At 47.6% G+C, this 72,089-nt stretch overlaps 1 protein-coding gene and 1 pseudogene across 1 annotated transcript; both read right to left on the reverse strand.

Annotated features, from left to right (window-relative positions):
* Positions 1–30,915: 30,915 nt before the first annotated feature.
* On the reverse strand, positions 30,916–32,384 carry LOC115322079 (annotated as a pseudogene).
* An 11,634-nt stretch (positions 32,385–44,018) lies between these two features.
* On the reverse strand, positions 44,019–44,639 carry LOC115332816 (GILT-like protein 1). The gene has a single exon (XM_029995291.3). The coding sequence runs from the start codon at positions 44,637–44,639 to the stop codon at positions 44,019–44,021; it is 621 nt and encodes a 206-aa protein (XP_029851151.3).
* Between the last annotated feature and the right edge of the window lie 27,450 nt (positions 44,640–72,089).

Genomic DNA, 72,089 nt, shown 5'->3' on the forward strand with positions numbered 1-72,089 from the left:
AAATGACATGGTCGAGTCTATTGATAACCTTAGCTAGATTGGACGTACGGAGTGTCCGCGCTTTAAATAAATTTGCTTCGTTTATGTGAATGAATAACTGTTTTCTCTTTTCCGTGCTCGGTGCTATGCAAACATCGCTGAGATGTTATGGTAGCTCAGTGTGGCGGCGTTTTGCACGCTGACTCGCTATTGCATTCGCTGTGCACAATATGTGTTCAGATGGAATGTGCCAAATCGTATTTCCGATCGATATGATAGATTTACTTTGCTACAGTGTTGATTTAAACTGGTTCGTCCCTGATCTGAGGCTAAGTTCAAATTCGAAGGGCAGACAGACTTAGCGTCGTAACAGCCGTAATGCGCAGAAAGAAATTAGTACCATGAAAGAAAAACAAAAGGATACGAGGTGACTCAGTGTTATAGAAGTAATGAGTGTGCAAAAAATGAAATCGTACGTGTTTTTTTTTTTTTTTAACTCTCCGCATCGCTGGGAAACGCTCAAGGTACCAGCAAAGACAGCGAGCTGGCGTGAAATTTCCATCGAGCGGAAAACGAGTGTCATTTTTATTTCATCATGCGCTTTCATTTTGATATGGCTCAAAATGGGCGCGAAATAGTAACAGGTAAGGCAACAAAATTTAGATGTTAGGTCTGGAGCACCGCCATACCCAGCCGTGCTGGGGGCATCTCTCGCGAGTCAATACACGTGAGAGTTATCCATTTCAGCGAAACCTTGATTTCGCAAAACTATTGTGGCTCGAGTCGTGGCTTCCAGTACTTGGAAGCCACGAGCGAGAAATAAATGACAGTTGATTTTGAAGGACAATCGCAACGTGGAAACCCATAAAAAAGAGTTCCAATAAGACGAGAGCTTCCCCTTCTCTTCAAGTGCGTGGGTTACGCTCTCAATCCTGCACCTGTGGTAACACTGCAGGCTCCTAAAATCGCTTTGAAAACGTTCCTGATCGCAACAACTTTTTTTTTTTTTTTTTTTTGTCGAGGCGCTATTTTATTTTTTTTCTTTTTGTCTACCTTGATACCCCATCAGCACAAAAGCAACCAACAACTAAAAAAAAAAAATAGTGGGCATACAACGACAACGCACCCACTGGGACCCGAGTCAAGGCAAGAACAACTAACTACTAAAAGGGGAAAAAAATCATGTTCGCATACACGGACAGAACGCCTCCATCGAAAGAAATGAATCATGCGCTTGTTCTGCCAGTCTCGTTGTGCGTCTGTCAAAAGCCACAAAGGAGGAAGACAATCAGAGCCTACACCACTCCCCTCCCCCCCACCACCCCTAAAAAGAAGAAAAGAAAGGTTTCTTGGGCGCGCGCGCGGTCGCCCAAGCGATGACCTTGGAAGGGTATGCGATTGTAGCGCGTTTGTCCCCCGGTTGTGCCCCTGTCTCAAATGCCACGGTCCGTTTCTCCCAAGTGCCCGTCTTATCTTCCCGAGTATCAACTCCGCAATGATTCTGAATCATTCCGATGCTTTCCAACGTTGCAAAACTGTTAGACGAATATTTGCACAGAAGTATACACTGTTCGCAGAACTATCTACGGCGCTAAAATTCAAAAGCGCCGTGTTGGATTCGGGAACTCGTGTAGGTTTAGCTCATTGTTGGAACATTCTTATTCGCTCGATGAAATCCACAAAACGTGTAAATATTAGAATGAACTTTCCAGAGAACGATAGTTGTTGTCGGGGTTCCAGGCGACCGGACAGGTCGCAATTATTGGCTGATTAAAAATTGTATTTCATAATCACAATCGTATCATCAAGGGCACGCCATTTCCTCATCACTTCTTCTACGAAAAGAGTTGCTGTATTCGTAGCACACACAGACGGAAACGGTTGAGACTGTGCCCAAATAATATCTTCTTTTGGCAGGTACTGCGCAGCGATTACACACAATACCTCTAACATAAACATGCTGCTCCACATGTCTATTCACAAGATGCAATACATCGTTCTCCCAACTTTGTTGAAATGGCCATGAAAGCGCGTAACCGTCACTTTTTTGAAGTTCTACTTAGAGGTGAAGTGTTTACCGTAAAAAGTCGTTAATTATTTATTTTTTTCCGTTCCACTACAAAGCTCGATTCCCTTAAATTTTTGTTTTTATATCGTCTCTACAGCGCTTTTACGTCGTTACTTTCGTGCATCACATAATGTGCTAAAAAAACAACAAAAAAAAAACGGTAGGATCGATGCTGCATAGCCTTTTTTTTTTTTTTTTTGTGGACATCAAGAAGAAAAAAAAAAGATAGTAGTTGTCTTCACTTCGCACTGCATGTTTTAGCGCGGAAGTTCCTATTTGGTTATGATGTCTTTACTTTCTTAAAAATTGTATACAGTAATTTAAATTACCGAATTACAAAATCGTCGAAATTGTATAATTGCTTTTCGTTGGGACGTCATGACGACAGCGACACTCGTGTTCCCTCGTGGCTTTCGTCAGCCTTTCTACGATGAATTGCCAGGATCGCGAGATGCAACAGCGTGACACTCCGTCTTCTGTGACGTCATTTGTTGCACTTCGGAACCACTTTTGATGTATGGCCAGCATAAGACGCTAACCACACCAGTCGGAGACGCGCTGCAGGTGCCATAGTACTGCTCCTAAAAGTAGCTGTCACGTGCTTTGCTCCGCGACTGTGATTCCCTCACAGCAGCCCTGACTGAGGGTTGCCAAATTACGGTGAAACGGAGTATAGACAAAACAAACCGGAAACGAGCTGGCAGCATACGATAGTCAAACTGCAACAAAAAGGATTAGTTTCTTCCCAAGCTGGACGATCTTTAGAGCTGCGAAGCTCAAAATCACGCGTACTCATAAGATTTTTTTTTTCTTGCGTGTTTGTGATTTTTATGATGTCCTGCAAGCAAGAAAAAAATATATATGGTGAAGTCACTCCGAGGGGGTACCGATAACTGCGAGCCACGAACATGAAGGATTCGCTAGCATCCGTCAGGAGTGTGAACGGTAAATCGTCACGCAAACATATTCTCACAAGCTGCAAATATTTATTTGGCTTAGCAAGTAGAATACTAGTATACTAACGACATGTGATTATTGTACACAAGATACCATTTCTCGGTTCTTCAAAACCATTTCCCTAGTCTGAACGGTCGCGCTACGGGCCGCGGCTAGCCGTGCCCTCGATAGACTACGGAGCTGCGTTGTGTCGTCTGCTACTGTACCGCCAACAGGAGAGCGATAGCACTGTGTGCTCCACAGATGTGTGTTGCGGTATAACTCTGTACGTCTGTCCTAGAGGAAGACAAAAAGATAGGCTCTGTGACCCCCTCCTAAGCTAACAAAAACAAACAGAAGTATACTCGTTTGGACTGAAAGGTTTACAAAATAGTGACCAGACTTGGGAAAAGCATATGTCACAGAACTTGGTTTATGAAATGGCATCATTGTTTCGAGCAAGAAATCACCTGCTCACCACTGGGACGATGAAATCGTCACTATTTATTGCGTCAGGTATATTTGCGCTCATGAAGAAAAATCTGAACACATCCTTCTCCCAAAGTCCTATGTCGAATAATAAACACTTTTTTAAACATCTATGCACAAATAACTCATTTTTTTCTACACTTGTATATACACGTTAATTAAACGACGTCAAACCGCATTTTTGATTAGATCTTGATGTCTACACCAACTACATTCATATTTTTTAGGGCTTTATTGAACGATAACTTCAACTATAGTTAATGGAACACGATGGCTCGATCTCAACAAAAACCTCAACGTGCGAAGCTTCCACAGACGGTCGCTTGCGAGTATTCTCAATGTGAGACTTCAGAAGCTTTCGCTTGCCATATGGAGCTTGCTTTCGACTACTGCACTGCACGGGCCCGGAAAGCGCGGAGCGCGCTGCTGTAGGGAGAGGTTGACTTACAAGATGACGTGTTACGTGGTCACGTAAGATGGCGTCATTTCGTGCAGCGTGATCACGTAAGATGACGTCATTTCGTGTAACGAGATCATGTAAGATGACGTGTTTGTGTCACGTGATCACGTAAGATGACGTCAGTTCGTATGAACTGACGTCATCTTACGACAACGCCAACAACATTAGTGCCGTCCGGAACCATTGACCTTAGAAACTCGCCTCTTCGCTTGAAGAGCTGATATACGTTGATTGTTATTTGTTTCTTTTGCCTACTACAGACCATTCAAAAACTCGCCTTCTGGGTGCCACCAACTTCGTCTACTGGGCAGTGAAGCGCGTTCGAGCGTGCGCAATACCTCTCTAGGCCGAAAGATTGTACACTGAGTATGCGTTCACAGCTCAATGACTTAGGCATTTTTCGTCAGGATAGATGCTCCCACGAGAAGAGCGTAATGGATATGTGAATAGAATTGGAAATTTGAAATGTTCTTGTCCAATCGCATTTTTCTTTGGTTATCAACGCTTTTTAGCATCATCACAAGACGTTCAACCCATTATACACTGGTGATTAAAAAATAAGCACCGAAAAACATGCACCGGTTTTCGCTCAAAAATAAACACCGGAAAAAACATACCGTAATCATTACCCATGTCACCTTTTTGGGTGATATGTGAATTTCCAGAAGAACAGCGAGTTATCACCCTCCCCTAGGAATACCCTGACTACAGAGCAGGCGACCCGTTTTTCGCCCGCGTTAGATTGCGGTGACCACGAACCATACGGAGGTCACAGGACGTCCGTGAAAAATAAAAAGGAGGAAAACAACGATCTACTCTGTGCACGCTTCATCCCCGATTTCCTCGACCCCAAGGCCGAAGGACGTTTGTGTGAAGGATAACAATAAAAAAAACTTTGCGTCAAAAAAAAAAAAAAAGCCCGTTTTTAAAAGAAAAAAAAAAGTAGAAACAAGCACAACGCGTTGACGGACCGCGAGGTTGTGGAACACCTCGCGGTCCGCTTGCCACAGGACGGTTGTCTTCGACCCATAGCTCCAAGGTGAATTTGCCACTTGCGAAAACACGGAGACCTACCCAGCGAGAACCAGGAAAGCAAGACACGCACACTGACGCCTCGGCGTGCAGAATGAAACAGGATACGGGCGCGGAATACGGCCGCGGAAGAACACCTCGCACAGTGCCGATCCGGCCGATCTCCGAACGGACGATTTCGCATTTCGTGGACAGCGAGCGCCACCGCACGGGAGAGAGAGGTACCTTAAAAACGACGAAAACAAGCACCGACACCTTGGTTCTTTATATTTGCTGTAGTTACGGAACAAATCGACTTACATGAATAATTTGAATATTATTCGATTCCGTAATAAATTTAGAAGACATTAAGCGCTATATTTCTTATGTTTGAATTTAGATAATTTTGTAAATTCGCTCCGAACGCAAGAGTGCCGAATTAGCCGATTTTGACCATTTTCATGATTTTTTAAAGAATATAATTAAATTTATGATGAAACATTTGTTGCGCTTAGTGACTCGATAATGACTCAATGTCTTTAAAGCCGAAATTTTCAAGAAGATCCGCGCAGCCGTTATTATGTGAGAAGTTTTTTAATTTGGTGAAAAACCTCATGTATTCTCTATGGGGCTCTGAGGTGCGCCCCCTCTTAAAGGTTTTAAATACTACAGCGAAATGTGATTTTCAGAGAAGCCATCACAGAGCATCCCTTTCTGACTTTTCATTCTTATATTACTAGCTTGCAAAACTTGCCAAGTACTTTTTGAATGTAATTCAATTACTTTTTCCAAGCATTTGTATTGTACTCAAGATTGCTCGCACTAAACGTAACTTGAATACTAGTTTAAATACATTTTCAAATGGGTATTTAGTATATTTTATATATCTTAAATCCTTTTCTTGAGTATTTGGCACAACGCTATATCAAAGTCTTTCTGAAAATTACCGATTTAGTGGTTTTCGATGACGATCAAAAGTTTTTTTATTTGGAATCATATGTATATTTTTGTTATCTCAAAATTAATTAGAAAATATTACTTAATTAGCCCACTGATCGTTACGATAAGGCAACTATACTACGTCCCCCTGGCCGTATTACTCACCTGCACAAAGCGCATAAATGTAGCTTTCGCCGCTTTAAAAAAAAAAATCTGTAAAGCTTAAAAAATAAACGCCGTGTATAGTCTTTGACAACTTAAAAAGTGCAGGACCCGTGGCGAGCCCAAATAACTTTACTGTCGCTCTACAGTCAATGAGAAAGCTGCATTAGCCAATCAGAACGCAGCAACCAAATTACGAAGCAAGAAGCATGAAAATAGGAGAACGAGTAAAATGAAGACCTTAAAACACTTTTTGCTCGACATTTACCAAACAGAATTGGTATACATCTGTAATATTTTTCAACATAATATCCTTTCCACTCAAGGCAGGCTTTTAGGGCTCTTAAAGGGACACTAAACAACGATCTGCTGTAGTCTATCGGTCGCCATAACACAATCTCGTAATGAAACCAAACGTTACATTCATGCGTGGCCGATTTCTCTGTTAGAGGTGCCCTGAGGAACAGTCTGAGATCGCCTTAACAGGGCTACAACTCAATCTGCGGGTTCTCAGCTTCCTAGAAATCCGTAAATCATAACGATGCGCGGCCGATTTCTCTATAAAAGAAACAATCAAAGATGGAACACACCGAAGCCATCTCCGGTGATGGGAGGAGCATTGTTCCGGCAGCCAGGACGACATGTGACAAATGAAAACGCGACATCTCGTTGAGATTGTAAGTGCTGTTATTACATAATGCGTGTGCTTTTGTAGATGACAAAAGCAAATAAGAGTAATCTAAAAATGTTATTTTTTCGTGCAGAGGGAACATAACTGTAACAAGTGTCTCAAACACAACGCACTATGCTCTTCTTTCTTTATTTTTTTTTTTCCGCGAGGGTGATGTGTTTAATCGTTAGCTCTCGAGCGCGCTCTCGCTGCGTTGAATCGTAGTCCGGGCTCTATGGGCAACGAGCCTCACGCATTCGAGGGATCGGTGGCCAAGTGGTCTAGCGCAAAACAGCTCGGAGCACGTGGAGCGAAAGCTCGCGCTGCAGAACCCAGAGGTCCTGGGTTTAATCCCCAACTCCTGCCCGTTTCGATCTGTATGATCATCGTGCCGGCGTGCGGTCGTGTATCTCTACCGCGTGGTGCACGTTAAAGACCCCAGGCTAGCAGTCGTACTGCACTGGCTAAATTGCTTTTCTACAGTGGGTACCAATGCCGCCATGTTCTGGCAGACTAACCTCCTGCTGTGTAAACAACTAACGACTAATTTGACCTTTTGACCTCTTGACCGCGCGCATTCGAAATATCACTTCGCGGTTGCACCGGTGCTGCTATTCATTTGCGGTGTGCGGGGGCAGCAGGCGCAAGCGTATATACTACGTAAACACATGCCTACTAAATGACGATACTCCGCCTCACTAAAACCATGCAGTACAGCCAAAGCTACAGAGGGGAGAGAGTATCCCGATCTGGTTCAAGAGGAGGGAAACGAGAAACGGCGGAATCCCAGCTCTTCTATCCCGTTCCTCCTTTCCCTCCTCTTGAGCAGGTCGGAATACCCTCTCCCCCGTGCAGCTTTGGCTGTGCTGCACGGTTCTAGTGAGACGGAGTATAGCAACATGGTATATTTCACCACACTTTCTCAATGTTAAATCTGTTTAATGTAGTCTACTTATGCATTCGTTAAAAGTGGTAACAAAATTCTGCCCTCGCATAAAGAAGAAAAAAAAAAAACACGAAACACCTTAAAGCAGCACGCACACGACGTTGTCTCCAAATTACCTTGTGGGCGGCTAGTGCCTACGTATCCTATTTCCTGTGAAACAGCCCAATTACTCAGAGGACAATGTAATAAGCAGCTTGTTCAACGCCTCCGTTCTGAAATGTTTATTCGGGATAAAGTCGGATAAGATAAGGCTAATCTCGCCTGACCTCGATTCCCTGACGTGTTTCCAAGTGCTTTCCGCGACGCAATAACGACCTGTCATCAAATATTTACCAACCGTATATCAATACGCAAGTCCCATTTTTCGTTGTTGTTGCGAACTGCTCGCTTAAAAAGGGTACTCCACCGATTTCTTGAGCTACATCAACTAACTATATTTTCTGACTCCCCGGCCTTTACTCTCTCTGGTATGCTATTTAGAATCGCGAAATTCATAATAGTCATTGCGAAATCGGCAAATGAAAATTATGCAAAAACCAACATTCAAATATACGCGCGCTTTTCAGGGCCGTGACGTCAGTGGCAGGCAGGCTTGCCAGTCGAGCAAGCAGCCAAAAAATAGAATATGCCGATCATTTGCTCCGTGCTGGAGCGCGGGTACTGCAGCGAGCTTCCCAAGCATTCATTTGACACCATGAAACTGCTTCGAATCAGTTTAAAACAAAATCTACAGCCCAAAGAGTGAACCCCTGCCTTCCTCTGACGTCACTTTTTCATTGTTGCCAGTAGAGACTTCGAGCTTGAAAAACAAGGTGAGAACCAAAACTGTAAATTCAATAACTTCGCAAAAAACAATATTTTGACCTAATATTTGGTTTACTATTTTCGCGATGTTTGTTGGTTAGTTTAGCAAAATTTCAAGCAAATCGGAGACAATGAAAAAATCGGTGGAGTAGCCCTTTAAGGGGTATTCAGACGAGGGAGAAATCCCGGGGATTTCTCCCCGGCTCGCGCGAATCACGAGAGGAAAACGCGAGGCTTTTGCACATCGCAAAGCCTGACGTTTTCGTCGCGGGATACGCGTGCCGTGGAGAAATCCCCAGGATTTCTCCCTCGTGTGAATACCCCTGATATGTTACGAATATGTATATATATATATATATAAAGTAATAAAGTCGCACTTCGAAACGTTGTTGGAGTTTTAAAGCATTTGCTTTAAAACTCCAACAACGTTTCGAAGTGCGATTTTATTGCTTTATAGTCTTCGGCATCCTACGCTATATTTTCTTTATATATATATATATATATATATTTTTTTTTTTAGGTTGTTACATTACATTGACCCTCAAGCTTTGATAGAAGCTGCGCCTGCAGCGCGAACTTTCTGCCCTCAGTAACAGTAGCGTGCACGCTACGATAGGCTCAACCAAAGCACCACGGATGTCAGCGAGCCCGCGCTTCAAGCCGGAGCTTCCGCTTGAGGGTGAATGGAGTATAGGACACCACCGCCTGAGGATTCCGTAAATATTGCTGTATATACTCAGCTTAATCTATGACATTCATAATTCAACTCATATAAATCCTATAATTCCAGTAATACAAAAAAAAAAGAAAGAACAACACTATACCACTATAGAAAGCAGTGGTGCGATGTATAAGACTTGTATGGTACTCATAAAATTATTTGCAATTGATTACTTTTTGGAGTTTATTTATAAAGAAAATGCATTTATTAGGAAGTAATTACAAGGAACCTCTAAAATTACCTGCAACCATTACTATTTCTGCCTCCTCTTTCTAATGGTGCCCTTTACCACAACAAGTTTCCTACCAAATTTGGTGAATTAAGAAGATAAGTAGCTGAGAATTCGCTTATTTTGATTCAATATTAAACAGTCCGAACGACCAGTTTTCGAACCGGACGAAAATCTGTTGTCTTCGAAAATCTGCAGCAATCGGAAGAGAAGCGGTTACTTTTTCAAGTAAGGGCCAATTACTTTCCGTAAAATGTAATCGAGTTATTTAATTAAGTACATTTTAACCAACTGTGATTGTAATCTATTATTTTTTTTTTTGAGGAGCGTGCACAAGAATGAGAGTGTTTGTGTGTGCTTTGAACTTTATATGAAAGTGTATGGTTTTTAGTCAATACCACCTATAGGCACCGGCCCGAGCCTCTCCTCCTCTTATGTAATCACAAGGGAATCAATACTATACTTGAAAAACTGGCAGCGACCTCTACCTTCGAGGTCTTGTAGTGCATGAAATGCATTATGGGGAATTGGTGTGCCACGCGACGTATATTTTCTTGCTAAATTTAGCGGAAAACTGGACTGGCGTCTATGTCCAAACACGAGAATCTTCCCGCTAAATTTAGCGGGTAACAGAATAGGTGTATAGGTCACGTGACAATCAATTTTCCCGCTAAATGTAGCTGAGAAATCGAGTTCGCGTACGGGTCTCGTGATATAAATTCCCCCGATTAAGTTTAGCGGAAAATGCATGCACGGATGGACGAAGGAACCGACGGACACAATTTTTGTGATTGCGGGGTATGGGGTTAAAGAAAAACATTTCGTGCTTCAAAAGGAGGCTCGCGGGTTTCCTACCCTAGGGTCATCACCATAGTGCTGAGAGTATGGGAGGGGCAGGGTGTCTATTTCGAATGCCCGGACGGCTGAACGCGCTCGTGGCCTTCCGCCGAACTCTTTCTGCGCGTGCACGCTCGAAGCTGGTGAGACGCCCGTCTGTTGTGGATCGTACACCGCTGTTATCCGGTCCGCAGCTACAGAGTGTATTTACGCGGCGTCGCTTAGCTCGCTTCAGCGTTTTCATGATCGCGTCTGACAGCACCTCACGGAGAGTGTAAGCTCGCTAGCGCACTGCGACTCCATATAAGACGCAGAATGTTTAAACGTCAGCCGCTTTGACAGGACTCTCGTCGATCTTTAGCGCGTCTGTCACTCGGGGTGGGGGCGAGGATTCGCAATTGATGACGTCATACGCAGACTTTGTTCTAGGTGATACAGAGTGGACGGACGCAGCGGCGCCTATGCGGCCAGAAATTGAGTGAGAGGAGGAAATGAGAGCGAGTGGTGACGCCAGAACGCCGAGCTCTGACGTAACCACTTTGGGCGTAGAGGGAAAACTATTGCTTCCCTTGTTTCCACTGCGCTGTATGAACGCGTTCGAACGCAAACGACGCTCGCCGCAGTGGTCCGCGTACTAACGCGTTTGACGAGTTCAGTGGAAACAAAGGCAGCTAGTTTTGCCCTTACCCACTAATCATTCTAGCCAGAGCTCGGTGCCCTGACGTCCCCGTGTGCTCTAGCTTCCTCCCTTCTCTCAGTTCCTGCCCGCGTAGCCTCCTCGGCTGTTGCAAGCGTCTCGCTTCAAATTTTCATGCCGGCGGCGGACGCCGCTCCAAAGCGCAAAGGAAAGCACCTGTGACGTGCACTGTCGTCGAGCTTTACCACGATTGCCGTTTGGGGCGAGTCGGTAACAACGGCGTAGTGTGCAGTCACTGTCTTCCATAGTCATCGACGGGTTAAGAAATACAAAACGTATTGTTATGTTCGCACATCTCGCGTCGTGATAGGCTGATACTGCAGTCTGATTGGCCGCGAACCAACAATGAGATCCGAGGGACCCTCCACTTACGTTTTTCTTTTAAGCAGCCAGTGACTGCAGACCGTTCTAACAATCGGCTTCTGCGTGCGGCCATCTATGTTTACTGAGCTGCGTAGCACGTTCTGGGCATGCGCAGTACCTCTCTTTGACGAAACAACAGATACCGCGGACGCGGCAACAACCCAGCTACTCGGCACTTTCTGCGTATAGTGAATAAGCGCTGGCAAAGCTGCGCAAAGGGTACAGATGGCTTGCACGGACGTCACATCAGCTGCCATTGTGGTGACCTTGCTGGGTGAGCGCGTCCCTTTTCCGACACGCATCTCGCGCCAGGAAATGTTTTCCTCCGGGCACAAAGAAGGGGTGACCATCGGCATTGTTCCATGACGTCACGTGCAAGCCACCGTGCATTGGTTCGACTCGATTACTGGCATTTTGAAATACGCCACTTTCCCGTATCTATAACATATGTACTGTTCGTTCCTTGCAGGACAGCGTCGAACAAGAGGACCCGCTCACGGTACCGCCGAAAACATTCAATCGTCTGAACCGGACCTCCATGTCCGGATAAACGAGGGACAAGACGTTCCGCCTGGGGAGTAGCGAGTCCAACCGGCATCAGCGCCTCTGCAGGCAACTGCAGTCCGCCATGAACCGCAGCGTCCTGCCATTCACGACCGAGAAGAAGGCCGATCCGGTCACGGCGACGGCCAACGCGGTTTCGATGGCACCACCGGAGCCTCCCACGTCCGTGGTGCACGAAGACCTTCACCAGGACGTCAGTCGCCCTTCCTCCACGGACAAGCTTTGGACCGCGTTTCGGTCGCTGAGCTCGTGGAAGGCTGCGGTGTTTCGGGGCGCTCCGTCCATCTTCACAACGGCCACGCACAATGTTGTACGTATGCGCATTATTTGCGAAAATATAGAGCTAGGGGGTTTGCTTCGTTCAGTTGGCGTTCCTCAGAGCTCGATGTTTTCCTTACACGAGGCCTGTGGACTGAATTGTTTACGTAATCTTCCTCGACTGAGCGCGGGTCACAGTGTAACGCAAAATTTGTTGACAATTAACGGAGTGACGTTGGCGGGACGCGACCGGCCGGATCTCTACCGAAAGCAGTCGTCAAAGGATGCGAGGTTGACCAGAGGACGTGAGCTTGACCAATTCCCTTGCGATGAGCAGGTGCTGGACAGGCACACTGTGCATGCTGCATATTCTGGTTCGGAAGGCTGAAGTGGCTACGAAAAAGCCCCCGCTTGGGCGACGGGAGAACACGAGCCACAGCCGAACACTGAGCGTATGGCTATGTCAGCTGAGCACCACACAAATAGACTCATTCAATTTACCTGCACCTTCTGCAGCAGCTGAACTTTGCGCGCACCGACGTATCTGATCTACGCGTGCAGCCTATCTAAATAAAAAACAAAAAACACACAACCGGAAATACATTGCCATGAATTTCTGTGCACCGTGCTACACCTTTCTGCTCCGGTGCAGGCTGGTACCGGTATGCAGCATGAGCCTATTGTTGCTGTTGACCCCATGGTCGGTTTGTTGGTCAACGCGGATATCTCACCTGGCGGTCAAGTCACACGCAAGAGCGATTTTGAGGTCGCGTGACTGGCTTCCTTGGGACAATAAACTAAAGGTACCTAGCATTCCAGCTAAATAGCTGCCGTAAGTTTTTCGTCGCCTCGAATGTTAAAGTCCGATTTTGCGCTCAGAAAAATGGGGAAGAGTCTTAAAACGTAGGTGAAACGAACCACATTCGTGTACTGCAGGAGCGGCATGTAAAGTTGTTTCTGTGGAAGGTCGTGTAAATCGAGAATTCAAACAAAAAAACAGGCGAGGCTTACGTCTGCTCAGGGAAATCGACTGGAACGCTAGGCACTTACTCCATACGGAGGTGGTCACGTGGCCTCAATACCCCGATTGAGAGTGAGTAACTGCCGGGAGAGGCACCCACATTGATCAGGAAACCGCCCCATGGAAGTAGTTCTGAAGCTATCCGCTCAAGGTACAGCGATTGCACCTCCTTCCTAATTGGGGTCGCTTTCTTCAACTTGTTTTCCACAAAGATTAGCGTTGGCCCAACACAAAGCTATGGGAGCTAGAAGTCCACCATAGCTATGGTGCCTGTGGAGTGGATTCCTTACTTTATCTCCCTTGATCGGGCGCGGGGCTATGGTTAGACACGAGTGCTGCGTCAACGTTCAGCTTATACTCGTATTCAGTTGCTGATTCACTGAGTAAACACGACCACCAGCCGAACGCTGCTGTAGTGTTTGGCTAGGTTAGCCAAACTCAGCGTCAGCGAGCGAACAGACGACAGAATGCTTCGTCTGTTCGCTGTGCCATTCGATGACGCAATTGGTGAGCAGGCACTGAGTTTTCCGCGGCACGTTTTACAGCTCCAGGATCTATTGTGGTCAGCCTAAAGGTGTTCAAGCATTTTTAAAGACCTCTGGCACATAATGTCTGGACATCTAAAGCTTGGTTCACACTAATGTCACTGGATCCCAGGAAAGTAGCGCCTGCAGCGCTTTGTCGTTACGGTATATTAACTGGTAGTTACGGACGGTTAATAGGGAGTTTTCGTAGATCGTTTTCGCCCTCCCGCAAGGCCCTCCGGAACTCGCTACGATAGGGGGAACTCCACAGTCAAGGCTATCGGCGCGCAGGCGCAGTAGCAACTCCTTCGTTGCGGAACGCTTAGCGGAGGGGGCAACGCGGTCTACGAAAACTCCCTAACATTGCCATTCGCGTCGCCGAGCGAGCGCGTGCGTGGCCGAATGGTTGCCGCGCGTGACTGTCGCGCGGAAGGTCTTGGTTCGATTGCAGTCAGTGGAATGTTCTTGTATTTATTCCTTTAACCCCTTAAGTGCCACATTCTTTTTTTCCGAAATGTACCCTGAAGGTGCCATATTCTTTTTATTTTGAATTTTTATTTGTCTAGTATTACACATATAATATGAAAAGTTTATTAAACAAAATTCAGCGGAGGCGAAAAAAAATATTGCCAACTAATACGAGTGCTGCCATCTATGATCAGCGCCGCAAAACTACACAGCCGAGCCTTGCTCGTTCGTGGAATTGGAAGCTACCGAAAAAAACACTAAACAAGCTGAGCTCGTCCATGGCATTTTTAGCCCAAAAATGGCCGACGAGCTCAGCTCGTTTAAGGCACTTAAGGGGTTAACTTGGCGTTCTCGTAAGTTCGAGAACATTCTAGTCTAATCGAGCTCCGAGTGCTCTATGCGCCGAAAGTTCTACGCTGAATGTCACAGAAACCCACGCGGGTACATAAGGGACTCCCCATGGCGAGCGGAGTCAGTTTCGCCACAGCACTCGATGCTGCTGTTTCGCCGACACCGACGCCTGCGTCGTTAGCCTTTCTCTACTTTGTTTTGGGCACAAGTTCGCCCATTAAACGTTTAGTTCGTTTAGTTTCGTCAGTTATTCGCAGCCTCATCATTTGTCCTTCGTGACAATATAAAGCACAAATCTCCCGATGACTTGTACGTAAGCTTTCGTGAAGTAACGTAAAGGCTGGTTCACACAGCCTCGTTTTCTTACGTCACGTTGCGTTACGGGAGCTTACGTACAAGTCAACGGGTCATTTGTGCTTCATATTAAGCGAGGCTACCAGTTCAAGGAGATAGCATGGCACGCGACACTCGAAACACCAATGTTTCGGCGACTTTTACGTAACGCAAGGAAACGGCCATTCTTGTCCAGCTCGCTTGCACCTTTGCATTGACTGCATCTTAATCATAACCTTAAAAATGCAGGCCATTCACCCTTGTTGGTGTTAGACTGGTGGCACCTGATAGAACCCGTTTGCTCTACTGACGTCTAACCCCTGGATAACTCAGTTGGTAGAACGTTCCACTGGGAATGGAGAGATCCCGGGTTCGACACCGGGACCAGGCGGATTTTTTCGGTCGCGCACCAGTTACCTATAGCTGTGTTTGGTGATTTCTGCTTGTCCTTTGTCCCATTTGTACCCCTTCTCCAGGGATTATTATTGCCATTCTTGTCCGGCTGGCTTGCACCTTTTGCATTAATTGCATCTTAATAATACATAAAGTTATATGACATTTAAGCCCTTTTTTCCTAATTAACGGGGCTCATTTTCGGCATTCACACGAAATCTCGTTTACTCGACGGCAGGACGGTGCGCTGAGCATGAAGAGTGGCGCCAAGTTGCTGGACCTGGAGGAAGACAGGGACGACCACGTCTTCCTGCCCATCATACCCGAGCTGGCAGCCGACGGCCAGAGCAAGAACCTCAAGGGCGAGACCATCGTCGGGGCCGTCTGCGACATCCGAAACAGCCCCAGCAGAATCCTCAGGGTCAGTGCATTCTCGTGGGCATTGCTTTCGCTACAGTGCCCAGGACGCGTTTCCCACTGATGTGTTTTGAGTTCTATAGAGTGTTTTATCTTGAATGGCGACATTTTCAATACTGTAGCGTCATCCAGCGAGGGTCAGGAACCGTGGCCATGCTGAGTGGCTCTAGAAACATTGAAGATAGCGCTCTTTGGGGCGCCGCTCCCGCGTTGAGTGTGCAGGTTGGGTACTCCAAAGTCCAAGGTATCCGACTCATGCGCGTCTTGCGTTCTTGTCTACCGCGGATGACGTTTTTCAACTCATGGAGAACGTTTCTTGCCCTGTATTATGGTATCCGCAAGTGCGGCGATGCCAAGAAGAGCGGCATTGGACGCGCCACCAATCGAAACAGAAATCAGAGGTGAGTGCTTAAAATATTGTATAACTTTACAGCGATTGCATTTTTTTTTTGGTTTGCGATGCAGTACACTGAAAAATATTTTTGGCGTTTTGTGTCGTCCACAACAATGAAATATAATGTGGACAAGGACGCGCGAAACAAGAGAATTGCAGGGAACTATCAAAGGCTTGTAGATGTTTATAAAAGTTTTAATTGGGGATGCCGTTTCGACGAGTGTGTACTTTATTTAGAACTGTAAATTGCGAAGTTGAGATTGGCTCATTGCCAAAGCGAGTGGAAAACTACAACAACCGTGACAACCCTGCAACAACCCAGAATAAAGATAGTAGTAGTATTGGAAATAAAAAAAAAATATTTCAACCATTCAAAATCGATTTGTGAGCATGTTTCAGCAATTGAAATTGAAGTTTTCTTCAAAGCTACGTAATGTATTAATATGCAAAATAAGAAGAACGCAGTCGCGTTGTGACGGTCAACATAAGGTCATGGAAGCTCATGGCGCTCTGCTATCGCATAAACGATCGCGATTAAGAAAAACTGATAGAGCTAACTTTTCGAAAACTTCCAGCCACACCCAGTGGAACAAATGAGCCTTAACTAAACGTTGTAGACGATAAAATCGTGTCAATGTCACCATTGCAAGATATCATCATTGAGAGAAATTTAGTTAGGAAAAGTTACGACCTAAAACAGCGATTTTCGCGAGAAAATTTGCACCCACCTTTGCGAGCGTAGGTCATGTTCATCGACGGTACAGGGGTTAAGTTTGGTGCACGTTCTATTAACAAAATGTTCCGAGCATATCGAGAGGATGGCGTCAGGGAAAAGTCTTTTTCATTTTGTGGAGACCACGCAGAAGGTTCGTGCCAACACGTTCGTGCCCAGAACCAGAAGTAACTTTATTATTTCGAAAATAACACACGAAGTTGCCCCGCGGTGGCACATGGTTGCCTGCGGCAATCACGTACGCGAGGATTGCGCCCTCTGCATCTCCCCCCTCAGAATCACATTAAAGGTTCAACCTCCTAGGACACACCACCCATCTGCCCCACCTGGTTCTTTGTACAGGTGAGGTATCCAAGTCGGGTTCGTTGCGCCGGAGGTTGTGGCTCGTATGCAAAGGTGGCTGTTGAGGTTGAGCCGATCCTTGAGCTGCAGGTGCAGGTGGTTGTCGAAGTGAAGTCCCTTCTGCGCGGCAGGTGCCACCAGCTCTTGAGAAGGAGCCAGTCCTCACGCTGCAGGTGCATGCCGTTGTCGAGGTGAAGTCTGTTCCTGCTCGGCAGGTGCCGCCGGTTTTTGAGAAGGAGCCAGTTTTTGGGCCTCTTCTCTCACGGTTAGGTCTTCATTCCCTGTCCTGAAAGGCACCAAGTTTCTCCGGTTGCGATGCCAGATTGCTCCCTCGTCGGTTTCCACCACGTATGACCTGGGACGTTGAGCTGGACTGAGGACAGTAGCCTTTACTCGTTCTGGGCGAACCCAGACGTGGGTACCGTCTTCCAGTGGCGAGAGGTTTCTAGCCCGATGGCGGCGATCGAAGGCGGTGACTTGTCGACGTTTGAGCTTCGCGGCCTTGGTGGTCACCTTTTCCTGCGGCTTACTACTTGGCACCAGCAATCTCCCCTCCTTGGGAAGTCGAGTGCGGAGCCGGCGCCCCATCAACAATTGTGCCGGACTGAAACCCGAGGGTCCGGGGGTATCTCCGTAGTTAAGCAAAGCCAGGCACGGATCGTGCGCCTTGCGTAGCAAGTTCTTCGCCGTGCGCACCATGCGCCCTGCCTCCCCATTTGACTGTGGGAAGTTGGGGCTGCTTGTCTGGTGTGCGATTCCGAAAGATGCCATGAACCGAGCGAACTCATAGGACTGGAAGGGTGGTCCGTTGTCTGAGCGCAGAGTGGATGGGTTGCCGTGACAAGCGAAAATGCTCTTGAGTACTTGGATGACATGCCCAGCTGTTGCAGAGTTGAGTGAGACCAATTCCGGGTAACTGGAATAATAGTCGACCTCGAGGAGGTAAGTCTGTTGGTTCAGGTGGAACAAGTCAGCGTCCAGGAAGTCCCAAGGTAGACTTGGAGGCTGCGTGCTCCAAAGTGGCTCTGCTGGATTGTCTCGGTACGACGTGCACTGTTCACATTGTGCCACGAGTGCTGCTATATCAGCGTTGATACGTGGCCACCATACTGATTCCCAAGTCCGAGCCTTGCATCGGTTAATGTCTTGGTGACCTTCATGAATCAAAGTCAGCGCTGTCGCACGTTGCACTGTTGGTACCACGATGCGAGTGCCTTTCAGAAGCAAACCAACAAAATCGAAAGTTCATCCAACACGCTTGCATACTTCGTCAGGTGAAGGTGTCCCTACCAAAAAATCCGGTATAACTTTCCCTATTCGGAATATGGAACCGGAAATTTGTTACTGGAAACCCGAAATCCAGATTGCAGACAAAGGAATAATTTCTGAAAACCTAAATTTCAGATAGAGTCCAGATAGAATCCAGATAGATTTCCGGTTCCATAATCCGGATAGCGAAAAGTTATACCGGATTTTTCGGTAGGGGTAACTTCGACTTCGGAGGGAGCCCGTTGCGACACATCGGCGTGAGTGTGCGACACTCCCCGTCGCTTGCTTGAGCAGTTCGAAGGTCCTCCAGATGGAGGGATGCTGCTTCTGATGAGCTCTGAAGGACTTCAGCAGCAAACAGTTCGATTGTGTCTAGAGGACGAGACGAACCGGCAGGTTCCGTAGGGACGCGAGAGAGGGTGTCCGCTGTTGCGAGAAGCTTGCCAGGGACGTACGACATTGTAAACTGGTACCGCACCAACGCCGAAGGTCGAAGGCGTTGGATAGGTGGAGGGACCACGTCCAAGTCCATCTTGCCAAACAGTGAAACCAGTGGCAGGTGATCTGTCTCTAAGTCGAAGACCAACCCACGGAGAAACTCGTCGAACAGTTGAATAGCCCATACAGCTGCCAGGGCTTCCTTCTCCGTTTGCCTATATCGTAGTTCAGCCGCTGTAAGGGACCTCGACGCGAAAGCAAACGGTATTCTTTCGCCGGAAGGCTGAGTTTGTAGAAGGATTGCCCCCAAGCCGAATGAACTGGCATCCGCTGAGACGACCGTGGGGTACGCCGGATGATACCTCTCCATACAGCGGTCCGAGACGAGCATCAGCTTGAGCTTGGTGAATGATGTTTCTTGTTCGTGGGACCAGTTCCACCAAGCATTCTTGCTGAGGAGCGCTCTGATAGGAGCTGCAACGTCCGAAACGTGCGGAAGGAAACGCCCGAGGTGGTTCACCACGCCAAGGAGCGTCTTACACCTGCTAGGTCAGTCTGCGCGCTCATCTCCTTGATCGCTTGGAGCTTGCTTGGGTCAAGACGGACGCCCCTTGCAGATACCATCACCCCGAGGAAGGAAACCTTGTTCTGGCGGAAGCAGCACTTCTTTGCATTCAAGGTGATGCCTGCCCGGGATAGTCGCAGCAGGACTTGCTGCAGGCGGGAGTCGTGTTTTTCGGGAGTGCGTCCGAAGATGAGTATGTCATCTATTATGCACACAGTGCATTCCAAGACTTTCAAAATCCTGGACATCTGCTTCTAGAAAAATTCCGGGGCAGAGGTGATGCCGAAGGGCATCCGACGGAAGCAGTAGCGCCCGAAAGGTGGGATAAATGTGGTGAGTTCTTGCGATTCTTCCGCCAAATTGACCTGGTAGAAGCCTGATTTAGTACCCAACTTGGAGAACACCGCTGCGCCTCCCAGCAGGCCCAGGACCTGGTCGACCGTGGGAAGGACGTGGCGTTCCCGCAGGACCACCCGGTTTAACTTCGTAAGGTCCACGCACATCCTGTGGCCCCAGGTGGCTTTGGGGATCACCACCAGTCCGGCGCACCATGGTGTTGGCGTGTCAACTCGGCGAATGACACCCTCTTGTTCCATCTTCTGCAGTTCCTTACGGACGACTTGACGCAACGGGATGGGGATGCGCCTTGCCACGCTAAGAGAAAATGGAACAGCGTCTGGCTGGTGGCGGATCTTGTATTCTTCAGAGAGAGATCCGAGGCTATTAAACAGTTTGTCACGAGCCTGAGAAGAGACTTTGACAGTAGGAAGGTCCTTTTCTTTCGATGAGACGCCGTCGGCGAATTTGACGACTTTAAGTGCCTGAATGGCTGGAAAGCCGAAAAGAGGCACGGAGGGGGATTTTACCACGTACAGTCTTTGCTGGGTTGACTTGCCTCTCCAGTGCAAAGTGGCCATAAAGGACCCGAGAACGTCGAGTGGCTGCTGCCCTGGCCCGTAGAGAGTGTTGTCCACCGTGTCGAGGGACGGCGGCAGGTTGGGGAAGGTGTTCAAGACGGCTGAAACTTCGGCTCCCGAGTCAACCTTGAACACTTCCGTGTAGTCATTGACAGTTACTTCCACGAACTTGCCTTGGTCCGAGTTGCGAACGGAGTGCAATCCCAGCGCTGCCACCTGGGTCGACCGTTTCTTCCGCGAATGGCAGACGTCCTCGAAATGGCCTTTTTTCTTGCAGTGGTTGCACAACGAGTTGCGGGCGGGACATTCCGAGCAAGGGTGTGAAGCGCGACCGCAGTAGCCGCACGAACTAGAGCTTGAGGTGCGCTTGTCGCGTGCTGCGCTGTGCTTGACGCATCCCGCTTGTGGCTGCCGAGACTTGGCAGCGTCGAGGCTCACCGGTCGAGACTGTGTGTCGTGGCCTGCGAGCTGGTCTCTCTGCTTTCGGGCGTATTCTGCTTGTCTCTCCTGCACCCATGCTTCTTTGAGGGTCAACTTGGGGTTGCGGCAGAGCTGGTCGGCCAGGCGAGCGTCGCGTAAGCCTACGATGAAGCGGTCGCGGACAAGGCGTTCCCGACCTCGGGTGACGGGTAGTTGCATCTCTTGCACAGCTTACAGAGCTCTGCATAGTAGCTGCCCACCGTCTCCCCCCGCTGCTAGACGCGCCGGTAAAACTGCGCCGACTCGTACACCTCGTTGTGGGGGAGGACGAAATGAGCCGTAAACTTCTCTACGACCACCTTGTAGTATTAGGAGCTTCGCCGAGGCCGAACGTCGCAAGAAGAGGACGAGCTTCCGGCCCCATGCAATAAAGAAGTGTGCGGACCTGAACTTTTACCGACGCCTGTCGAAGACCGGAAGCAAAGGCGTAGTCCTCGAAAAGGCTCAGCCACGTCGGCCAGGAACCGGCGTTGTCAAAGTCGAAGCGGTCTGGCTGATGCAGAGAAAGGCCCTGCCATGAAGGCTTGGCACCGCCTCCTTCGTCGTCCCAGACAGCACACGACGTTGGGCCAACATTGGTATTCAATTGGCAAACAATGGTCCAATATTGGGCCAATGTGGCCATCGTAGAACCAATATTGTCGGTACATTGGGATATACTGGCCAACGTTGGCCTGACTTGACCAACGGCTTACCAACGTTGGTAATCGATTGGCTTAGGCCGGCCAACATTGGCCTACCTCAGCCAATGGCTTACCAACGTTGGCAATCGATTGGTTTAGACTGGCCAACATTGGCCAACCTCAACCAACGGCTTAGCAACGTTGGCTATTGGTTGGCTTAGGTTGGCCAACATTGGCCTGTCTTAGCCAATTGGTTACGAACATTGGTAATCAATTGGCTTAGGCTGGCCAACATTGGTCTATGTTAGCCAATGAGTTGCTATCATTGGTAATCGATTGGCTAAGACAGGCCAATGTTGGCCAGCTTAAGCCAATCAATTACTGACATTGGTAATCGATTGACTTAGCCTGGGCAACATTGGCCTGTCTTAGCCAGTGGCTTACCAATGTTACATATAATTGGCTTAGTTCTTTTAATGTGCTGATCGCGCACGCTGAGAACAATCTCTAGCTATGCCTCCGGGGGGGGACGATTCTTCTCTTTTCACACGCAGAGCAAGTTAGCAACTAAATTAGAATGCTGTATGCATTGCGAGCTGTAGCAAGTTTGAACGTCCACGCAGAAAAAAACCGTGTTCGGTGACAGGTTAAAAATAAGTAGTTCGCTCGCCCGTCGCCCGGCTTTCGACCGCCGTGTTCCTGCTCGCCGCCGTCCTGCTCGCTGCCATGCCTGACGTCAGGCATGGCAGCCAGCAGGACGGCGGCGAGCAGGAACACGGCGGTCGAAAGCCGGGCGACGGGCGAGCGAACTACGAAGTTACGGCGGAGACGATTCATCCGAAGGCGATCCCCTCAAGGCCCCGAGGGGCATTGCATAAGGGGGTAATATATATCACATTCAGACATAAAATAAGGTTTATAAAAAGGTAGAAACCAGAAAATCGGAACAGTCGTATTAAACAATTATTTTCAACATTTTAATTAGAAAACCCGAGCTGAGTGAGCGCTGTTATAAATAGGGAATGATGCATGATTGTTACATGGGACTCCGCTAATGCATTCCAGTCACTTATGCAGAAAATGAGAGGCAAGTTTTTAAGGTAAATAGTTCTACCAAAGGGCAACTCGAGTTTATCTCAATGGTCACGACGAAGCGAAATGTGATTGGCTGGTTCTGTTTACGGACACAACCAGCTGCCACCGGAAGTTTTGCTCACCTGGAAAGCGATGGAGTTGGAAGGCACTGCAGCAGCAGGTGCCTTGTAGAATCCCTTACGCGAAACAGATGTCCTCCAAAAATATCTGACACTTTCGGTTCTTATTCGTGAAGCCTGTTACCGAAGAATGCTGTCCGAAAAGCGAGGAAACCATGAAGAAAACAAGCGAACTTGGAGCAATTCACGCGTCCAAGGCGTTCATCCGGGTCTTCGGCTCGTTTCTTACTAACCAGCGAGGAAGAAAGCGCCGGTAGCCCATTCCCCTTTGCTCAATTGTCCTCTTTGAGTAAAACGGTCTATGCGGAGCGCAACTAAGAAAGAAAGAGAGGAGGAGATGACATGTTGTGGGGGCATAGCCATCGTTGCCACCAGAGCTCTTCTCCCGCAACTGCTCCTCCGTTCATGGCAGACGACGTCTTGGCCTTGGTTTCTTCGTTCGTTGGAACGCGCGAGGTAATTGTTAGTTTACAAAACACAATTCGTACCCTTTCTCGCCGGCTAAGTCCTCGTTCGTTAAACACGGCCGGTGTATTTCCGAAAGCCGTAAAAAGAGTAAGACAGGCGCTGCCACGACTATAGGGAGTATTCACTGGACGCCATATTTGTGGGTGCTGTTTAGAGCGCATGCTCAGAACGTGTTCACATCAATAGGCTACTAAGACCGGCATTCTCGATGGTGCGGAATGCACGTTGCAAAAGCACTGCGGAAGCTCGCCATCAGCACGCGCTCAGCATTCGCGCACGCAGCTATGGCCCGCAGTGAATACTCCCTATACTTCGCTTCACGATAACTTGGCAAACCGTGGAGGCCGCAGCCCCCGCGACCCAATAAGGGCGTCGGAGCAAGGCACGTGACAACAGTCCATGGTCGAGGCCACGGAAGTGTCGTTACCACCTTAGCAATAGCGCTTTCGCTGTGAAACTAGTTCTGGGCGGTTTTTTTTTTTAATTCAACGGCAATTGAACTCGCGCGACTGCATCTCTAGTGGCACTACGCTACATGACACGGAAGGAACACAAATGCGTGTTACTTTTCAAAGATACTTAATTCCGATCAAGCCTCTTCCGAGAACAACGTGGCGTTTGTACGATGTTTGAACGATTTCAGCTCTGTAACCAACCGCCTCCGTTCAAAATATCGTCTTGGCATTCGCACCTGCCACAGACTCGCGGGTAAATTGAGCCTTTGGTTCTCTCATGAACTTCCAAAAGAGATCGCTACTCTAGCGGACGGTAACGTTGCCCGGTGGACGTTCATCCGAAGTTAATTGGTTTCGCAGTCGACTACTGTTGGCCAACAGAAAAACTCCGGTGACGTGAGGTCACGTGTCTCACTCCGATGCTCTTAAAGGGCCTCTGACACGCCAAAAAAAGTTTTTTTTTTCATGCTAGGCGTTGAAATGGCATGTCAGGACATTACAAAAAAATTGTTTCACTATAGAGGTGCGTAGTTTTTTTTTATAAAAATGTAAATAGGAGGCCCAATTCAAAGTTCCCGCCAGTGCACTGTGACGTAACAGTGTACCGCAAGGTGGCGGGGCGGTCAGAAGGGAGGAGGAGGAGGAGGAGGAATAAACTTCATTATGCCTGTATTTGGGTCTCTGGGTGGTTCCCTTAGTCCAGGGCCCCAACGGTGTCGGCTGTCAGCCTCGCCCGCCCGATCAACTTTAGTTAGTCGGCAGCAGACGAGCTGAGCAGTGCGGCTTCCCAGTTCTCAGGAGTGGGATCAGGGTGGGAGGGGGGGATGTTCCTTTCCTTTATTATTCCTTTGTTATTCTTTTTTAAATACACAATCGTTGCTTGGACCCATAGCCGTGGAGGCTAGTCGCGGGTCCAACATTAGAAATAACCTTTACAATGCGGCAGGCAAACAAAACAAATGTACGCACACATCAAAGTATTCACAAAACAACATACATACTAATTGAAAAAAATATATAGGGCATGATATTGAACTTATTCATTGGCTCGCAATTTAATTAAATACTTCTTTAAGGATGGCAATATATTGGGTTTACATTTGATGTCGGTAGGGATATCATTCCATACCAGGGCACCGTTGAATTCAATAAGCCTTTCTCCATAAACATTTCGACAAGATGGCAAATTAAACAGATTATTTGTTGCAGCTCTCGTATTCCGTAATGGTAATTTAAATATCTGTAATGGGAGTGGGTCGTTAGTTTTTATTATTTTAAAGACTGTTTCAGCTATTTTTAAGTTGTATAGGAGGTCTAGTGGCAGCACACCAACTGATCGAAATAGAGGACCACTTGGTTCGGTATATCTAGAATAAGTAATGAGTCTCATAGCCCTTTTCTGCAATCGACTGAGTGGCTCTAAATACGTGGTGTATGTTCCGCCCCAAGACTCTATACAGTAATTCAAGTGACTATGTACAAATGCAAAGTATAGAATGCGCAGTATAGACGAATTAAAAAACTCCCGAGCCTTTAGTAGTGTGTAGCATGCGCGAGCAAGTTTTGTGCTTATGTTTTTAATTTGATTCTTCCAATGCATATCGGTTTCAAACAAGACACCCAAATATTTGTAACAGGAAACATGCAGCAACTGCACGTTATCTAAGTATATAGCTAGTTCTTCAGAATTTGTTTGCCTTCTCCTAGAGTGAAACACAGTGTACTTAGTTTTTTTTATGTTAAGTGTGAGTTGGTTACTAGTGAACCACGTTAAGACCCTTGTTAATTCTTCATTTATTTTACCTTGTAGTTCACTTATTGTGTCCCCGACAAAAACTAATGCCGTATCGTCTGCATACATGAGTGCTTCAGACTGACATAAAACGGAAGGAAAATCATTGACGTAGAGAGAAAAAAGAATGGGCCCCAAAACAGAGCCTTGTGGTACCCCTGTAAGCACTGTTTGTGGTGTAGAGATAAAATTATTAATCGTTACCCATTGTGTTCGTTTAGAAAGATAACTTTGAAATAACTCTAATATCTTTCCCCTAAAACCGTACTCATGAAGCTTGTTCAATAGTATTTTGTGATTAACGGTATCGAAAGCCTTACTTATATCCAAATAAACAACCACAGCAATTTTATTTTCATGAAGAGCCTTATTAAGAAGCTGAGTTAACACGAGTACAGCGGAAGAGGTAGATCTGTTCGGCCTAAATCCGTGCTGACTAGGGCAGAGAATATTGTACTTACTTATAAATTCCTGAATGTGTTTACAAATTATTTTTTCAAACATTGTATTAATTACACTTAATACTGATATTGGTCGATAACTAGACGGCTCGGAAGTATCTCCCTCTTTAAAAATGGGCACAACCCTTGCTATTTTGAGCTCATCGGGATATATTGCACTTTCCAATGAATGATTAAACAAGTGTAGAAAATGAACGCCTAAAATGTCTATATTATCTTTTATTAATTTTACTGGAACGGTATCGAGCCCGGCCGATTTGTTTACTCGAAGACTTTTAATTGTAGACGTAATTTCAGCCATCTCAATTTCCTGTATGACAAAGGTATTAACAACCGAAGCCGTTAACCTCGTGGAAACTATCACATGTGGCAACTGTGCTGCGAGGAGAGGACCTATGTTCGTAAAATAGTCATTAAAATTGTCTACCATTTCCTGGTTGGCTAGTTCGGGTTGCACACGTCGATCTGAGCGAAGGCCGAGTGCGTGATTAACTATATCCCAAATCTTTTGTGCATTCCCGTCGGCTTATTCGATAAGAGAGGAGTAATATTGCCGTTTCCTTTTCCGCATAAGAGAAACAGATGCGTTCCTTAATCGCTTAAATTGTCCTAGATAATATTTGTTGCTTTTGTTTTGTTTCCATTTACGATACCAGCTGTCTTTCTCTTTCAGTACGCCTAAAATTTGACTCGTCATCCAAGGGCAGACCGGCTCTCCATATCTGCTGTTTGTCCTACTTTCAGCGCTCTGAATTGCTGCGTTTTTAAGAGTATGAACAAAGTTTTCATATTCATTGTTGATGTCATGATTATACAAAGCATAAAAATTTGTTTGTTCTAATATACTTCGAAGTAGGACATAGTTTACCTTGGTGCGTATTTTAGGACAAAGATTCGCATTTACAGACGACTGGTTTTGCAAAACAACAAAAATAGGCAGATGGTCCGCCATTGGATCAGAGTAAACTCCGGCACACACACCGCTATCGATGTTACAAAGCGCGTGATCGATCAACGTACTCGAAGTACTGGTAATACGAGTGGGTTCACATATAATATTGTGTAAGCTATAGTGTGAGCGGTGCAAAACCACGCGGTGTGTGATAAGGAAGCATATTGCCCGCAGTGCGGACATTGGGCTTTGTAGCTTGTAGGGTAGAATTTGTGCAAGAGCGCTAGGTTGCGGAACGCTCCTGTCTGGAGCTGGCGCCAAGCGACCGCGTCCTCTCTGTTGAGATTTTTGTGTGGCGGGGGATATTCACGTCTCTGGCCACGATGGTAGGCCCTGATTTTGAGTACCTGTTTGGCACCGAAATAAAGTATGCATCTATCCCTAGTTGCGACGCGGCGGGAGGAGCGGCCCGGAGGGTGCATGCTCGGGCCTCGATGTCAGCACACCGATTGCCTTCCACCTCGTCGTGTCCTGGGATCCATATGAGTTCCACTGTGGGGAAGCCCTGTCGGTCTATCTGAGTGAGGACCTTGAGTGCCTTCGGCGAGACACGGCCTGCTAGGAAGCGACGCAGTGTTGCTTGTGAGTCGCTCATGATGGTGACGTGATCTTCTCCGAGCCCAATGGCCATGGCGATGGCGAATTCCTCTGCAATGGTCGTATTAGAGGTGCGCAGCGACGCTGTGACTCGGGTGCTCCCAGTTCCATCCGCGACGCATATTGCCGCTGCATTCCGTTGATAGGCATATGTGGCCGCGTCTGTGTACAGGATATCAGCCCATTTACCATACGCCTTTTGGTAGAATCTTGCCCGAGCCTTGCGGCGTTCCGCGTGGAGGGTCGGGTCCATGTTGCGGGGGATCGCGTGCACCTTGATTTGGCTCCAGATGTGTCTCGGGAGGGGTGCCGTGGTGTCTTCTCTGTCCCATTAAAAGAGAATCTTGAGCGACGCTAGGACCTTTCTGCCCGTAGGGGTTTGGGCGAGTCGGTCTCGTTGAGCGGCAAGGTGGCTGTCCACCAGCTCCCTAAAAGTGTTGTGGACGCCGAGCTTGAGTAGCTTTTCTGTGGAGGTGTACGGGGGGAGTCCGAGGGCCGTCTTGTACGCCTTGCGTATGAGGACATCTAGCTTGTCCTCGTCTCCCTTGGTGAGATTCAGATAGGGTGTAGCGTAGATGATGCGCGACACCACCAGGGCGTTAACCAGTTTGATGGTGTCGTCTTCCCTGAGGCCGTGTCGCCGGCTGGCGACCCGGTGCATGATGCGTAGAATCTGGGTGACTTGGTTCTGGAGGAGTGCGAGGGTATGGGTCGCCTTTCCGTCCTCCTGGAGGTGGAGTCCCAGGATTCTGGCACGCGGCACCACGGGGATTTGGGAGCCGTCGTCCAGGAAGACTTCTATCTCGTCTCTGGGCTCCGACTTGCGGCGGGACCTTGGGGTCTTGCAAACTAGGATCAATTCCGATTTGACTGTCGAGATGTGTAGGTTACCCTGGCGTAGGTAGCGTTGAACTTCGTCGACTGCCGCCTGAAGCGCGTCCTGCTTCTCTCCATCAGACCCGGACACGGTCCAGATTGTGAGATCGTCCGCGTACAGAGAGTGTTTAATATGCGGGATGCGCTCCAGAATCGGGGGCAGCCCGCTCATTGCCAAGTTGAACAAGGTTGGCGAGAGCACCGCCCCCTGCGGCGTGCCCCTGTTGGGGGTGTTGATGACGTCCGTGCGGAGGTCACCTTCACCAATGGTGACTGTCCTGTTCCGTAGAAAGTCCCGCAGGTAGTTGTACATTCTGGAACCGCAATTGGTGACTGTCAGGTTTTGGAGGATTAGCTGGTGGCCCAGATTATCAAAAGCTCCGTTGACGTCCAGGGCGAGCACCGCTTGGGCCGTCGTCCTGGAGATGGGGCCGAGGATGTCCTCTTTTAGCTGCAGCATGACGTCCTGGGTTGACAAGTGCTCTCTAAAACCAAACATGGCGTGCGAGAACATGCCCGTTTCCTCCATGTGCGGCTGCAGCCGTTTGAGGACGACCCGTTCCATCAGCTTTCCCACGCAGGACGTGAGGGCAATTGGTCGCAGGTCGTCGAGGCAGAGCTCCTTCCCAGGTTTGGGGATGAGGATAATTTCCGAGTGTTTCCACTCCTTGGGGAGCTCGCCGTTCTCCCATACCTGGTTTATATGTTTCAAGAGGGTCTGAACCGAGCCCGTGTCTAGGTTACGAAGCAGCGTGTTTTGGACGCGGTCCTCGCCAGGTGCCGTATTACGGCCCAGGTCTTGGAGCGCGCTCCATACCTCTTCGAAGCTGAAGGGGACGTCGAGTTCTGGGTTTGGATCGCCTTCGTAGTCATGATACTCCTGGTCCGGGGACGAGCCGATGTACCGTAGTTTGAGCTGCTCGAGGAGGTCCTGATTGGTGCCGGGGAAGTCGCGCACAATTTTCTGAAGGTTCTGGCTGGTATTGCGTTTACTTTTGCTAGGGTCCAGGAGGTGTCGCAAGAGCTGCCACGCGTCTTTGGTCCCCAGTTTTCCCTGGAGATTGGTGCACTTCTTGTTCCAGTTGGAAAGCGCCAGTTGGGTTGCGTACTCGAGCGCTTCCGCCGTGATGGCCGCGATCCGTTTCTTGAGCTTGCGGTTTAGCTTCTGGCGCTTCCAGCGCTTGATCAGACCGTGCCTTGCCTCCCACAAGTGGAGCAGGCGCCGGTCCACCTCTGGGGTCTCTGTTGTCAGGTTGATAGTTTCCGTATAGGTGTTCTTGTCGCACACCAGGCGCTCGGTCCAGCTGGCAAGGGAAGCATCCTCGTGCTCTCGCTCGCTGTGTGTGGCCGTGCGTGCTGCGCGAAACCTATCCCAGTCTGTCAGGGCTTGTTTCCGGAGGAACCTTTTCCTGGCGAGATGGCGATGTCCACTTGGGTTATGGCGTGGTCGCTTCCCAGGTTCACCTCGAGGTTTGACCATTCCGACCACCGTCCGCATCTCGTCAGCGCGAGGTCCGGGCACGTGTCGCGGGTAACACTGTTGCCCGTCCTCGTGGGCTGCTCTGGGTCGGTCAGGACAGAGAGGCGTTGTTGGCAGATTAAGTGGTAAAGTCGGGTGCCCTTGGCCATGGAGCGAGTGTACCCCCAGGCCGAGTGCGGCGCGTTAAAGGGGTATCCACACGAAGGAGAACTCCGCGGACGGATGTCGTGACGTCAGCATCCCGGGAAACTCCGTCCCCGGCTCCGCCGCGTGCACTTGCGGAGCTTTCGTGCTGTCAGCACAAAGCCTCCGCGCCTCCGCCACGGAGGAGAACGGCGCCGCGAGGCGTCAGAAAGGATTGACGTATGTCTCACGTGATGCGCGCTGCGCGGAGGAAAGGGGCGGATTTCTCCTTCGTGTGGATACCCGATTAAGGGGTATCCACACGAAGGAGAACTCCGCGGACAGTTGTCGTGACGTCAACATCCCGGGAAACTCCGTCCCCGGCTCCGCCCCGTGCACTTGGGGAGCTTTCGTGCTGTCAGCACAAAGCCTCCGCGTCTCCGCCACGGAGGAGAACGCGCCGCGAGGCGTCAAAAAGGGATGACGTATGTCTCACGTGATGCGCGATCCGCGGAGGAACGTGGCGGATTTCTCCTTCGTGTGGATACCCCAGTCGCCTACTATGGGGAGTTGGTTCCGTGCAAGTTTAAGCGCGCGCGCAAACAGTTTGCTAAAATCCTCGTGCCTGTTGCGTGGCGGACTGTATAGGTTGAGAATAAAGAACGAGGGCCAGTGGCGCTTCTCGGGAATGATTTCTATAAGCACGTGGTCTATGTTCTTGTCGCTGAGTTCGTGCATGCGAGCATTTACGTGGTTTGCTGCTAGGACTGCCACGCGCTTATATATGCGAGGGACCAGCACCTTGTAGCCCGAAAGTGAGGGTGTCTCGGTTCCAGTTTCCTGGAGTGCAATAATGTCGGGGGGTTTGTCGAGTCCGGCAATGTACTGAGCTAGGGCCCCACGTTTGTTCCGGTACCCCCGGCAGTTCCACTGAGAGTCTATATTTATGGCCGCCCGGCGTTGCTCTGCCATAAGCGGTCTCTGCCATTTCTACTGAGGGTGTCTGTCCGACTGGGCATTTCGGGTATGGTAGCTCTTCCGGACACCACTGAGGTTGTTCTGGTGGTAAAACCCATAGCTTGAATAGAAGATGACCCTAGCATTCCTCAAGAAGAGGGAGCACTGCTTGGATTATGGTAGTAAGAGTCTTTGCCCAGGTTGATTCGATGCTTTTAAGTAGGCTGAGAGCGATCTTGACGGCGGCCTTGACAAAAGACATCCATTCAGGTGAACTGTCTTCAAAGGAAGTTGTTGGTTGCACATTTGTATCCTTCGAATAGCAGGGTTGCGGCCGAGTGGGGGGTGCAGAAAGGGTCTGGGGTTCCTGAAGTGTTGATGCAGCCGGCATATTGATTTTTGTTTGTCGCGTCGACTTGAGCCCTGGCAATCTTTTTAAGTTGCTTTACTTTTAAGTTTTGTTTGTTTGACGACCGTCGTGTATAGCGATGATGTAGTTGCATCTTTTGGAGTTTCTTCCATTTCTTGCTCTCCTGAGTTCTGGAGTTCGGTGACAGTCGGTTCTTTCGTGGCATTGCTCCCTGCTCGAGTAGATTCCATCTCTGGGAAGTGCTTATCGCACTCTAAGGCTGATTTGGCGACATGAAAGCCCACCGAGTTGAATTTTGAGTACGCCTGGATCTCGCCTAGTTTCTTTCGCTTCGAGCAGAAGCGTGCTGTAGCTTCATGTTCTTGGCCGCTGTTGACACATTTCGCAGGCATTGATTGGCATGTGATGTCTGTTGATTCATATGGTTTTCCACAATGTTCACACTTTTTGGGGCGTTTGCAAGCCACTCGCTTGTGTCCGAATCCAAAGCAGTTAAGGCACTGGACGGGCCTTTCTTGAAAAGGATGAACGGGATGGCGTACATGACCCAGAAGAACATGGGTTGGCAGAATCTTGCCCCGGAAGGTGACTTTGACTGTGCTAGACTTTCCTAGGCGTCGGACGGCACCAACGTTAATATTGAACCTGAGATGCGATGTGATCTCCTCATTAGAAAGCTCTTTGTCGACGTCTTGAATCATTCCGTTCACCGTTGCTCCAGCCAGTGGAGAGTATGACATCACCGGAATTCCACAGAAAGCCTTCAAGTTGAGCAATGTTTTTGTAGCTTCACCATTTCTGGTGTCAACTGCGATGACATTCAATCTGCTGTTAAAGCGGACCTCGTGAATGCCTTCAGGACAGGAGTTTTCTAGAGCTCTTGAGAGCTTCACGCTACTGAGGGACGTTATTAACGTCTCAGTATCCGCAGGGGCGAACACAACAGTGAGCCCCTCTTCGATGGCTTTTGATTGGATTATAGTCTCCGAACTGGAGTTGGAGTTGTTGCGTCGAGTTCTCTTTCGTGACCTAACCTCTTGATACGGACCTCCGGTATCGTCGACTTGTTCCATACAGTTGATGTCTGTAGTCAACGATGCGATGGAACCATCGGAACAAATAGAGTGCCCATCATCTGGTTGCGACGTTACGAGTGTTTCATTCCTTTGACGTTGCTCAGGAGTTATGCTAAGTGCTGTACTAGCAGCGTCAGCGACGCCCGCTTGGGCCGCTTCCATGTTCGTTCACATGGAACGATAGCAGCGGCAAAGGCTGCCGTTTTCTCTAAAAGAGATTTCGGCGGTCTGTTCGATTGCTTTGTCAGGCACACTGGGTTTAGAAATACTGCCCGTTAATATTTGATCGAGATTTTCGCAGTAGATGGTAAAAAATACGAAAAATTACCAGGAATGGAAGATTTCACGTCTTCTGGTTAGACACCACCGGAAAGAGTTGAGCACGTTGGTTACACATACTTAATAGACACCAGCTGAACAACCCAAGCACACAAATGTAAGAAGGACGAGAGAGACGCATTCAACCGCTGGACTACCAACTGAAATTTAATGAAACACTTCATCTTCATCGACAGGCTAGGATCAATCATACCTAGCTTGCCTCACTTCTTCCTCTTTTTCCTCATTATTAAACTAAGGCATCCTCCTCGTCTGTCTACTTGTGGGCGGTACTTCCCCTCGCAAGAACGTTCTCTCTTCTCTGGTTAAGGTCACAGAGGGTGAACTAACACACATGTCCCCTTTCTCTTGTATGTTTAAAGCTTCTAAAACCTCGCGTGCAAACCGGTTTCGATGGTGCCCCATGACGGTAACTTTGTCTAGGTTCGCCTTGCACTTGCAGTCGCGGCAATGTAGGGCTAAGTGACCTGCTGCCGTCAAGGTCTTCAAGCTATTGGCATGTTCCCGGGTCCTATCATTTATACACCGCCCGGTTTGGCCGACGTAACAGCGGCCGCATGTCAGGGGTATGTGGTATATAACCTCCTTGTCGCACTGGGCATAACCTCCTTGTCGCACTGGACTTGCGGACGCAACGACCCTTCCACACAGCAAAAGAAGAAAAGAAGACCGTTTGTGGTTGTTCCATATATTCATGGGATTACGCATAGGTTAAAAAAGATGGCCAATCGACATGAGGTACAAGTGCTGTGTTCGGCGCCCAATAAGGCCTATTCGTTGTGCCGCAGGGTTAATCAAGGGCAAACCAGCAACGGCAAGGTTTGTGGCACCAATCACAGGACGGTTTATGCCCAGTGCGACAAGGAGGTTATATACCACATACCCCTGACATGCGGCCGCTGTTACATCGGCCAAACCGGGTGGTGTATAAATGATAGGACCCGGGAACATGCCAATAGCTTGAAGACCTTGACGGCAGCAGGTCACTTAGCCCTACATTGCCGCGACTGCAAGTGCAAGGCGAACATAGACAAAGTTACCGTCATGGGGCACCATCGAAACCGGTTTGCACGCGAGGTTTTAGAAGCTTTAAACATACAAGAGAAAGGGGACATGTGTGTTAGTTCACCCTCTGTGACCTTCACCAGAGAAGAGAGAACGTTCTTGCGAGGGGAAGTACCGCCCACAAGTAGACAGACGAGGAGGATGCCTTAGTTTAATAATGAGGAAAAAGAGGAAGAAGTGAGGGAAGCTAGGTATGATTGATCCTAGCCTGTCGATGAAGATGAAGTGTTTCATTAAATTTCAGTTGGTAGTCCAGCGGTTGAATGCGTCTCTCTCGTCCTTCTTACATTTGTGTGCTTGGGTTGTTCAGCTGGTGTCTATTAAATTCTGGTTAGAGCACTTCGTCGTCCTCACTCTCAGAAGGGAGGCATCGACCTACGTCACTAAAAGTGGGTTCGCAGGAAGTCACGTGAGTTTCACTCCTCGTGCTTTCCGCGACCGTGCCTAAGACATTTTTTTGTTCTGCTCTTTGTACGAGCGATTGTAGAAAACGAAGTTTCAGTTCCACTAGCTCTTTATCGCTGCACCGTTGGTTAGTTTGCGTGCTGTAAAAGTTGAGGACGAAGAGTCAGTACATCGGCGTGATGGAGGTCAATGATGAAAGCGTTGCGAGTACAAGCTAGTGTACAAGTGCATGCCGTCCGTCCGATAATACAGAGCTATAGTGGGCACAAAAGAAACTTTTGAAAAAAAATTTAGAACGCTCGCAGAAATTACGATTGCTTGCGTACGCCACGCCCAATTGCATTGCTGAAGGTTCGGACACTGGAGATCGTCGAATCATCGTATACTCCCCAGGCTGAAGATGCCTGCCGTCTCTCGGAAATGCATGCAGTGTGATCTTTTCTTCAGTTGCTGAAATACTGGGACAGTCCCTCACACAGCACCTTCTAGGCATTGTAGTTTATCACGTCAATTCACTGACTCCTCTTCTTCTACCTTTACAGCAACATTAAGCGATGAAAAGCAAGTAAAATAAACCTTGTCTGCTTGGATCGCTCGTGGAGGTGCAGAGAATAACAAAAATATTTAAAAAATATTACACGCGCTCTCGGCGATGCCCCCCTTCTGATCGCTCCGACACCTTGCGGTACACTGTTATGCCACAGTGTACTGGCGGGAACTTTGAATTGGGCCTCGTATTTCTATATTTATAAAAAAAATACGCACATCTATCGTGAAATTTTTTTTTGTAATGTCCTGACATGCCATTTTAACGCCTAGCATGAAAAAAGTTTTTTTTTTTTGGCTTGTCAGAGGCCCTTTAATGGGTAGCGGGGGCCGTAGCCTCCTCAGTTCGCCAAGTTATCGTGAAACGAAGTACAGCACCCGACGCCAGCGTTTGGCACCCGACGCCAGTCACTGAAGCCTCCCCTCCTCCTGCGCGACGACGGTCCTGTCAGCTCTGATTGGATACAGGCATTAGGTAGAGACAAAGGCAGCTAACCTTTGTGTCTACCCACTATTCTTCCAATCAGAGCTCGTGACCCTGACGTCACCGCGTCCTCTGCACAAGAAGCTCCGAGCTCTCATCTCCTCCTCTCTTCAGCTGTGTTCTGCTACCACCCATGCATTGAAAACAATTTCAAAATGCCAACGACGTCACACAAGCCGGCGCGTCATGTTGTCGAATGACGCAATCCTGGCCGATGGTCGTAGGAGCTCCGGTACAAAGTGCGACCGAACGCGAACGTCGCTTTCGTCGAGGCGTCCCAACCTTCGGCTGTTGAACCTTCCGTGGAGCACTATCAGGCTGCAGAGAGACCTGCAGAAGAACAGGCGTCTGCTGCATTCAGCTCCGGTGCTGTGCACTGCCCAGGTGCGGATCCAGAACTCCGTTTTCGGGGGGCGGGAAAATATGTAAGGATACTATTCTCCCATTCGACGGAGTGGGTCTCCAAGTTCAGAGTACAAGTGTGCCTGCTAGGGTGCGAACTACCCTATTTTGAACCCTCGTCCTTGAGTACCGAGCCTTCTACCACCTAACAGGCCAGTAATCGGCTTTATTTCGGGGGGGGGGGGGGGGGGGGTCGGTAGTCGGGGTCGGGGGTCTACCCATGTCAAATTGCCATCCGAGAAGGGGGGAGGGGAGAGGGTCGACTTAGTAGGGGGGGGGGGGGCGGCCGCCCCCGTCGTTTCCCCCCCCCGGCCTTGGATCCGCCCCTGGCACTGCCAGGATCGCGGCAGGCAACCGTACGACGCTTCTATGACCTCATCAGGCAGAAATCGAGGGACCGCTTTTGAGGACGCGTTAAACCATAGCCTCCTATATACTGGGAAAGCCTGGCAGATCGCCACGAGAAGCGGCCGCTGAAATGGGAAAGGTGGTGCGGCAGACAATGGGTTGAGGCGAGAGCCACGTGACTGGCACCCCGCTGCGGCGAGATGCTGAAACACACTTCTCGCAAGCGGACGAGTGTGTTTGGGGTCCTCGCCGCTGCAAGAGCTGTGCGCTGACGTCCAGGTTCTCCGAGAAATGGCTCTTTGATGCTCTGTGCTGCCAGATCCTCGCGCTCCAAGTCTGCAACCGGGCACTCTGTGGCTCCGTCGTCGTACTGCCAGGCTTTCTGAGCATGGAGGAGGCCAGGGTTAAACAAGCCAGTCGGAGACGCGTTCCGGGCACCGTAAATCAAGGGCTCGCTCAGCGGACTTCCCCATTGGAATTCTTTCTTCAGGAGGTGCTACTGTAAGTGTGATATATAGTTTCGTGGTATTTGTAAATGGAATATCATTTCTTGGGCCCCCAAACCGTGAGGTCGTGTGGGTGCATCTGTCGTGAGTCGACAGCAAAATTTAGTGGGAAAAGCTGAATCGGTGTATGAATATACAACAAGTTTCTCTGGTCAATTCAGAGGGAAGCTTTTGCCCCCTAGATATAACGTGTAACCCAAGAGTAGTTTATTGTTATACGTTAATTACCGACAAATTCTAGCAACAGCTTTTCTTCGCAAAATAAAGCGAACACGAAACCTGAATTGCTATGCGATTATACATTAATTCACTTTAGATTGAATTAGCATGAAAACGGCGCCGTACTGAGGCAGACTAGAGTGCCAAGCTCGACGGACGTCTGAAGAGGTTCAAAGGATCCCAAAGGCGATAACGTTTGGGATCATCTCCTTCAGCAGCATCAGAGAGAATTGAAGTTCCGTTAAAAATCATACCAGTAAATTTCAGTTTTGTATAAAATACAATATTCGCAACTCCTGCGACCTACAGGAGTCTCGCAACTATCGGGCAAATATGGCGGCCTAAAAGAAGTCCATCGTGCTATTTTCCTGCACAACGCATAACGCTGGAGTCTCAGCAGGCAAGCATTGGACTCAAGATGTTTTGCCCCGATACTCATTCACAACGCTTCAAACCTGCGGCGATGTGTTGGAAAAAGCGATCTTCCAGGAGCTTGACCTTCTGCGTGGAAGGGATGAAAAGACTGCGGTGCCGAGGAGAGTTGGTCAACGCACAGTGTCTGGTTCACGCTTTAGTGTAGGTTGCTTTCCAAACGACCTTCGCAACACGCTAACACCACCGCAACAAGAGCCATTGGTACAACTGTTCCATCGCGCCAACCGCCGACAACATGTAATCACAGAAGCCGCAAGGAACGAGCAGAAATCGCGGAAGGGCCACTTTGGTTCAGTTCAGTGTTTTCCCACTATACTTCGTTTTACCGTATGTTGTACCGCAGCGAAGGCTAGAAGCGCGAGCTCATAGCGTTGGCAGCCGCTCTTAAGTCACGAGAGCTTGTGCCGCGGAGATGTGCCCCAGAGCAAGGAGCTCGCGGTTGTAGCCTTTCCTGCGGTACATCATAAGCTGAAACAGAGTATTAGCGCCGAGATGTTTCGGTGGCGCCCTCTTATGGTTTCCCTCCGTGACGTCACGACTGGGATTTGCCTCGCCGTGACGTCACCAGTAGTTATTCTGGCTACTTACCATCGGGGGCGACGACGAGTTTGATGGTGTGTTTAAAAAGCACAGTAGAAGCTAGGAGCCATCGCAATCCGAAACTAACACCGTCAAAGTTGACAATCTGACAGTGCTCATATGCCCATGGTTTGGCCAATCGTGGAAAGCTGACTACAGCGACGCTTTTCGCCGCGCACATCGCTAATAGGAACCGTCCGCTATGCTGTAAAGCCCCCTCATGTTTCAAAAGTAGCGCAAGGTTCGTCAATGCACGAGGCACGTGCAACGTGCAGCCCTTGGGAAGATCAAAACTATACTCTATTTCACCTCATGATGTACAGCAGGAAAGGCTACAAGCTCGAGCTCCTTGATCTGGGGCACATCTCGGCGGCACAAGCTCTCGTGACTTAAGAGCATCTGCCAACGTCATGAGCTCGCGCTTCTAGCCTTCGCTGCGGTACAACATAAGGTGAAACGAAGTATAGAGTTTACTAGAGTCACTAAATGATCTGCGCTTAGAGTATCGGCACTCCGTTCCCCGGCATTGTTGTGGGCGCCGCCATTTTGGCTCGTATGCAGAGCAGACGCAACTGCCGATCGTCATGATTCAAAAGTGCGACTTCCTCAGATTTAGATTCGTTGTTAAGAAGGTCACGCAATATTGCTTTGCTCTGTTACGAACTGTTTAAACATTTGTGGAGGGCAAAAAGGCGTTTCCTGTGATTTCAGATAAAGCTTCAGACAACTGGCAACCATGATTTTAAGACACAATATGGCCAAGTGTCGTTACTCTGAAGCGTAGCTTATTTAGTGGCACTAGAGTTTACTAATCATGGCGACACAGCGCAGCACTGAGCTAGATTTCAGACGCCATGAATTTCCCAGAAGTGGCGAGCGGCACGTGCCTCGAGCATTTCCACAACAATAAATGGCGTCACTTTTTCCAGGATAGAGGGGCTTTACTATGCTGGAGTTTCGATTATTGCAGAAATATTTATGTGGACGGCATTACCGAAGGGAAGAGTGCGCGCCAACAGCCTTGATGGGCGCTCAAGATGGGCGAGCGCACGTGCGCCCGGCACAAACCTGGGTCATTGATATGGGCGGTGGATGACCAGGTTGCGTTCCAACGCTTATGATATCAGCGACTTTATAATGATATCGGCGACTTTATAAGTTAATAAATAATGCTAAAGTGTATAAGCAAACATCACGCTTCAAAGTATTTTTATGGATTCCCACTCTTCAGTCACCTTATTAACATTGAGACTTAATGCAAAATGTAGGTGAAAGTAGTTCGAAATGCCCTGATGCTCTCTGGCAGGATGAGATCGACACGAAGGCCCGATCATCCTAGCTTCGATAACACGTTGGTGTCTCGAAAGCCTTACCTGATTACTTATTTAGAAGCAATATGCTCAGTAAAAATTTAAGAAAATATATAGATTGCAAAATAAAAATATAAGATTTTTTTTTTTTTTACAATCTTTGTTAAACTTTTACAAGGGCAAAATCCTTCTGGACGAAAATCACTCCAGGACAAATTTTCTCACTTCCCATTGACCGTCTCTAACTTGCCTTGCGACGAACGGTACGGTCCTGCAGCCCTGAATAGGTGCTTGAAACCAAGATTCAAAGGGTTCGACCTCCGTCTTTTTTTTATCGTTATAAATCCTGCCATATCCCTTAGTAATATTATTTGTGTTACACGATTTCTAATATATGACGCCCTTTCCGTCGACCTCTGCCCCGGGAACACAGGAACGCGGCATGTAGAATCCGGGTTCAACACAATTTCACAAGGAAGAACCCTTTCCCCTTTCAAACAAAACAGAACTAAAAACCCAAATAAACATAATAAAATAGTTGCCGGCGAGTAGTGAAGCTCGCCCTGGAGTCTCTATCACTGTGGCGTCTGTACCACAGTCAGATCTTTTCATTAGCCCCCAATTGGCAGCTCTGCTTGACTTCAGAAATTACGACAATGTTAGTACATATTCCACCCCCCCCCCCCATTTCTGTATTTTTATGCGCAGGAATAATATCTACACTTAATATCGGTCGCACCAATCTCCAAGAGATCTTTCCGACCAACATTGGGTCAGTGTGTAAGTACAGCTCCTTCCTGACCACGTTAAGAAAAAAAGGAAATATTAACGACGCAAAACTTTGAAAGGAAGCCATTCTTTCAGAGCAACAACACAGTAACAAGGGAGCAAACCGTTATATTGGGAGTTAGAGTGAAGCGGCTGTTGGGCGATTCAGTAACCTGTAATGTATTTAGTTATTCGTTAAGCAAGTGAAGAGTACCGCTATTGAATCACTTTATTAGTAACTTGTAAATGTCTGCCTGAACCCCAGCTGCGCCGCATAGATGAATAAACTGAACGAGGTTTTACTACCCCCCCCCCCCCCCCCCCCCCACCTCCCCGAGAACCTTGCATCTTAGATTGCAGTCGAGCAAAAAGTATAAGGGGTTTTGTATCTGGGGGCATCTGTGGCCAAGTGTGTCAGCGCATCACCACTTAGAGCACGTGGAGGAAAAGCTCGTTCTGCAGAACTCGGGAATTCTGGGTTCAATCCCCGCCCCTATTCGTTTCGATCTTGATGAGACTCGTACGGGTGCTCGGGCAAGTATCACTCTTGCGTAATGCAGTTTAAAGACTTCAGAATAGCAGTACTCTTGCACTGGCTACATTTATCATCTAAAGTGTAAACCAGTGTCGGCATTCCTCAATAGCAGACCGTCTTTACGCTGACTAAACACGAACATCTAATTTTGTATACATTGCTCACTACAACAACGAGGTTGTTGTAGCGAGTATTCGTAGCTTGTGGTTGGCCATAAGATATGTTTGTACAACCCACGTTCGACAATTGGCTTTCTTTAAATCACGGGCCAGGGATGCCGTTCTCCCTCCCTCCCCCCCCCCCCTCCCCAAAATAAAAAAAAAGAACACATCAACAACGAAAACGATTGCACTCCTTGTCGGTTCCCTGAGCGAAGCATGCATACACTTCAGATCGATACCGGTGACGGTTGTTTGGATCCTCTTCCACCAGATGGCACTAGTCGCCTTAAACCAGCCAAAACTTTTTAGAAGCTTTGGCTGGGTGGCGCTAGCCGCCACCCAATTTGAAGGGTTCAGCCGTATAGATCCATTCATGCTGTTTGAGAATTCAAATGCAGATATATGTTTTTAAACACTATAAGGTTTTCCACACGCGTTCAGTCTACAGTTTATTGGGGAGTTTTCGTAGATCGTTTCCGCTGTCCCGCAAGGCTCTCCGCAACCAGCTATGCTAGCCGGAACTCTACAGACAAGACCATCGGCGCACCGGCGCAATAGCGGCTGCTTCGTTGCGGAGGGCTTAGCTGAGGGGGAAACGTGGTCTACGAAAACTCCTTAATCGCTCGCTTCACGGTCGTGCGAGGGCTCGGTTCGGTCGCCCGAGTGCCGTTTTATGTGCCGCAGGCAATGTCGTAGGCGTTACCGAAAGAAGTAACGAAATACGTTTTTCCTTACTTGCAAATAAAAAGAACGCGTTACCGACTTACGTTACCTCAAAAATAAAAGAAGCCCGTTACTGTTACCGATAAAGAGTAACGCTCGCCAGCTTTGCGTTACTTTTTATTTATAAATTGGCGGTAACAGCTTTTTTCTAGCGACCGAGTTTTTCGACACTTGAACAAAAAGCGTGGGCCTTTTTTTTTTCTAAAGTGGGAGTGTTTGCGTAGGAAAAGAGACGCAAAACTTTGAAGGTATGTAGGATGAGTTCAAGAATTAATATAACTTGGGGGCTAGAATTGCGAAAAAAATATAGGTTTCATTTATTTCCTTCTACTCTTGCTAAGAAGATGTAAGGAGTAAGGTAATAGGTACCAATTACTCAAAAGAAGTAACATAAGTAGGTTATAGTTCAAAGTTTTTTTAACAAGTAACGGGACGCTACTACGCTACAAATAAAAGTAAAGCGTTACGTGTAACGCGTTACAAGTAAGCCGTTACATGTAACAGGCGAAGCTGTAACGAGAGGGCGCTGCGAGCAAAGTGGCCGACGCAGTGTTGGCGGTAAACTGCGTCGGTCCCTTTGCTCGCAGCGAACTCTTGACCACGTGACCCTTCCATTTAGGCGGCAATTGGGGACGATGTCAGCCCCGCTGCCGGAGCTTGGTCACGTGACGTGAGGCGGCGCGCAGTCAAGTACAGACGCGGGTGAGGGTCAGTCAAGCGGGAAACGCCGGACAGGGTTTCCACACACATGGACCTATTTTACAACGGAGCTGTTTAGGGCTAGTTTCCCCAGGATCGTGTCCGCCAGCAAACAAATGATGACACAAAACTCTGGACAGCTACCACCATCTATGAGCGAAGGCGGCAACCTTTCCAGTCTTTCCTCTCTGGTTTGCCGACTTGCGGCCGGCTATTATATTTCATTCCCACCATAGCACAGCTACGCTCCTCTTCCTCCTTCACCAGAGTGGAAAGGCTGAAAGTTTTTGTCCCCCCAATAACAAAATAGTTGTGTAAGGACGGTGACTTTTAGTGTCGGTTTCGTGCGCTGATAATACGGAGGTATTATCAGAGTCAGGAGCACGAAACTGTCAGAGAAAGTCAGAACGATGGGTTGGTGTATGGCAAGGGTCTCAAGCACGATGGCCCGCGACTCTCTGAGATTCGGCCCGCAACTGTCCCTTGGCTGCGAGATCGCGTTTTTATGCATCGAGCCCTGCATGCGTCATTAATAATGACATCTTGTTCTCCATTCATTTATACTGGAAACGTAGCTTTGCTCGTGTGACGTCTGAACACATCTGGCACTAATCTGTTTTCTTTTAAATTGATTATTGTTTTGTCTTATGTCTTATCGATGTTGTTCAGACAAAAGTATTTTATTTATTTCACAATACTACTCCCAAACATAAGGGCATCGTAGGAGAAAGTTACAAAAATATATATAAATGAATACATTTCGACATAATGAGCAAGTCGCTTGCTATAAGGCTGCCAGCCGGTGCAGGAAGTTTTAGGGATGCTGGGGTGAAGGCTGTTCCAATCGGATATAGTTTGTGGAAAAAACGAATTTCTAAAGCAATTTATGCGGACCTTGAAAATGTTTATGTATCTTGCGTGTCAAGCTCTAGTGTTAGTTCTGGTAAAGAAGCTAAACATGTTATCTGTGTTGATGTGAAGGCTGTCCGTGATGATCTGAAAGAGAGCTTTCAGCCGGTCAGTTCTTGCGTGGTGGGAGAGAGCAGTTAGGTCTGTTTGTTTCATTAATGATGTCGGCGAATCATAGGGGCCATAATTATTAAAAATAAATCTCAGGGCCTCTCTGTGCACCATTTCTAATTCTCCAATTCTCGTAATTCTGCCATAAAAATCGACAGGAAAGCCAAAACTACAATCGAAAAGAATTCATTTCGAGACATATTGAACTCTGATACTTCTCGAGTGATTTCAGTGGCATAGTAACGATTCTGTGCTTGGTTTATAATTGTATTGAAAATTTCTAGCGCTGTTGGCGGGATGGTGCTACATTAATTCGTGTAATTAGAGTAGGTAAAATACCGAAGTGAAACATTCATGAACGGTTTGGGCCGGGCTCGGAGATTGAATTCATGTCTACAAGCAGTCACTTTTTTTTTTCTTTAAATTTTAGCTGCAATAATTTTGGGAGTTTGTTCGGGGGCAATGGGGGAGGGACCATAAAGGGGGGAGACCCAAAATAGGTCATGCGTTGTCATGTGTCACTTTGTCGTCACAATCCGAACTCGAAAAACTACATTTACGGCAAACGGTTGCTTTCGTGTTTCGCGAACGTTTTCATGGCAACCGCGTGGAATCAAGCGCTGTGGCCAATGGGAGAGCTCGGTACCCCGTGGGAAGGAGTTTTCTAGTTCGCTTTTGTGACCAGGGTAGCACCCCAGGCTTTAAAACCCGACTGGCGCCACTATCTCCAATGCTGGAACTGTTATCAAACATGCATACCACCTGTGAAGTACCTGATGAAGAGCGCAGTGAGAGTAGGCGCTGGGATCGGCAACGTTCCGGAGCACTACCGAGATATTTCACGTGTAACGAAATCGCCCAGCAGTTTTTCTATGTGACAATGAGTATAGGAGGATTTGAATGAGATAAGCTCCGGGTGGGAGAGCGCTACCAAGAGGAAACAACCATGTTGACGCAACATGTTAGCGAAAATGACAACAGCCCTGAAATGACGCACTAAAAGCGTTTACGTAACTAATCACTGGACGGTCAATAAGGAAGTCGGAACTTATACATTTTTGTTTTGCGTCCACTTGCACGCAAAATACAGGCGCCTATATCTTTTTCTTTTTTTTTTCCCCCGCTTTAGCGAAATAGCGTCGTCCGTGGATTCCAACGAGTATCGAGTTCGAATTTTAATCAGTGTCAGGAGGAACGGCAATTTCGTCGCGTCGCGGAATGTTACTCCGTCACCCGTTCTCGCGGTCCAACTTCACCTTTTTCGAAACAATCCTCTCTTCTTCTTCTCGCACGCCTCTGGCACGGGCGGCTTGAAATGACGGCAGACGGCTGCTTTGAGGTCCTTCCGAATCTTCTTCTGGTCCTTCTTATTGAATGTCCCGTCGATGACGACGCTCGGCACGATCGTGATGGGAGGCTTCAATGCCGCGGTTCTGGCACCCATTTTCTGGAAAAGGTTCTTTCCCTGGGAAGAGCTCACACAACCTTGGATTTTCTGGCTGTCCATGGGACCGCCGCGCGTACACTTCTTCACGGCTCGCTCTGGCTTCCAGGTCTTCATGGTGCAGGCTATGAAGTTGAGGTGTAGCGCCGTGTTCGGGTAAAGGGCGATGGCGCAGGAATGAACAATGTTGGCGAGACATTCGGCTGCTCCGTGTCGACACACGAAGGTGGCAGGGCCGCCTGAACTCGACTCTTTCGTTTTTGACCTGCCGTAGGGCACCAGATCGACGGTCATCTGGTTCTTGAGCTGCTTGTACACGGGCCACAGCTGTTTCGTGATGAACGACGAGCTGTCCTTGCAGTACGACTCATATAAGACGGTGACGTTCACCTGGAGCAGAAAATGTAGGTAATGATTGCATACCTGCATTTATAGTATCCCCCCCCCCCCCCACACACACACAAAAAAAAATAATTGTGTTTTATATTTATTTTGATAAAACGAGAAATTTCAACTTATAAAAACACCTTTTGTAGTTGGGTGAATGGGTATGTTACATAGTGCGAAAAGTACAATAACGGAAAAACGAAAACAAAAATAAACACTAAAATAATCGAGAGTTACCGTGGTGTTTGTTTCCTTTGTATATATGTCGTGTTCTTCGTGCTCGTTTTTATTCAACGTTGAACACAATCTGGAACAGCCACAGGCGCCCTCAGATAGCATTGGGGTGGCACATCGCACCCGTAGGAATAAAATGTTATCTCACCTTTAATTAAAGCTGGGCAGAAAACAACAAATACAGTAGGTATAAATGTCAATCAAATGAAAAAAAAAGAGCTAGTGCAGCGAGGCCAGAGGGGCTCACACTGTAGAAACCAAGAAAGATGTACCTAGATGCCTTCTCAGTTGAGGATACTGCACTTATTGTTAACGTGGTGGTTAGCTAGATAGCCATGTCTTCTCTTCTCTTTCTTTCCTTTTCCTTTCAGCTCCTCACCCCTTACCCCAACTCAGAGTAGCCAACCGAGGCAGGCCATCTTGGATAACCTCTTTGTTTTTCTCCTCACGATTTCATCTTCTTCTGAATTGAATAAGGTCTCAAGGAATAGAGCTATAGAAACTACCTTCAGTTTCATAAACGCGCGCTAGAGAATTCAAATAACTAACATTGCAAACAACAATGTTTCTCGCCCGGGTGCGTGAGAAATACATCTTTTTGAAGATCCGAGCAATATTACGCGGTACTGCTTGCTACCAGACATTGAACTGGGTAGACAGTTGCTGCTGATGCTCCAGAATAAAAAAAGATGTGATTGACGTTATTGGACACTTGTCTGTGAGCTCGCATCTTGAGCTTGTTGCTTTAGTGCAGCAAAAAGAGTAGTCAAAGATTTGACAACTGAGTCATTCGATTCTGTCAGAAGTCTGTCGTGGGAAATGCTGATTCAAGTTGTGTTGCACATGATGCGGCTCAGTTTCCGTAGCAAGCACATACTGTGAATTTCCCTCAGAGTTCTTTATCATGACAGGCAATATCTGAGAGAGCTCGTAGAGCAAGCACTTCGAAAACGCACTCAATCATGACACTGTTCATAGTGCATACGCAGAACAAACTGTCACTTATTGTCTGCTCAATACTGCAATTGCGATGGTGAGAAATTAATATCAAGGGATTGTTGTGGAAGCTCGCTGCCACCACATGTGAAGCAGCTATAAACTCAGTATACGATTTATTCACTGGACAAAATATTTTAGTGCGCCGTTCACTTGGCATGCCGACAACAAGCTCACACTTATAAGTTGCCAAGACCGTCATTCTTGATGATGCTGAATGCACACTGAAAAGGCGAAGTGGGGGCTCGCCGTCAGCTCGCGTTAAGAAAAAAACGAGCTCAGCAATGACCGCCAGGGATTATTTATTGTGACAGCTAGATGATCGGGCATAGAAGAAGAAGAAACCAGGCAGAGCAGTGATAGAAGAAGAAGAAAAGGGGGAATCATAGCAATGGCGGATCGAGTAAAGCACTATTTTGTAAGCTATCTCGAATTGTATTTGTAGAACGTTACATTTTGGCGCAGCCGACAGGATCCCATCATGTGGATCACCCTCACTATAAAAGATGACACCGGAGAAGACCTTGCCTTCTCATCTTGCCAGCCTCAAGACGAGGAGGCATCTCCACTACCACCTCGTATCACTACTCGGGAGTTGATTCAACTCGTTTCTGACAAGACAGGACTGGACGTCAGTGCCATCCTACAGAAAAGGACTGTCAAGGTCAACCTAAAGGTAGCAGATTTTCAAACCTTTATCATAGAGCTCATGGAGGAGGGCCCGTTGAATCCTCAAGACGGCTTCCGCTTCCATGCCGGTCCTCAAGGCGGCTCTCAAACCGGAACCCAAGGCGAGTTCCAATCCAACTTTCAAAGCGATTTCCAATTGGGAACTCAAGGTGACCCACAGGCCTGTCCCCAAGGCAATAACCAGGCCTATCCCTAAAACAACTTTGTCGGTCTCGAAAGCCTTCAGCGTGCTGTTGTCACTAACCCTGAGGACCCAAATTACCTTGTCCACCGGATCCTCCTTGCACAACAACAACAAATAATGCAAAACCAACAACTGCTCGTCGTCGGACTTTCACCATCGTCGTCATCATCGTCGGACTTTCACGAAACCAGGAAGCTCCACGCTTTCGAATGATAAAGCCGGACCCGTTTAATGGTCACACAACAAACTCAGAAGCTTGGTTGTTATTTTATGAATACGCTAGTGAGAAGAATGGCTGGCGTTCCGACGATGACAAAGTAAAAAATCTGCGACTTTTTCTCACCGGAATGGCGAAAAAGTGGTATGAGCTCCACTTAACGGACCATCTCAACGACCCCTGGGAACAGTGGAAAAGAAGTTTTCATTCGGCATTTCAAGAGAATCCCGTGGAGAAGTGGGTAAATGCTATATTATACAAGTACAAAGCAGGAAGTGTCATGGAATATTTCTATAAAAAACGACGATTGCTCCAGATGGCAGACTACTCCCTACCAGGCACATCCGTAGTCCCGCTGGTTATTCACGGACTTCCGAAAGAGCTGCAAAAACAGGTCCAAGTGAAAGCGCCCAAAACTTTGGAGGGCCTTCTGGACTATTTTCAACATCTCTGCTTAGATGCGTGGCCCCGAGCAGCGCAGAAGCCTGCTAAAGCAACCCTTCAGTCGCACAGATAGGAAGTCTTGGACAAAAGCCTTCGCATTGGAATCCACAAGCTGTGGCACAGAAGCAGTCAGCGACTCACCTAGCAACATTTGAGGACCGTGAAATGGCTGAAGTCCAGACAACCACAAAAACTGATAAAAGAGGGTGTACAGTCCCACCCCTCGACAACAATGGAGACTGTCTTTTTGTCCCAATCAACACTCTTGTATATAAATGTAAATGTGAATGGAAGAACTTTAAAAGCTCTCGTCGACAGCGGAGCGTCTGTGACTATAGTTAACCAAGAGGTTGTCGATCGCGAAATAACTTTTGAGGGTCGTACAATCGAGGTTCAAGGCTACGACGGAAGAAAGAAAATACACTCCAAATGGATTCACCTGACCATTCAATATGAATCCCAACATGTCCAGACCGAAGCTCTAGTAATTAATGGATTAAATTATGACTTGCTACTGTCTCGGCCGAATATGAACAGAATGCACATCAACATATACTGGGATTATACGGTCCAAGTATCTGACACAAACCTTGCCAGTGCAAAGAAAAAGGTAGAATATGTGGAATCGGTTGATGATATACTCATTAACTACCCAGAAATAATACCTGTGGGCAAATACCCACCCGCAACCACTTGTTTCGAAGTACCATTCGAGTTGGCGGATACCACCATTGTCAGACGGAAGCCATACAACATGTCTTTAGAAACGAAACGTTGGCTAAAGAGGGAACTAGAAGGCATGCTGGATGCCGAAATCATTCGACCATCTGTCTCTTCTTTTGCATCACCAATAACCATCGTGCCGAAAAATGATGGATCACTACGGCTATGTACCGATTATCGCATGATTAACCGTCAAACCGAACTTTTTCCTTTTCCAATGCCCAGAATTGACAACATCACCGATGAGACAGGAGGATGCACAGTATTTTCTAGGATTGACCTGTGTAAAGGATTCTTACAAGTTCCTTTAAGGGAAGAGTACAAGAAATATACTGCATTCGTAACACCATTTGCTGTATACGAGTACAACAGACTACCCTTTGGCTGGAAGAATTCACCAGCCTGGTTCCAAAAGATGATGAACGAACTACTAAGCCCATTTCTAGGAAAGTTCTGTAACGTCTATATCGACGACATAATTGTATATTCAAAGGGTCAAGAAGGTCACGGTCGACATCTGGCATCCGTGCTGGAAGCTTTGAAAGGTGCACATCTTAAGATCAATGTAAAAAATTGTGAATTCTTCCAAGGAAAGGTTGTATTTCTTGGGCGGAACTTTGACGGAAGGTCTAAAACTACCAAGCAAAAATCCGTTGCTCGGATCTCCAGCCTCCGAAAGTCCTTTGATGTCCATTCGCTTAGAGTGTTTCTTGGGCTTGCCGGACATTTCAGGCCTTTCATCCAGGATTTTGCAAAGAAGACAAGGTGCCTTACGCGACTAACGCAGCATGATGTACCATTCGAATGGTCCAACAAGTGTGAAGAATCGTACCAGCATCTAGTGCAAGCGATTTCTTCTGATCCTGTATTGATTTTACCCGATTTTGACCTGCCTTTTGAACTGAACACGGATGCATCCCATTATGGTACAGGTGCTGTTCTGTATCAACGTAATCCGACAAAGCCAACATCTCAACAGCTCTCTGTCATAGGGTATCACTCATATACTTTTTCTAAGCCTGAAGTAAATTGCACAACAACAGAAAAAGAAGCCCTAGCTGTTCTTAAGGCCGTGCGATACTTTCGCTCGTACCTCGAGGGCCGCAAGTTCAAACTCTTCACGAATCACCAAGCATTAACGTTCCTCCTATGCATGACTGAACCGAAAGGAAAAACAGCTAGGTGGATAAACGAACTCCAACAATTCGAGTTTGAAGTATTTCATCGGCCAAGAGTTCACCTTAAAGATGCAGATGCATTGTCTCGTCTGTCTATTTCCGAGATGAGGCATGATACGGAGGTCTTCTACAATCGGCTGTGGGAGGGAACCGAAGATCTAACTTTCAGCGATGGCAAGTTTCAAGTTCCAGCCAGGGCTGTGAGTTCCATTCTCATGCTATACCATGATAGTCCAGAATCAGGTGGCCATGATGGATTTTGGAAGACGTATAGTAAACTGGCTCACCGATTCTGCTGGCCTGGAATGAAGCAAGATATCTACCAGTATGTGCGTTCGTGTCACGAATGCCAGATGAACAAAGCCAAGCAGAAGCAACGATTCAATGAGATGACTTTGCCAATTCACTCGGATGTCCCATTCGAAGTAGTTCATCTGGATTTCTCCGAATTAAGAAAGAAGGGTGATGGAGTGGCTAGAACCCAAGCTTTTCTTATAGCCATAGACGAGTGTACGCGCATCGCTGCCTCAAGAGCAGGAAAAGAAGACGCAAACAGCGTCATTTCAATGCTAGAAAGGGACATGTTTAAGAACACCAAGGTGATTGTTTCGGGCAATGGTCCTGCGTTCCGGAGTAAAAAACTGGAGCAATGGGCAAGATCCAGGGGAATCGAACTGCGCTTTGCTGCCCCATATCATCCGGAGGCGAATGGCCTCGCAGAACGTCTGATTTGAGACTTGAAGTAGTACTTGTTTATCTACCCGAACTTCGTCGGCGGTTGGAAGTGTGCCATTGAGGCAGCAGTGGCCCATCATGACCGTTCACATACTACAGCCCTAGGCTGTAGTCCCAACTACGCGGCCTTCGGACTTGCACCTTACTTGCCGGCAGATGCACAACTTGGCGTCAAAGATGATCTAGTGCTGACAGAAGAAAAGAAGACCTATAAACAGCAAGAGCTCTATAGGAAAAGAATGAAGAAAAACTTTGACAAAAGATTTTGTTCAGTCCCTAACATTCAAGTGGGCGATTTTGTCATTGTTAGGAAAGGCATCCATGGAACACACACAAAGTTTTCCGGGCCTTACCAAGTGACGAAAACAGCTACCACGCAAGGTATCCTAAAAGTCATATGGTATACCACTTCAACAAATGTTACTGAATGCGCCACCATCGGAAATGTGTTTCCATATCATCCCAGGAGAAATGGGTAAAAAAGGTTGGTATAATGTGACAGCTAAATGATAGGACATAGAAGAAAAAGAAACCAGGCAGAGCAGGGATAGAAGAAGAAAAGGGGGAATCATAGAAATGGCGGATCGAGTAAAGCACTATTTTGTAAGCTATCTCGAATTGTATTTGTAGAACGTTACATTTATTAAACGTCATATTTGCGTGCACCGATCTTTTGTTGCACGTTAAAAGACATTTCAGCACACAATAGTCCTTTTTAAGATTTACGTGGAACTTTTAATCTATATATAACTTTTCAATGTTCAGATTATTTGGCAATTAAAAAAACAAACATTGTCTACTCGCTATGTGGCACCTTCTGAATGCGGCCAGTACCAATCTTTTACGTCCACTATTCGAAAACTCTTTTCTTCAGAAGAGTGTCTTTGGGAAACATGTCCGCTCGAACTTTGGTTGAAAGTCAGCGTAGGCTTTTCGGTTTTGTTCAATATTTCTGTAGCTCAGAGTATCAAACTTCATACCAGGCAAAAGCCATTTTACTTCACATCCCTACTTCGTCGCTCTGCTTACAAGGTACCAGAAATGGAGCGATATCGCCCTAAATTCACGACTTGCGTCCAAGTTTGCAAATAGCCATCATCACCTTCCGTAGGTGCTAATGCCTGCCCAAGTGTACGCTTAAAGGGACCATGAAATAAATTTTGGTTTAGGATAAACTAGGGCTTTACTAATCGTATATCGTTTAGTACGCCGAAAGAAAATTAGTTCAGGAGGTTAGAAAGCCAGAAGCTTGAATTCTGGTACGAACATTCGAAAATGTAGCGGACTGTTTCGTGCCTCCTTTCATTCAAAAGTTTTTCGTCTTTTCACTGTAACGCATCCGCGGTGCCCAAACACGCCGGCCGAACCCAGGTCACGTATTCGACACGAGCACTGCGTCACTCGGATGTGTGCGCTCGTCAACAATCAGTCCGCCGACGAACATTCGGATTCGCGTTCGTGGCAGTTGAGTGCCGTGACGCCATTAATCATCACTTCTGAATGACGAGTCCTATGGCATGCTTAGAAAACTTCCTGATCCTGTGCAGCACAGACATCGAAAGTGAAGAAAACGGATGCAGGAGCGCGGTCATGAAAACCTTCTATGAATGTTGCCCCGACCTGCTCTTCACTCATGAACTACACGTGGGCAAGTCTATTAAGTTCCTGGACCTCGCACTTGAGTTTAAGGATGGACATGTGTGCTGGAGGTACGAACCTCGTTCAAGTAAAGGGTTTCTTCCATTTGCATCCTGCCATTCGAAAACCATAAAACGAAGTGTTGCCAACACGGCACTCGTATCAGCGCTGTGCAAGTCATGCAACCATCAAGCTGACGCCAGCTTTCAGAAGCAGATGGCCCGGCTTCGTGACTCTGGGTACCCAGGTGTGCTCCTTGGAGCTGTATGTGAGACAATATGCAGAAAATTCTCAAGAGTATCACCAAGTACCGAGCGAGATAGACAGACTTCACGAGAGAACTTCGCAGTAGTCCCCTACATCCACGGTGTCACCCACCGGCTCAAAAAGATCGCTGCACGACAAAATGTCAGGGTGGTGTGCTCGGCACCGAACAGAGGGAACTCTATGTGCCGCAGAGTTAATCGGGCCAAGAACCGCCAGCCAACCTGCAACACCGCGCACAGGACTAAGCACGCCATGTGCCAGACTGGTGTAGTGTACAAGATTCCAATGTCATGTGGGAGCTGCTACATTGGGCAGACGGGACGCTGCGTAAATGACAGAGTCAGGGAGCACGCGGCGTCGGTGCAGGGCACGGGAGCTGGGCACCTTGCAGCCCATTGCCGCACGTGTGGATGCACGCCCAGTTTTAGCAGCGTCTCCATTATTAACAGACACAGAAATGCCTGTGCGCGCGAGATTCTCAAGGCCCTGGCCACTGAGCAAGCCGCTGATGACTGCGTAAGCATGCCCTCCATCACGGTCAGCAAGAAAGAAAAACAGTTTTTGCAGTGTGGCACGGCCCCGTGAAAGGGAATAAGAGGGAAATGTGGTCGGCGGTGGTATGTCAGTTGGATCAGGGAGGTGTTAGTGACCAAAATTTAGTAATTTATTGTAATTAACTAATTAATTTTAATTAATTAATTTTAATTTTTTGTATTTTAGTTTGGTAGTGTAATTTAAGGGTTTAAGATGATTCATTGGCATTACTTTAGGTGTGAATCTTTGGGTCGAAGTGATAAAGAAGAAATATAGTCTTAGTTGATAGTCAGCGGTGTGTATGTCTCTGTTTCTCTCTGTCTGTGTTTTGTCCCTATCGTTCTAGCTGACCATTTACCTAAATTATGTACCAACTAGCTCAACTTCAGCCTGTTAATTAGAAAACACGGTAGAAGCTTGGGGTCAGCACATCCGGTGCCAAGGCACGTCACGACCAGGTTATTTCCCATTTCGCTTTTGAGCTAAAGATTAGAACTAAGGAGGAAGAAGTTGAAAAATCATTTTAGGGTCCCTTTAAGGCCTGTTCCCACATGTAGCGGAGCGCTACAAGCATAGCGCTTACCTCGCGCTAAGCGCTTGCTGATGGGAGCGTTCATCAGCTTTGTATCGCACCGTCAAAACTGTTGCTCATGGTAGACGATAAGTAGCTGACGGCACGTGAGGAGCGCTACATCAGCGCTTCGCTGCATGTGAGAACCGGCCTGTCAGTGTTCATTTTCCCTTGACTTGTAACTGCGGTCTGCTGTGCTGCTTCTTAAAGTTTTTTTTTCTCTAAATTTTGTTCCCCTCCAATTGAGTCTTGTTGTTTTGGGAGCCTGGAGCGCTTTTCTCTGCTGTTGGAACTTCCTCCACCTCGGTTTCCGTCGTAAGTGTGGAATGCAACAATTCTTTCTTGTTGGCTGCCGGCATGATATTCCTTGTCTTCTGCCTCGGTGGCATCCATGATTTGTTCATTTGGCTCTTCGTTCTCAATTAATTTTTTTTTGCGACTCTGGCGCACGTCTTCACATATTCGTCACCGCTATGTCAAAATCGAAAACAGTTCGGTCATTTCAGAACTTGACATTCCCGTCTTATGTGTCCCGTGCATTAAGGGGTATCCACACGAAGGAGAAATCCGCTCCTTTCCTCCGCGGATCGCGCATCACGTGAGACATACGTCATTCCTTTTTGCCGCCTCGCGGCGCCGTTCTCCCGTTCTCCTCCGTGGCGGAGGCGCGGAGGCTTCGTGCTGTCAGCTCCAAAGCTCCGCAGGTGCACGCGGCGGAGCCGGGGACGGAGTTTCCCGGGGTGTTGACGTCACGACATCCGTCCGCGGAGTACTCCTTCGTGTGGATACCCCTTTAACAGCGTAAACAAAACGGTGCACGACATGGGATGACGATCAGCTTTTCCGCCAACTATCTTCATCCGGTGGGATACGTCTTCGATGTTTACGCCTGTCTTCCGTTCCATTCATGCTAATTTAGTTGTCAATTCCATGTCTTCTAAAGCTTCAGCACGCCATGTTTCCCTTGCAAGCTCAGTCACGTTTCCGTAGGGCTCCGGGACCACTTCGTATACGACTTTGTCGGGTACATGCAAGCGGTACTCAGTGCATTCTGAGGCGCACTTCAGTGCTCTTAGGGTGAAGAACGAGACAATTTAGCTTCTTTACCTTGAGTTCTTTGGCTTCCATCACCATATGTTTTGACGCTGCAGATCGAAAGGGTCAAAATCCATTCGCGATTTATTTATCTGGTAGAATCCCAAAGGCGGCAATTTCCTTCAAGACATCGCACCTTCTGCGCTACTCAGTGAAGTCCTTGATCTGGTGGGGTCGTCCTCGGAGGTCGCAGTATAAAAACCTCGATACTATTCGCGTAGCAGTTTCTCTGATCAGTGGGGGCGTGATAGATTGCATTAACTATTTGAAGCATAAAACGACAAACCGCGACCTTGGAAGGCCGTTGCAAACACCCTTTGGGAGCTCATTCTTTTTCAAACGTTTTTCTATCTCGGCGGCTCCAGAACTCGAGCGAGTGCACTTCTCGCTTGGCATGCTCAGAACGAGCTTACACTTATAAGTTCCCTATACCGGCAACATTGATGGTGTGGAACGCACGTGGTAAATACACTGCGGAAGCTCGCCGCCAGCACGCGCTCAGCAGTTAAACACCCAGCTATTAGCGGCGAGATTTTTCGGTGGCGCCCTCGTTTGGTTACCTTTCGTGACGTCATTACCTTGTGATCCACAAGCTCGGTGGTGTTTGTAATGAGCATGGTGAAAGCCTGGAATCATAGCACTCTCAAAGCAACACTGCCAACACAATCAAAGTTGAAGTTCAAACATTCCTTTTATTTGCGTCGATAAGACATTCTTTGCTGACGTCAAAGTCAGCATTCGGCCAATTGTGGTGGACCGACCACAGCGACGCTTTTGATCGTTCACGTCGCCAATATTGGCGCCGAAATTAAGCGAAATGTCTTGGTGGCGCCATCCTATGGTTCCCTCTCCTGACGTCACTACATTGCGAACAACAAGTTCGATGGTGTTTGTAATTAGCGGCGAGATGTTTTGGTGGCGCCCTCCTATGGTTCCCCCTTGTGACGTCATTACCTTGCAAACAACAAATTCTTATGGTGTTTGTAAATAGCATGGTGGAAGCCTGAAATTATTGCGCTCTCAAAGCAACACTGCCAACACCGTCGAAATTAAAGGTCTTTCATTCTTCTTAATTCCGTCGATAGTATACCCTTTCCGACGTCATAGTCAGCTTCTGGGCCAATCGTGGAAGGCCGACCACAGCGACGCTTTCGGTCGCGCACGTCGCCAATAGCATTTATATAAAAAAAAGAAACTTGACTTTATTGCATTTAGAAACCAACACTGCCAACACCGTCAAAATAAAAGGTCTTGCATTGCTCTCTTTTCCGTCAATAAGAAATCCTTTGCTGACGTCATAGTCAGTATTCAGCCAATCGGGGCAGGCTGACCACTGCGGCGCCTTCAATCGCTCACGTCGCCAATAGCCGCCCCTCTATTAGCGGCGAGATGTTTTGGTGGTGCCCTCCTATGTTTTGTCTCTTGACGTCTTTACCTTGAGAACAACAAGTTCGATGCTGTTTGTAATTAACGTAGTGGAAGCTTGGAATCATGGAGCTCTCAAAGAGACAGTTCACTCTAAAAAAAGGGGTGTAGCCTTTACACCCCTTGACATATATACGACACCCCAAACTTTCAGTTCATCTTACAGCGCACTGACGTCAAATTGACGGGACCACCTGTTACGAGAGGCTTGATGACGGTACGAAATAAGATAATAAACAGCTGAAGTACGCATCAGAGTAGAGAGAAAAAAAAAGACTGCGGTTTTGCAGTAGGGCCAAGAACACCCCGATTACTTTTTTTTTTACAGTCAGTTACACCTACTTAAGCTATATTGAACCATGGTTAAAAGCGCTAAAAAAAGACGTACACAAAGTAAAAACACGGGCGTCCCCGTTTGTCTTCTATCTTGTGTACGTCTTTTTTTAGCGCTTTTAACCATGGTTCAATACAGTCAACACCAACTAGCCCAACAACGAGTTCTTTTACATTACTTTTTATTTATCAATACTGCCAGCCCAATATAGGGCCAAGGCAGGAGTGGGGTGACACAGTGTCACACATGCAAATTATAAACACAACTGTTCTAAACAAAAAGCAATCTTAGCACCGAAAAATAATATCTACGACTTATTCCAAAGAAGAGAAACAATATCAACAGTAATACAGTAACCAAATGTAATACTAGTAATAACAATAACAGTATAGCAGTTAATGTAACAGCAGTAATAAAAAATAAAGACAGTAAAAATAATTTCATAAGACCAATAAAAGCAATCTTAGCACTGAAAAATAATATCTACGGCTTTTTCGAAAGAACAGAGTGAATCAATATCGACAACATCACCGGGAAGGCTGTTCCACAAATTAATTGTATGCACAAAAAAATATTGTTTATAGCTATTTATTCGAGCTTTAATAAGGGCTACGATCTTTGAGTGATGCAAGTGTTCCGAGTAAAAACTTTTGGGTTTTAAGTAAACGGAGCCATCAATTTTTATACAGTTCTTGAAAATCTGAAAGAGCAGCTTCAACCATTGGCTCTCTCTTCTGTTTGACAGAGGGCTTATATTGGCTCTCCTTTTAAGTTCGGTCACAGACGTAGTTCGTCTGAAATCTGAAAAAACTATACGCACTGCTAGCGATTGAATATCTTCGAGCTCTTTGACCAGAGAGCTCTGCCATGGGCTCCACACTGCAGACGCGTATTCTAACACAGGTCTAACCATTGTCTTATACGCAAGAATTTTAACGGAAGGGGGAGTTTTACCCAGCGTTCTCTTCAGGTACCACAATTTGTTAGTTGCCCGCTTTTTAACATACTCCACATGCTTTTTCCACCCGAGTTCACAAGACAAAATCACTCCCAAATATTTGTAACTGTCTGCTTGAGTCAATACTACGCCAGCAACCTCATAGCTAAAGTTTAAGACAGTTCTTTTTGTTGTAATATGCATGTACCGAGTTTTGCTAATATTAATCTTCATGTTATTTTCACGACACCAAGACGCAATGTTAGCCAGCGCATCAGTCACTTTTATCTGGTCTTGTATTTCAACAACGGGACTGTAAATGACGCAGTCGCCGGCAAACATTCTTAGCTTAATTGGGACATCTTCAGTGGATGCGAACAAACTGTAACGTAAGTTAAAAAAAGTAGGCGCCCTAAGACAGAACCTTGGGGCACCCCAGAATGAACATCTAACAGTCCTGAGTAAGTACCATTTATATCCACAAATTGTTGACGGTTTGAAAGATATGCAATGATCCACCTAGTCAAAGAAAAGGGAATTCCGAGGTCTATTAATGTTTTAATTAGTCTGCGGTGAGGTACCCGGTCGAATGCCTTCGACAGGTCGATGAGCACTGCATCAACCTGCGTACGGTTGTTAACGTAAGTGGCTAATTTATGGTAAAGTTCAATCAACTGGGTTACCGTTGACAGGCCACTGCGGAAACCATGTTGGTTGGGGTTTAGAACATTATGCATTTCTAAGAAAGAAACGAGTTGTTTGGTTATGATATGTTCTAGCAATTTACAGGCCGTGCAAGTCATGGAGATAGGACGATAATTCTCAATTGAGTCACTTCTGCCAGATTTCTTTATAGGGACAACCCTAGCGACTAGCCAGTCATTCGGTAATGCAGCATCCTTGATTGATATAGAAAATATTCGTACAAGGTATTTGGCCACCCATTCTACATATCTTTTAAAGAAGGCGTTCGGCAAAGCATCTGGTCCCGGGGACTTTTTTTCATCGAGTGAAAGTAGTAGTGCAACAACACCCTCCTTAGATATAAAACTGCTCATGTCATCTGCGGGTGGAATAATAATGTTTTGACATGACTCTCTTGTAAATACAGACTGGAAAAACTGATTGAACTTAACTGCTATTATTGCCTTGTCACTCACCAGGCTGCCGTCAATAGATATCTGTTTAATACCACTTTTTGTAGGAGATAGGTAACGCCAGAACTTTTCGGGGTTAGATAGCAAACATTCAAGCAACGTCCCTGTATAGTATGTTTCTTTAGCCAATTTTATTAAGCTTTTTAGTTGCTTCGCCTGCTGATTTACATAATCAGATCGACGCTTCCGAAGCCTTTTCAGCTTCCGTTTGACGTGCAGAATTTCCCGTGTTATCCACGGGTTTCGGCGTTTTATCTTTTTTGTCTTTTTTGGAATAAACCGAGCAAGACAATGGCCCACTGTACACTTAAAGCTCAGCCACATTTCATTTACCTCAGTCCGCTGATTGAAGTTATCGAGGCACTGCTCAAGATAGTCAATAACGGATTCATCAATTGCCCTACCAAAATCATAGTACATCTTCTTTTCATAATGTTTAGACTTAGTAACAGAAATATCACATTTTAAAAATACTAACTTATGGTCGGATATTCCGTCATGAACAGAAACCTCACAACCATCGAAAGGATTACTAACAAACAAAAGATCGAGTAGCGAACATTTAGTGTCAGTAACACGCGTAGGTTCCGTAACAACTTGTCGTAGACCGCGACTGAAAGCCAATTGTAGAAGCGAGTCGGACATCCTCGTGCCCTGGACAGCCACACCATCATCCGACCAAATGACGTCCGGAGCGTTAAAATCTCCTCCAATTATCAATTTACTTCGACTATTAGTGTTTGCGATCGAGTAATCCAGGATTTTATCTAAGTCCTCAGAGGATGATCCTGGCTTTTTATACACGTTTGCAAGTCCGGTCTGAGGGCGCCGCCATCTTCTTCAGTGGGGTGCGCTCTTGAGCGCGGCCATAATGCGATTACGACGCCTTAGCAAGGCTTCGTAATTGGATTATGACTCGTCCGAGCGCACCCCAGCCAAGCAAGATGGCAGCGCCCTGAAGCCGGACTTGCAAACGTGTATATACCGTTCCAACAGTTATCCAAGATCCGAAGAAATCCAACTTGCACCACACACTTTCACTTTCACCAACGTGCTCCATGGATTGAAAACCAAGTTGCCTTTTATCGCTATAGCTACTCCTCCACCTCTGCCGCACCTATCCCTGCGAATTAACCTATAGTTTGGTGGTACGACTTCGTTATCAAGAATATTATCATTCAGCCAGGTTTCGGTTATCAGAAAAACATGCGGGTCGTAGCAATAAATTAAAGCTTCTAGTTGGTCAGTTTTGTTAACTAAGCTTCGTGCATTTAGGGATACCAGTCTTAGTTCTTTTTTTTTTCTTCCTCTCTGTGTCATGCGCAGGGAGTAAGGCGCTGGCTGAAAGTTTGTACTTGTTTCACTTTTTCATTTTTCTGGTCATCCCATATGTACACTTCACCATTTATCTTCAGCTTATCATATGACAGATACAACTTTTCCCCCCTTTCCCTGTTGGCTAGTGAGCTGTTCCAAAGAAGTCTCCTGACTGAGCGAACACGGTATGAAAAATCTTCACAAATGAATATATTTGTGCCTTTTAATTTTTTAGCATTTTGAAGTATCAGCTGTTTTTACCGGTATTTTAATAACTTGTACAACTCCGCTATCAAGCCGCTCGTGAAAGCTGGTAGCGTCAGTTGAACGTCAGTGCGATGTACGTCAAACTGAAGTTTGGGGGTGTCATATATGTGACAAGGGATGTAAGGGCTTCACCTACTTTTAATGTGTGTGCCAATGGCATCAAGATTAAAGTTTTTACAGTCCTCTTCTTTCCGTCGATGAGCAATCTTTCGCTGACGTCACGGTCAGCATATGACCAATCGCGGAAAGCCGACCACAGCGACGCTTTCGATCGCTCACGTTGCCAATACCAAAGTTGCTAGATCAGGCCAGCTGGGGAACTCCCGCGGAAAGGGGCACCCTTCCTCACTTACTTCAGTATGATGATGATGATGATGATGATGATGACAACGATGACGATGACGATGACGACGACGACGACGACGACGACGATGATGATGATGATGATGATGATGATGCATGTAGATATCCTTTGGAACGGGGGTCATGTACTAATCGTGTCCAAACCGGTGGGCTCCCTTGTGTGGCCCTTCACATTATTCTCTTTCTTTCCAAAAATTTCCCAGCCGTTGTTTTGTTATGCAGACCACCCATTTCTCCGTGGGGTATGCTCCGGAGTCGACCGCCTTTTGAAATCCCAGTGCTTTCGCTAGTGATGACGCTGGTGCAGGTTGTGGAGCTGTAGTGGCTGTAGCTCTATAAGCCTCCGTGCACACTCGCCGGTGGCGTCGTCTGCCGTCCACTGTTGTGGCTGGATGCTTGGTCGGCTTGGGTGTCGGCTAGCTCCCATTTAAGCGTCAGGGCCGGGCAGCGGAGGACCAGATGTTCGATTGTTTCTGCTTCTTGATCGCAGAGCCTACACTGTATGGTCATTATCGTCGGGTCGAACCGCTGTCGATATGCCAGTGCCCGCAGCGCTCCTGCTCGCGCCTTAGACAGGAGGCGGCTGCCCAGGCTGTTGTTATAGAAGTGCTCAGCTCCGATATTATGCTTGTGGGCTCAGTATACGGCTAGCGTCTGCTTCTTTACTGCCTCCTTCATCCCAGTGTGCGATCTCCGCATCTCTTACACGCATTTTCACCTCCCTTGCCCACTTGCCTTCCGAGTCTTCCTGAACTGGGACGGTGAAAAGACCGTTTTTCTTGCGGAGCTGGTAGACGCGCTCCGTGTCTGTAGGCATCGGAGACCCAAATAGTCAAATATCGGCCTGGCCCATCGACTTTTCTCCAGGTGTAGGAGCCGTTCTTGATAGCAAAGCTTGCTAACTGTCTCCCTTGCCTCGAGCGTCGACCACCCCACGTCTCCCTGAATCGCCTCAATCGCCACTTGTCCGTGGCAACTGAGTGTGCCTGGCGGCCGACATCCCTCTGCCTCCGCTCTAACCAGGCTCATGTGTCAGCCGTGACACAAATTATTTCATTAGCGAACGCGAGTCCAAGCACCTCCACAGCCTTCCATAGTTCCTTCACCATTAGGTATTTATTGCCGCTCAACAGGATTGGCCGATGTAACATGTTTTGCCCACTCTGTGGCGTCTGTCGAATATGTGCTTAATATTTGTCACAGGAGTCGGGCGCGTTCGTCAGTGTCACTCCCAGAGATCTGTACTGATTCGACACCGCGACAGCTTCCTGTTGCAGCCTCAACACTTTGCTTCCTGTGTAGTCCCCAGAGAACTGGACTACTGCTGATTTTAAAACATTGAACTGAAGTCCCAGTAGTGCCACTTCTTCTTCACAGACGTCTACCAACCTCCGAAATGTTTCCATGTCTTCCGCCATGAGTACGACGTCATCAGCGTATGCGAGGCCCGGCAATGTCCAGTGCGTTTCACAACCCCCTTCTACGTGTGTGAGAGAAAACCTAGCCCTGACTTCAGGAGATGTCGTTCTACCTCGCCCGTGTACAACACATACAAGAGGGGCGAGAGAGGGCAGCCCTGCTTCAGGCCCCCTTTTCACTTCAACTCTTCTGGACATCACGCCTCCGAACTCAGCCATGACAGCTCCTCCGTCGTACAATCGTCGTATTAAGTTCGACCATTGGCTGGGCATATCTAGTCTTATGAGGCATCGGATGAGGGGGTATACACTATCATTCGCCTTCGCTACATCCAAGAAGGAGCATATAAATTCTCGTCCATCTTTTCTGGCAATCTCTATGAGTTGCTTAAAAAAGAACAGGTTATCCTGTAATCTTGCGGTCTCTGCGGAAGCCATTTTGTGGCTCAGTCAGTTTGGCGTTCGTCTCCACCCAGCCACACACCCATTCCTTTATAACATGGGCAAACACCCTGTAAATGATACTTGTCGCTGTGAGGGGGCGGTAGTCATTCAGCCTTTTTTTGTTGCCTCCACGTTTCGACACCTGGAGACCTATGTTGCGCTTTTTGGACTCCCACTTCGACTAGGGAGAAGGAAGTGACGTCAACAACGCAAAAAAACGCAGATTGAATGTTTCTTTTGCGGAAATTCGTCATCAGCGACCCTCACCAGTCATCATCCAATCCGCGTTTGCTGCGTTGTTTACGTCACTTCCTTGTCCATAGTCGCCGCCGGAGTCCAAAAAGCGCAACACAGGTCTCCAGTACAACCCTACTGTGCATCCAACACTCGGAAATGGGACTACCTGCAATGATGCCTGTTAGGATGCCTGTCAGCTGCCTTCGCGCGTCATCGCCCATGCACTTCAAACGCCTCCTGCAGAGCCGTATATTGGGAGAGTTTGGCCAATAGGTGGAGCAAAGGCCGCCGCCAGCGCCGAATATTCCCTCTGCGGTTAGAGCGTAAACTAACAATGTGACGACGCGTCAACCAACCAGCAAACCGCGACGTCGTAATATTGGAAACGACATTTGAAGCGTGAAATAGAAGCGTTCAACCTCGCAGCAGCACGGCGACGACGACGACGAAGACATTTAGAGGATGCCACACCGGGCGTCGGCGGTGACTCAATCTAAGCCCTGGGTCTTGGTACCTTGGAGGCGGCAGCTTTCTTCTTTGACTGGGCTACCCCCTTGGAGCCTGGTGCTTCGACCCCAGTGAGCGACAGCACCATCATGCTCGTGGGGCTCCTTTGTGCAACCGTGCGCCGATCGAACGGCAGGCTGCAGATCCCCTTGGCCCGCTGCTGACCCGCCTCATCGAAATGTGGACATCTTCAAATATGACTGATATCCTCCGCGATAGCAACAATCCATCTCGTCCTCATCTTACATGTAGATATTCATCGCTGTATCATGTTCCTTAGGCGCGGCACCGTTGGCCTCCATGGTACGGGCTGTGGCCTTCCCACGGTGCCGCCGCTCTCCAGAGCCAAATAAAGATACCATGTATTACTAAAACAGTGCAATGGGTGGGGCGCGCGAGAGTCTTGAGACGGTCCCGCATGGCTCGTGCGCTGGCTTTGGCAGTGCTTTCCTTTCCGCAGTCTCAGCTGAGACGCTGTTTCTAGCAAGTCGGCCCTGGTTTAGACCGCACGTTCGTTTATTCTACCGTTGAATATGGACGTGACGAAACCCTAACTTGCGCCAAGTTTTCAGTCACCTGGGCCCGTTTGCTCGAAGCTCTAACCGCGGCTAAAGTTAGCTGCAGTACCTAGGAGAGGGATTTTTTTAAATCACGTGACTGGCTCGGTAGGGATGCGGGGAAACATGGCGGTGCCCCAGTGAGTGAGCGCCGCTCGCTTTGGAAATAATATGTCGTTGTAGCTGCAATATCGGGCGCGTTAGTCAGCAACGAATGGTGCCGGAGGCTTTCGCTTTGCTTTACCTCACTTAAACCGCAAAGCATGGGCAATGAAATCGCCGCATTTTTTAGTCTTTCTCTTCTGGACATTCCTAAGCCTAAATGAACGCGATAATTGTCGGCATGACAACGTCTTTGGAAAGCCGATTGTTGATAGCACACAAAAGCAGATGGCGTCCCAACAGACCTTTTTTCTAAATTATCCAAGCACCGAGGTGCATGCTATGACTGTGGTTGCACGCGCCGCACGTGCTGGCATCTGCAGTAGTAACCGCTCTAAAGCAAAAAGTATAAAACAAATTTTGCCTTGCACGCGCGTTCGTTAAAGCGTTATGATTTTTTACTTCGAATCTTTTATAAGAGGAAGGCCAGCGCGCGTGGACCGTAGAATTACACTTCCAGCGTTCTCCTCGCGAGGCTTACATAATTTAGAAGAAAGTCTGTTGGGACATTATCTGCTTTTGTGTGCTATCAATACCCGGCCGATTGAGTCAAGGCAATCCGCTCTCCAAAGACGTTGCCATACCGACAATTATCGCGTTCATTTAGGCTTAGGAATGCCCAGAATCGAAACACCATCTAAAAAATGCGCCGATGTCATTGCCCATGCTTTGTGGTTTAATTGAGGTAAGGCAAAGCGAAAGCCTGCTGCACCATTCGTTGCCGACTAACGCGCTCGATATTGCAGCTACAACGACACATTATTTCCAGCGAGCGAGCGGCGCTCACTAGCTGGGGCGCCGCCCATGTTCCCCCGCATCCCTACCGAGACCCCCCCCCCCCCCCCCCCCCCCCCCCCCCCCCCAGTCACATGATTTCAAAATCCCTCTCCTACGTACTGCGGCTAACTTTAGCCGCGGTTAGTGCTTCGAGCAAACGGGCCCTGGAGTTCTACCTTTTCACTCTAGCGACGCTAAAACGGCTTAAATTAGTCGTGTCACATATTTAGACCTCACGACCACCACTAGGGGCTGTTTCGAGGCCTGTGGTTGGTCCCGAGATGCTCGCCTCTTCAAACCAATGTATGGCCAAACTCTCCCAATAAACGGCTCTGGCCTCCTGTCGTTTGAAGCGCCATCTGAATTTTCGCTTTAAACCTTTGTTTACCATCGAGTACGGTAGAACGTCACATAGACGCTGTGCTTCGAAACATACTTATTCCATGGAATACACTGCAGTTACCATAGCAACTGTCCCGCACGTCGAACGGCGGGAGGCGAGCCGTGATGAGTGAGGGGGGGTACCGCTCGTGCAAGTATATAGCGTCTATGAGCAGTCCCGTAACTGAGCTAATCTAATAAAGTTGGTCAATACGCCCAATGTTTTAAATTAAAATAAAAACGCATGCGAGCTGGTGCACATTCATAATGAAAAACCTAGAGACAAGGGACAAAAAGGACAAAAACAGAGTTCAGACAGTGCTATCATTGCCCTCACTGTTCCTTGTCTATAGGTCTTTCATTATGAACGCCCTATTGGCCGCCATTGAATACCAGGTCAAGGGCATCAGCTTACACTCCATCTCCATGCAATAATTTAGTAGCACATGAATAGCCAAGATATTACCTTTTGTGGTCCAGAAGAAAAGAAATCGTCAGGAGATGAAGATTCGGCTGCCACCTGCAGAGCAGTGTTGGGGGCGGCATCCTGCGCTGTCACGCCTTCCGCGAGACACAGGAGTAACACTAAGGCCAGATGTGTCTTCATGGCGAAATTTTTCTGCTTGCGGCCCATCAGGCCCGTTCAATTTCGATAGCTGCCTGCTCCTCACTGCATTGTGTGTCGAATAACGTCAATGGCTCGCGAGCTTCTAACAGCCTTGATGGCCGCGTCGCCTCACGTGACAAGTTCACCTCGTTGTCTTCTTTGTTTTGGGCAGAAAAATAGAAAACCACCTACTCGACTGATAAGACAAGTGGGTATTTTGATTACAAGAGGGCCCAATGTCATTTCATAAAAATATACGAGACGCTAGTAAAACGTTACGCACGAATTAGGTACGAGTACCGTATCAGCCTTTGCATCAACCTTAGGTTTATAATATATTGGCACAAAGTCGGATTTAAAGTCCCTTAATGACGGGAATTTTATCAAAGGATTTAGCAGAGACTTCTAGCAAACCATTACCGTCTTCCGCTATGCGCTCTACCGGAGCCTTTGAAGCGTGTTCAAGCAGGTACGCAGAACACACTAACGGTTTAATAAAGTCCCAACATCTTAACTGAAACGAATCGAGAAAAGCTATGAGGTAAAGGAACCCTTCTTGACTGCCGCTGACGGACGAAAGTGATGGTGCTCGATGAAATAGATTTTCACGCTGCGTACGGTGAATATGAAGGTGTTATTGATCAACCACCAGATGGCACTGAATTTTTAAGAGAAGATTGCTTTTTTTTTTTTTTTTTGCGAAATACATACAAACACCGACAAAAAAAAAAAAAAAAAAAAAGATGGGGAACCGAGGTCAGGAGGAGAATAAGTGGAAGCAAGGTATGCCAGTGTCTCGAGGCGGTGCAAGCGAAACCAACGCTGATGCTCTTCAGCACAAGTCAGGTGAAACTCAACTTCATGAAGAATGGTCTGGGACGCTGTGAAAAAGAAAGAGGTGTCTGAACGGCAGCACCTCGCTATTAACTAAGTTTATCGAAGGTTCGCTCAACTTTCAGGCAAATTTTATGAGATTCCCAATCGTAAACATCAAGGATGTTTGTGTCAACATTCACGCTACAAAAACAGCAAGAGCATCCCTTTAGTGTTTTCTGTGCCACAAGGCAAGAAAACAGCGATGCAAACATTCGCAAAAGAGTGCTTGCTGCTTAAATGGCGCTATAAGTCACCCGGACATTCGTACTTCCAATCTCGCATTCAAAGTTGCCCCGGGTGAATACGGCGCTAGTTCCAAACCCTGAACATAAATGCCCTGGGGGTGGAAGCCGCTTGCTTCGACTGGGCAACCTCCTTCAGCCCGCTGCCTTCAATGATGTGAGCAACCGTACCACCAAGCTGCAAGGGACACTCTCATATCTACAAAATCCCCAGCCCAGCACGTTCATGTTCGTCGCTTCGGAAAGCGAGGAAATCACGCGCCATACATACGCACGAACACTGAAAATGGAACCGGCCAGGAGCCTTTTTTTTTTTTTCTGGAAAGGTCAATACTATCAAGAACCTCCGTCCAATAGCCCGTCGACGGTCACCTCAGCTCGCACTGGCTGATTTGCCTGAACCGTCACCGAGCAACCGACACTCGGGGACCGGTTTTCTCAACGGTAAGGAGATCATATCGTACTCATCTTGTGTATATAGTGTCATCACATAATCACCATCACTCTACGCGGCACCGCGGACCTCCTTGGTACACGCAGTACAGGCTGTTGTCTTTCTGTAGCGCCGCCGCTCTCTCCAGAGCAAAAAAGAAAAAAAAATTATTATTGTCATTTTATCAAGTTACGGCGGTATTCCAGCAGCACTTGTAAAAGCATTTCACGAACTTTTCACGCCCATCCCCTATAATATTTTTAACAACTCTTTAAGAGCAGGAGTGTTTTCTGACATCTGGAGAAAGTCAGTTGTTGTACCAGTCTACAAGTCTGGAAGTCGTACCACTGCATAAAACTACAGGTGCAAGTTTCTCTGCTGTGTAAATTTTCAAAGATTTTCCAAATGGTAGTCCACAAAACATTGTACTTTCGTTAAAAAAAAATTGTTATTAAGTTCCAACCAACACGAATTTGTATCAGGAGGTTCGACAACAACAAATTTTATTTTATTTATGTCCATTCCATCCAAAGTTGTGTGCCACAGAGGCCAGCTTGGCGTAGTTTACTTTGATCTGAGTAAGGCCTTTGTTGTGGTTGTCCATGGCATGCTTTCATTAAACTTTGTGGTATTGGTGTCTGAGGAGGGCTACACGACTGCTTTCAAAATTATTTGTCTAATCAAGCATGTGTTGCTCGTGTGAACAGCACGTTTTCCTTTACGTACAGGGCCACGTCTGAGGTACCCAAGGGGTTAGTTCTGGGCCCGCTTCTTTTTTTATGTTTTTGTGAACGACGTGTGTAAGTGCATTGTAAACTCTTTTTTGCAATATGCTGATGATATTAAAGTATTTAAGGAGATTAAAACTATCTCAGGTTGCAAGTTTCTACAAGAGGACATAAACTCATTTAGCAAATGGTGTCCACTGAACGGTCTCCTAGTAAAAAGCTCGAAAACCAAGGTCATGTCCTATAGTCACAAAACGCAAACAACGTGTTTCTATACAGTGTTCGCTCAGACGTATTGTGCCATGCTTGTGAAGTGCGGGACTTGAGAGTCCTTTTTGACTCTTCCTTGAGATTAGATAGCCCCGTAACTTGCATAACTTCTTGCGCTTTGCGCGCACTCGGTGTTGTTTATTGAACATCTAGAGTATTTAAAACCCGCAACGTTTGTAACCCTGTACCGCTCTCTGACAAGGTCCGAACTCGAACACGCCTCTCCTGTATGGAATGGTAGTTGTAAAACTACCCTCCTAAGGCTAGAGCGAGGGCAATATAAATTTCTACCTAGTTATAAATATCGCTGTCTGTGCGGCGAAACATCTCTGTCATATTGTAACAGTGTCTTGGACCTCCTACAGATGAACAGCTTATATCCCCATCAAGGAAAAGCAGATCTGATTTTCCTTTTCAACGTCCTCCGTGGTATGGTCGACTGCTCAGAACTGCTATCACAAATATCTTTACGAGTTCCTCGGATAGCGACCCGTTTGACCACTGTACAGCACCGCGCCCGCTTTTCCTCCGCCGCCAACCAGCAGCGAGCGAGCTCCCGACCATTCCGACCCAGCTTCCATTTTTCCCTCAAACGTACCGAAGAAAACGGCCAACCAAGCGCTAGTTGCACAAACCGCGCTATCAAATAGCGCCAAGCAGCGAGCCTTAGCTCGCACTAACTCCTTCTTTCTCACCCGTTACCCAATAATTAAACAGCAACAAGCATCCGCGCGGCGATATTGTCGCGAGGCGAGCGACGACCCCACTTCCAGGGAGATGCCGGGAGAGGTCACAATACCCGCGCGACCCCTCACGAATTCTCTACACCTTCGAGCGAAATCAGGCCTCATAGAGAACTCATCGTCTCGCACAAACCCCACAAGGCCTCACAGAGAACTCATCGCCTCGCACAAGCCCCACACGCAAACGCAAGCGCGTCATTTGAGCTCAGAACCCTCATGAACTGATGCCCCTTACTCCCCTTAGCGCCCTCACGGCCCTTACACCCCTCACGTACACACGGTCCCCACAACCCTCGCGGCCCTCACGAACGCATGCCCCGCGCGCACTCACCGCCCTTACGCCCCTCACGCACTCATGCCCCTCAAGCACTCACGGTCCCTCACAGCCCTCACGCACTCAAGCCCCTCACGCACTCACCGCCCTTACGCCCCTCACGCACTCATGAACCTTACGCACTCACGGTCCTCACAACCCTCACGGCCCCCACGCACTCACCGCCCTTACGCCCCTCACGCACTCATGCCCCTCAGGACTCACGGTCTTCACAACCCTTACGGCCCTCACAGCCCTCACAGCCCTCAGGCGCTCACACCAATCACGACCTCACGATCCTCACTCACACTCACACTCATGAATTTTCGGTGTTCGTAAACTTACTCATCCTCACCTCATCTGTGAAGAAGACGGTGAGTGAAGGTGAGTGGGGACCCTCATGAAAGAGGTTTGCCGAGGTATTGTTGCCACGCTTAACGCTTTTATAAGTCAGTTCTCGCCCATAATGGCTGGTTCACACATTTGCAACGGTTGCGTTCGCATGCAACCGAAATGACCGTACCGACCAAAACACCGCAACAACAGCGACTCACGGTGTGGTTCGCGAAGCTACCACCTTTATCGCTTGCCACGCTGTGTACGGCGAACACCTGTCCCGGTGACTTTGTCGTTACGGTCGTTTCGGTTGCATGCGAACGCAACCCACGCAGATGTGTGACTAGGTTTTATTCGCGAGTGAAAGGCGCTCGGCTTTTCAGTATTTTCAGCCCACGCTTCCTCGGACTGAAATAGTATTTCATTTCTATTGAAGTAATCCTGGTCAAACTGGACTCCGTTCACTTTAACCAATCGCCTGGCAAGCCTACACGTGTTTCACTCTCCACGTGACTTAGAAGCTGGATTTTTTCACGGTTTCGGGCGTCGCTGTCATCGGTCCTAGTGTGAAGTTTCCTGGACCTGCTAAATTAATTTATGCGGCGCGCCAGCACGACTTCGGACTAAAGCTTTGTCAGCATCACCTAGAAAACACCTGCCATCTATTTCAATCGTTAAACTGACCTCACAAATCGTCTTCATGGTCCCTTTAAGGCTGGCTGACAGGTTGGCCTGCAGGAAATCCGAGACTTCGTCAATTCGTCTACGTTCCCGAAGACACTGGACGTCTTCTAAGCTTCCCGAGACACCAAATCTCAGAAAGGTTGGCCGGCGCGTGTACTAAGAGCACTGGTAACATGATGCGTGACGACACTTTGGAATCGGATTAACAAGTCCCCGTGGACACCGATGCCGCGTACTGTGTAATCGCGACTCGAATCTCGTCCTCGTTCTTTACCTCCCAAATTTACACTGGCTTGCCTCGATCGACCTAATGCATATACAGACGACGTCTTCAATTATTTACATATAAAACACGCTAAAGTAACCCGCGGTTTCCATTGAAAATTGTTTCGCCACCGCGAACTCTCGCTGTCGACAGTCTATAGCAGGTACTGTTACAGATTCGAAGCGATGGGACTCCAAATGTAGCATCTATTATACCCGCTCGCGAAAATTGGGGTAGTTCATTCTTAGCAACGAGTTTACACAGCAGTGGAAAATTGCGGTAAAACATAAACAAAAAGGGCTGCGAACGTTTGCTCCGGAAGGTAAACCTTGTTGAGTCGAAAGGGACGGTGGATTGGATTCAAGTTATTGGTGTGTTTAATGGGCTTTACTCGATCTTGAGAAATGTGCCAGAGTTTGTGATTCTCGTTCCTGGTGGGTTTATTCCCTCTAACACCCCAATCAAAAACGACGGTCCCTTTGCAATCGGTGATTAAGCTCGCGTTCTTGAGTGGCGTGCAACGCGACAGCTCGCGAGGGTTCCTTAGCAAAACGTATACCCTTACGATCGTGTGAAGGATGTATAATTCATAGAAGCTCACAGGATCCGCATTTTTCAAACTTTTTGGCTGTCAATATTTCCGAAATATACAATTGCTAGCAGCATTCTTGAAAAAAGCGAAACTCAAAAAAAGAAAGAACTTCATGCAGTGGCCATCAACGCCTTAAAGATTGCCCCCTCATACGTCGTCGCATAAGCGAAATATTGCATCGTGAAAAAATATATATATTTACGCGCGAAGTTAGTTGCAACATCTTACTACATGGTTGCTCTATAACTACTCTTCACTTTGTTCTCTTATAAACCCGCTTCAGGTTGCATTACACAAATGGTGGGTCCACAGAAGAACGTGAATGATATATGCTGCAGGTTTTGTGTGAACTATGAGTGGTTTCATATTTCACGGAGTTTGACAGTTCCTCATTAAATAAATGTTTGATAATTTGTAACGGGAAGAAGTACAATCGATGAAGACTAGCAGGAGGAGCAGAAGTCGAGTTAATCATGAGCTGTCTTGTCATACATAACCAGTCAAATAAAATCATTAAAAAGGGGGTGCAACGATTGTAAGATTTAAAAAATTGCCTCTCGTCATTTTTACGTTGTTTATCGTGTCCCGGAGGATAAAGTAAACATCTCTTTGATTAATAAATGTCGCGATTCCGCTGCATATTCACAAAGCAAAAGTCGAGCTTTTTCCCCCACCTGCAGCCGCGAGTGGCAGCCGAAGGAACTACGTCGAGAAGCTTTCGTGACCTCGCTCGGCACTAAGCTGCAGCATAACGGCCGCTAATGTCAGCAGAGATAGGGAGAGGAAGCGTCCTCCGAGAGAGCACACGGGAAGCTACACGGCACCTCGAATTACGTCACTACGAGTGCGACCAGGTGTGACCCTGAAGACTGGGAATGAATTGAGGGGTGCCAGAAATGCCAATGTTTGTCGATTTTGTTACAGAACAACTAGGACACGCAGTAAAAAACGGTTTTTGTTCTTTGCTTCAGAAATGTCAGAGGGCAACTTTCACAAATTTTTGACCGAAGTTCGGAAATTGTTGTACCCGCCCTTTAAAGCCTTGCATATGAGGGATTTCCTTGTTTTATACTGAAAAAAAGCTAGGTGTATTTTCATGTTTCCCGGAAACTGGTAAGAGATTTATGAACCACCCCATTGAAGCGCCGAGCACGCGTCGATACCCTGTGGTTGGCATTAGGCTGTGATAAGTCGTTACGTCACGTAACGTGCAGCCGGTGTTTGGTTCGTTAAATAGGTTGCACCAGGCTCGCAACCTGTCACGCCGCATTTCTGGGATGGCTAGATGGCGCAAGCTGCCGCCCGTTACAAAGGCTATAGCCATTACCATCCATCTATCCATGCTAAGAAAAGCGAGCAGACGAGACACTCATTAAACACGCAGGTGGCTATCGCATCTTCTTGAGGCGCACGCTACCCGGGCAGCCGCACCAAGGGACTCTCATTGGCGGCGCGCACGGCACGCCCATGGGCACGGGTGGCAAATGGCGGCGCACCGAAGAAAATCGGCCGGTTTGATTACAGCCCAATATATGGCGGCGCCCAATCAGGAAATGGGTTGTTGTTCTGATTTCGCTGCCACGCCTTTTTTACGCCAGAGAAAAGCCTTGCGGT

The sequence above is a fragment of the Ixodes scapularis genome, unplaced genomic scaffold, assembly GCF_016920785.2.
Source record: "Ixodes scapularis isolate PalLabHiFi unplaced genomic scaffold, ASM1692078v2 PGA_scaffold8__174_contigs__length_109621045, whole genome shotgun sequence".
Taxonomy (NCBI): Eukaryota; Metazoa; Arthropoda; class Arachnida; order Ixodida; family Ixodidae; genus Ixodes; species Ixodes scapularis.

Bases quoted from the DNA above. Each gene is read 5' to 3' on its own strand.
- LOC115332816 (XM_029995291.3), bottom strand. From the start codon at position 44,639: ATGCAGGTATGCAATCATTACCTACATTTTCTGCTCCAGGTGAACGTC.